Source organism: Lolium perenne, chromosome 7, assembly GCF_019359855.2.
Source record: "Lolium perenne isolate Kyuss_39 chromosome 7, Kyuss_2.0, whole genome shotgun sequence".
Taxonomy (NCBI): domain Eukaryota; kingdom Viridiplantae; phylum Streptophyta; class Magnoliopsida; order Poales; family Poaceae; genus Lolium; species Lolium perenne.
Genome location: NC_067250.2, coordinates 129413355 through 129485443, shown reverse-complemented (window position 1 = coordinate 129485443; position 72089 = coordinate 129413355). Strand labels below are relative to the sequence as shown.

The 72089-nt window shown below is 43.0% G+C and overlaps 1 protein-coding gene and 3 long non-coding RNA genes across 5 annotated transcripts; 1 reads left to right on the top strand and 3 right to left on the bottom strand.

Annotated features, from left to right (window-relative positions):
• Positions 1–39493: 39493 nt before the first annotated feature.
• Positions 39494–40042, bottom strand: LOC127318422 (agamous-like MADS-box protein AGL80). The gene has a single exon (XM_051348905.1). It carries the CDS (start codon positions 40040–40042, stop codon positions 39494–39496), a length of 549 nt encoding a protein of 182 aa, XP_051204865.1.
• Positions 40043–42136: 2094 nt separating this feature from the next.
• Positions 42137–46493, bottom strand: LOC127318477 (uncharacterized). Its single transcript, XR_007861892.2, has 5 exons — positions 46360–46493; positions 45734–45890; positions 45233–45403; positions 44759–44839; positions 42137–42526 (listed from the first exon to the last, which is right to left on the bottom strand). It is a non-coding gene; the product is annotated as an uncharacterized lncRNA (long non-coding RNA).
• On the top strand, positions 42519–44391 carry LOC127318476 (uncharacterized). Its single transcript, XR_007861891.2, has 3 exons — positions 42519–42724; positions 42826–42936; positions 43525–44391. It is a non-coding gene; the product is annotated as an uncharacterized lncRNA (long non-coding RNA).
• A 662-nt stretch (positions 46494–47155) lies between the features above and the next one.
• LOC127318446 (uncharacterized) lies at positions 47156–49306 on the bottom strand. Of its 2 annotated transcripts, none has more exons than XR_007861877.2 (4): positions 49156–49306; positions 48900–49040; positions 47909–48560; positions 47156–47401 (listed from the first exon to the last, which is right to left on the bottom strand). It is a non-coding gene; the product is annotated as an uncharacterized lncRNA (long non-coding RNA). The 2 variants fall into 2 exon arrangements; XR_007861878.2 differs by having other exon boundaries at positions 48900–49035; positions 49156–49289.
• Positions 49307–72089: the final 22783 nt, after the last annotated feature.

Sequence of the window (72089 nt, the reverse complement as noted above, 5' to 3'; positions counted from 1 at the left end):
CACGGAGCGCAGAAGAAAAACCAGAGAACACCCAAATCCGATCCCGATACCGTCAAAGACGCCTCCGTCAGATCCGAAAAAGGGAAAGGATGCAATGTACGCTGGTAGGAACAAGTACCGGAACCCGTCACCTCCGCCTAACGGGTACCCGCGTCCCCCACCCCCGCTCCGCCGTAGTCCAGTCAGAAACACTAGGCCTCATGGGGCTGGTGGAATCAATATCCGCGACAACGTGCCGCCTCCGAGGAGCGGAAACAGGGAGCGTACGCCGGAACCCCGCCGAAGTCGGAACAATGATCGTGAACCTGAGCCCAGAAGGAGCCAGAACAATGATCGCGAACCCGAGCCTAGGAGGAGTCGGAACGTGGAATGTGAGCCGGAGCCCCGCCGGAGCCGGAGCGACAGAGGCGACCATCACCAAGGTGAAGGCAGCCATCGAAGCCGGAGTGAGCCGCGGGAAGAGCGCCGGGAATCAGAAGGCGGCAGAAAAAAATCCTACAGGCCCCCTCGCAGGTCTCCCTCGCCACCAAGTGGAGGAGGTGGAGGCGGAGGCGGTGGCCGGAGATCTCGCTCCCGCTCAAAAACCCCTGACGGCGGCCCACGCGATGCCCGGGAACGCCTCAACGAGTACAAAACTGACTACATCGGCCCAAAATGCTTTGGCAGGATGATTCGAGAGGAACCAAAGCCAAGGATCAACCTCAAGCTACCCGGAAACCTGAAGCATTATGATGGCACCGAAAGGCCGGATACCTGGATCGAGGATTACTACAATGCAGTAACCTTCGCCGGAGGAAACCCTAACATCGCCTGCCGCATGCTCCAGCTGTACCTTGTAGGTCCAGCCCGGATCTGGCTCAGTGACCTCGAGAAGAACTCCATCTTTTGCTGGTTTGACCTGAAGAACGCCTTCGAAAAGCACTTCAGGGGCACCTACAAGAGACCTGCCACGACAAGCGACCTATAGGCATGTATCCAGAAGAAGGGTGAAACATCAAGGAGTTTCCTCACCCGATGGTTGCAAACCAGGAACGAGTGCGAGAACGTTGACAACCGCACAGCTATGCACGCCTTTATAGGTGGATTACAGAGAGGAGGACTGCTGCGGCACAAGCTCACTTGCTTGGTCAATGCAAACAAACTGACTTTGGATGACATGATCACCATCGCCAGCGATCACAGTGCCGCTGATGACGACGCAGGCGAAGATCTCGCAGCTACAGCAATTCCCCTGCATCAGCAAAAGAAGAACCATGATAACGGTAGCAGCAGCGGCACCAAGCGGAAAAATCCCCCAGATGACCAAAGAAGTGGCGGATCCGACTTGATCGCCATGGCTTTCCAGCGCGGAGGCCAAGGAGGCGGAAGAGGCCGCGGCCGCGGAGGCGGAGCTGGAAGGGGCCAGCAGCATGGTGATGAGGTCACCGCTGCCGGAACCCGTGCTCCCCAAACTTATGAGGAGTACAGAGACATGCCCTGCCTGGCCCATCTGGATCCGGCTACGGGGAAGTCCACTCACACCAACCGCAACTGCAAGTGGGTCAATGATCTCAAATCTGACCCAGAAGCAGGATATAAGCGAGCTCGGAAGCACCGCCCACGCGGCAAAGGTGGCAAGGGCAAGAACAAGGACAAAGAGGAAGACAGTTCCGAGGCGATGGATGAGGATGATGCTTCGCCGGATCCCAAGGGAGGATCCGCAGCCAAACCTAACCCTTTCGACAAAAAGAGCGTGGGCGCGTACCACACCTTCCTCGGAACCCCAACAGTCCTTGCAAGCAAATCAGCTCTCCGGATCCTGAACGCCACAGTTCCGGCTGTGCCGCAGTACGTCAGGTGGTCGGAAACTCCGTGTACGTTTGATAGGAAGGATCACCCTACTGTCATTCCGAAAGAGTGACATGCCTTGGTTGTAACTCCCCGCATCGACGGCTATGACTTCTCCAAGTGCCTCATGGACGGCGGAGCCAGCCTGAACATCATGTACCTGGAGACTCTGGAGCAGATGAACCTTACCAAGGAACAGCTCAAACACAGCACCACTGAATTTCATGGTGTAGTTCCGGGTAAAAAGGCAAAGTCCCTTGGCAGCATCAGACTTCCCGTGGCCTTCGGCGATACCAATAACTTTCGCGAAGAGATGATCACGTTTGAGGTCGTGCCCTTCAAGAGCTCCTACCACGTCATCTTCGACAGGCCCACCTACCACAAGTTTCACGCGAGAGCGTGCTACATCTACAACAAGCTCAAGATTACGGGTCCCAAGGGTATGATTACCGTATCCGGAGACTACAAGAAGGCTCACGAGTGCGAGCTAGGCGAAGCCGCCTTCGCAGAGTCTGTGATATCTGGAGAGGAGCTGCAAGGCTACAGAGCCGCGGTGGATCCACAAGAGATGCACACCACCAAGAAGCAGATCTCCAAACAGAAAAACTCGTTCAAGGCCACGATAGAGACCAAGAATATCGACTTCAAGGAAGGAGATTCCACTAAACAGGTCTCGGTCGGAGCCAACATGGACCCCAAATAGGAAGACGCGCTCGTCGAGTTCCTTCGCACTAACATGGATATCTTTGCATGGCAACCTTCTGACATGTCCGGAGTACCTAGGGAACTCACCGAGCACTACCTCAACATAAATCCGGGGGCTGATGTCTACGCCCCCCTCCTTTTCCTGTAGACAGTGTTGGGCCTCCAAGAGCAGAGGTTTGTAGAACAGCAGCAAGTTTTCCCTTAAGTGGATCACCCAAGGTTTATCGAACTCAGGGAGGAAGAGGTCAAAGATATCCCTCTTATGCAACCCTGCAACCACAAAGCAAGAAGTCTCTTGTGTCTCCAACACACCTAATAGGTGCACTAGTTCGGCGAAGAGATAGTGAAATACAGGCGGTATGAATATATATAAGCAGTGGCAACGGCACCAGAAAAGTGCTTTGCCCAGGACAGTAAACAAGCAGTAGTAACGCAGCAGTAGTAACGCAGTAAAACAGTAAACAAGCAGCGATAGCAGTATTTAGGAACAAGGCCTAGGGATCATACTTTCACTAGTGGACACTCTCAACTTTGATCACATAACAGAATAGATAAATGCATACTCTACACTCTTTTGTTGGATGATGAACACATTGCGTAGGATTACACGAACCCTCAATGCCGGAGTTAACAAGCTCCACAATTCAATGTTCATATTTAAATAACCTTAGAGTGCATGAAAGATCAATACGACTAAACCAAGTACTAACGTAGCATGCACACTGTCACCTTCATGCTAAGAAGGGAGGCATAGAACACATCGATACCATCATAGCAATAGTTAACTTCATAATCTACAAGAGATCATAATCATAGCCTACGCCAAGTACTAACACGGATGCACACACTGTCACCATTACACCGTGCAGGAGGAATAAAACTACTTTAATAACATCACTAGAGTAGCACATAGATGAATAGTGATACAAAACTCATATGAATCTCAATCATGTAAAGCAGCTCATGAGATTATTGTATTGAGGTACATGGGAGAGAGATGAACCACATAGCTACAGCGGAGCCCTCAGCCTCGGGGGTGGATTACTCCCTCCTCATCATGGAGGCAGCGATGGCGGTGAAGATGGCGGTGAAGACGGCGGTGGAGATGGCTCCGGGGGCAATTCCCCGTCCCGGCGAAGTGCCGAACAGCGACTTCTGTCCCCCGAATTGGACTTTCGCGATGGCGGCGGCTCTGGATGATTTTCTCTGTTTCCGTCGAACTGGTCGATGTTTTTAGGTCAGGGACGAATATATAGGCGGAGAGTCGGAGTCGGAGGGGCCACGGGGTGCCCACACCATAGGGGGGCGCGCCCCCCCCCTTGGGCCGCGCCGCCCTGTGAGGTGGGGCCCCCCTGGCACCCCTCTGACTTTTCTTCGGTGCTCCGGAAGCTTGAAATTATAAGACCTCCGGAGTTGATTTCGTCCGATTCCGAAAATATTTCCTTACTAGGATTTCTGAAACCAAAAACAGCAGAAAACAGCAACTGGCCTTTCGGCATCTCGTCAATAGGTTAGTTCCGGAAAACGCATAAAAATGATATAAAGTGTGAACAAAACATGTTGGTATTGTCATAAAACAAGCATGGAACATCAGAAATTATAGATACGTTGGAGACGTATCAGCATCCCCAAGCTTAGTTCCTACTCGTCCTCGAGTAGGTAAACGATAAAAGATAATTTCTGAGGTGACATGCTACCAACATAATCTTAATCATACCATTGTAAAGCTTATGAGATGAATGCAGCGATTCGAAACAATGTAAATGCAATGAGTAAACAATTGAATCATATAGCAAAGACTTTTCATGAATAGTACTTTCAAGACAAGCATCAATAAGTCTTGCATAAGAGTTACTCATAAAGCAATAAATTCTTAGTAAAAGGTATTGAAGCAACACAATGGAAGATTAAGTTTCAGCGGTTGCTTTCAACTTGTAACATGTGTATCTTATGGATAGTTGTCAATGCAAAGCAATATAACAAGTGCGATAAGCAAGTATGTAAGAATCAATGCACAGTTAACACAAGTGTTTGCTTCTAGGATAGAGAGAAATGGGTAAACTGACTCAACATAAAAGTAAAAGAATGGTCCTTCAAAGAGGAAAGCATCGATTGCTATATTTGTGCTAGAGCTTTGATTTTGAAAACAAGAAACAATTTTGTCAACGGTAGTAATAAAGCATATGTATCATGTAAATTATATCTTATAAGTTGCAAGCCTCATGCATAGTATACTAATAGTGCCCGCACCTTGTCCTAATTAGCTTGGACTACCGGATCATCACAATGCACATGTTTTAACCAAGTGTCACAAAGGGGTACCTCTATGCCGCCTGTACAAAGGTCTAAGGAGAAAGCTCGCATTGGATTTCTCGCTATTGATTATTCTCAACTTAGACATCCATACCGGGACAACATAGACAACAGATAATGGACTCCTCTTTTATGCATAAGCATGTAGCAACAATTAATTTTCTCATATGAGATTGAGGATATATGTCCAAAACTGAAACTTCCACCATGGATCATGGCTTTAGTTAGCGGCCCAATGTTCTTCTCTAACAATATGCATGCTCTAACCATAAGGTGGTAGATCGCTCTTACTTCAGACAAGACGAACATGCATAGCAACTCACATGATATTCAACAAAGAGTAGTTGATGGCGTCCCCAGTGAACATGGTTATCGCACAACGAGCAACTTAATAAGAGATAAAGTGCATAAGTACATATTCAATACCACAATAGTTTTTAAGCTATTTGTCCCATGAGCTATATATTGCAAAGGTAGAGGATAGAATTTTAAAGGTAGCACTTCAAGCAATTTACTTTGGAATGGCGGAGAAATACCATGTAGTAGGTAGGTATGGTGGACTCGAATGGCATAGTGGTTGGCTCAAGGGTTTCGGATGCATGAGAAGTAATCCCTCTCGATACAAGGCTTAGGCTAGCAAGGTTGTTTGAAGCAAACACAAGCATAAACTAGTACATCAAAACTTACATAAAAGACATATTACAAGCATTATAAGACTATACATCATCTTCCTTGTTGTTCAAACACCTCACTAGAAAATATCTAGACTCTAGAGAAACCACTCATGCAATCCAAATTTTAACAAGCTCTATGTATTTCTTCACTAATAGGTGCAAAGTATATGATGCAAGAGCTTAAACAAGAGCACAACAATTGCCAAGTATCAAGTTATTCAAGACATCATACCAATTACTACATGTAGCATTTTCCGTTTCCAACCATATAACAATTAACGAAGCAGTTTCAACCTTCGCCATGAACATTAAAAGCTAAGAACACATGTGTTCATACGAACCAGCGGAGCGTGTCTCTCTCCCACACAAGTATTTATTCAAACAAAAACAAAAACAAGAAACATACAGACGCTCCAAGTAAAGTACATAAGATGTGGACGAATAAAAATATAGTTTCAAGAGAAGGAACCTGATAATTTTTCGATGAAGAAGGGGATGCCTTGGGCATCCCCAAGCTTAGATGCTTGAGTCTTCTTGAAATATGCAGGGATGAACCACCGGGGCATCCCCAAGCTTAGACTTTTCACTCTTCTTGATCGTAGTATATCATCCTCCTCTCTTGACCCTTGAAAACTTCCTCCACACCAAACTCGAAACAACTCATTAGAGGGTTAGTGCATAATCAAAAATTCACATGTTCAGAGGTGACACAATCATTCTTAACACTTCTGGACATTGCTCAAAGCTACTGGAAGTCAATGGAACAAAGAAATCCATCCCTCATAGCAAAAGAAGCAATGCGAAATAAAAGGCAGAATCTGTCAAAACAGAACAGTCCGTAAAGACGAATTTTATTGAGGCACCAGACTTGCTCAAATGAAAATGCTCAAATTGAATGAAAGTTGATTACATATCTGAGGATCACTCACGTAAATTGGCATAATTTTCTGAGTTACCTACAGAGAATTTTGCCCAGATTCGTGACAGAAAAGAAATCTGTTTCTGCGCAGTAATCCAAATCTAGTATGAACCTTACTATCAACGACTTTACTTGGCACAACAAAACACAAAACTAAGATAAGGAGAGGTTGCTACAGTAGTAAACAACTTCCAAGACACAAATATAAAACAAAGTACTGTAGCAAAAATACACATGGGTTATCTCCCAAGAAGTTCTTTCTTTATGGCCATTAAGATGGGCTCAGCAGTTTTAATGATCCACTCGCAAGAAATAGTATTTGAAGCAAAAGAGAGCTTCAAGAGGCAAATTCAAAACACATTTAAGTCTAACATGCTTCCTATGCAGAGGAATCTTGTACACAAATGAATTCATGAAGAACCAAGTGACAAGCATAAGAGGATAAAACACGAGTAACTTCAAGATTCTCAACATAGAGAGGGGAAACTTAATATTATTAAGATGCATATAACCATATTTCCCTCTCTCATAATAACTTTCAGTAGCATCATTGATGAAATCCACAATATACCCATCACTTAAAACATTCTTATCATGGTTCATATGCATAGAAGTATCATTAATTTTGGCATAAGAAGAGTTATTCTCATTAATAGTAATTGGAGCAAGATTATTATCAAGAATTTGAACATGGTAAACAAGTTGCATATTAAAAGAATTGTTTTTGGTAATCCAATCATGACTATGACAAGTTTCATAAGGGTAGTTATAACCTATATCATAGCATTCTTTATAATAATCATCAAAGATCGGAGGCACAGTGTCATCATAAGAAATATAATAGTTATCTTTCACAGTCGGTTTATCTGTGTCCATACCATCATTGTTATTAGAAGGAGATGTATCAAGAACATAATGACCAGTAGCAAAAGAATTTTCAAACACCTCTTCCCCAAGCTTAGAGCTTTCTATATAATTATGGGAGGAAGCATGGATAGCACTGACACTATGGCAATTATTGTCATCATCATTTTCAGAATTAGTTTCCCAGAGATTTGCAATATCAAAAGTAGTGTGCTCATTCAAATCATGATTGCTAATGTATGTAAAGGGCATAGGAAGATCATCGTATTCAGATTCATTATCACAATAATCATTAGGAGCAACATACTTACGGTTACCTAGCGTTATCTCATTCACGCGGGGATACGCCGTTACCTCTTTCTTTTTATTCTCCTTCTTCTTCTTCTTCTTCTTCTTCTTCTTCGTTCCCTTCTTCTTCTTCTTCTCTTCCTTCTCCTCGTTCCCTTCTTTAGGAGGAAGAGGCTTGAAGGGTGACTTGTCCGCAGAACCTGATTTACTTTCAGAAACAATAGAAGAAACTTGGGAGGATCCCTCCTTTTCATTAATTAGTTGAAAACACACAGCGGTCCTATCATATTTTGGCAAGGTGTCATCTTCTAAAATATTTTGTATGTAAGTATTTGTATGGCTATTATCAATGCAATAAGAAAAACACCCATGCAGGACATCATCAACATCAAGATCGTTAATATCTAACACATAAATTTTTCTTGATAACTCTTCACACCACAAAAATAAAGTAAGTTCATCATGCTGATTAGGAGTAATTTCATCATCACAATACAAATTTGCAGCACTCATGGGATTCAAATTATCATTGGAGGAGCATTGAAAATTAAAATGACCCACTTCATGGCAAACTTCACAAATAAAAGGATAGAGAGCACAAACTTTTTTACCAAGATCATCTAGAGCCCTAAGCCACTTTCTAGTTTTTTCATTAGCATGATGGATACAATATTCATCTTTGATTTGATTAATTCCACAAGGTCTATGTATTCCACAAAAATTAACATGCTTATAGGAAATAGCATTCTTAGGAGTTTGAGCATGCTTATTGCAATAATTAACAACAATTTCATTCTTCATGCAAGCCTCTTTAAAAGGTTCATGATACTTATCAAAATTCTTTTTAGGCAATTTCAATGCATTCATAATCATAATTTATACCTGACTCTTTACCTTCATTGTTCTCCCATCCTTCAGCGTTCTCCTTAATACGATCAAGAAGATCCCACCTAGCTTCAACCTCCTTGCTTGTGAAAGATCCCTCCGAACACGCGTCCAGATAGTCCTTGTGTTGTCCTGAAAGCCTCGCATAAAAATTGTTAACAATAACATTACGGGGGAGCTCATGAATGGGACATTTGAGCATTAGTGACTTGGTCTCCCCACGCTTGAGAAATACTCTCTCCATCACGAGGATAAAAGTTATAAATATAATTCCTATCAATATGCACTTCATGAGGAGGATAAAATTTAGAATAAAAGAGAGATGCAATTTCCTCCCAACCAAGAGAATGTCTATTCTCCAACAATTTATACCAATGCGCCGCTTTACCAGACAGCGAAACAGACAATAGCTTCTTCCTCACTTCATCCATAGAGATACCTGCACACTTGAATAACCCGCATAATTCGTGCAAAAACAGTAAATGATCTCTAGGATGGACAGTTCCATCCCCTTTATAGTGGTTGTCCATAACACGTTCAATAATTTTCATAGGTATTTTATACGGAATACTTTCAGCAGGTGGATTTAAAATATCAGAAGCATCATTAGAGTTATCGCATATGGGAGATAAAGCATTATCAGAGCAAAATATTTCTTCCAAAGCTGAGGAGCAAAAAAGATTATTTTTATATAAACTAGCTTCCCCAAGCTTAGCCTTATCCATAGTATTAGCAGTGATTGCGTTCATACTAATATGTTCCATGGGTTTTTTAATTTTCGGATCAACCCATCCATGTCTTAAATCAGGAAATAAAGTAAGAAGCTCATTGATGTTTTCCATTATGCCTTACTAGTGTAAAACAAGAAACAAAAAGATGCAATTGTAGGATCTAAAGGAAATAGCTTCGAGTACTTACAACGGCGCCGGAAAATAGCTTGGTAGCCGAGATCCGGAGTGTGAGTACCTTTTACCTTTCCTCCCCGGCAACGGCGCCAGAAAATAGCTTGATGTCTACGCCCCCCTCCTTTTCCTGTAGACAGTGTTGGGCCTCCAAGAGCAGAGGTTTGTAGAACAGCAGCAAGTTTTCCCTTAAGTGGATCACCCAAGGTTTATCGAACTCAGGGAGGAAGAGGTCAAAGATATCCCTCTCATGCAACCCTACAACCACAAAGCAAGAAGTCTCTTGTGTCCCTAACACACCTAATAGGTGCACTAGTTCGGCGAAGAGATAGTGAAATACAGGCGGTATGAATATATATAAGCAGTGGCAACGGCACCAGAAAAGTGCTTTGCCCAGGACAGTAAACAAGCAGTAGTAACGCAGCAGTAGTAACGCAGTAAAACAGTAAACAAGCAGCGATAGCAGTATTTAGGAACAAGGCCTAGGGATCATACTTTCACTAGTGGACACTCTCAACTTTGATCACATAACAGAATAGATAAATGCATACTCTACACTCTTTTGTTGGATGATGAACACATTGCGTAGGATTACACGAACCCTCAATGCCGGAGTTAACAAGCTCCACAATTCAATGTTCATATTTAAATAACCTTAGAGTGCATGAAAGATCAATACGACTAAACCAAGTACTAACGTAGCATGCACACTGTCACCTTCATGCTAAGAAAGGAGGCATAGAACACATCGATACCATCATAGCAATAGTTAACTTCATAATCTACAAGAGATCATAATCATAGCCTACGCCAAGTACTAACACGGATGCACACACTGTCACCATTACACCGTGCAGGAGGAATAAAACTACTTTAATAACATCACTAGAGTAGCACATAGATGAATAGTGATACAAAACTCATATGAATCTCAATCATGTAAAGCAGCTCATGAGATTATTGTATTGAGGTACATGGGAGAGAGATGAACCACATAGCTACAGCGGAGCCCTCAGCCTCGGGGGTGGATTACTCCCTCCTCATCATGGAGGCAGCGATGGCGGTGAAGATGGCGGTGAAGACGGCGGTGGAGATGGCTCCGGGGGCAATTCCCCGTCCCGGCAGGGTGCCGGAACAGCGACTTCTGTCCCCCAAATTGGACTTTCGCGATGGCGGCGGCTCTGGATGGTTTTCTCTATTTCCGTCGAACTGGTCGATGTTTTTAGGTCAGGGACGAATATATAGGCGGAGAGTCGGAGTCGGAGGGGCCACGGGGTGCCCACACCATAGGGGGGCGCGCCCCCCCCTTGGGCCGCGCCGCCCTGTGAGGTGGGGCCCCCCTGGCACCCCTCTGACTTTTCTTCGGTGCTCCAGAAGCTTCCTGAAATTATAAGACCTCCGGAGTTGATTTCGTCCGATTCCGAAATTTTTTTCCTTACTAGGATTTCTGAAACCAAAAACAGCAGAAAACAGCAACTGGCCTTTCGGCATCTCGTCAATAGGTTAGTTCCAGAAAACGCGTAAAAATGATATAAAGTGTGAACAAAACATGTTGGTATTGTCATAAAACAAGCATGGAACATCAGAAATTATAGATACGTTGGAGACGTATCAGGGGCTAAACCGGTGAAGCAAGCTATGCGACGCTTTGGAGATAAGAAGCGTCGCGCCATAGGAATGGAACTAGCAAAGTTACTAGAGGCAGGTTTTGATCCATACTGATTGGGTCGCAAACCCCGTCCTTGTACCCAAAAAGAATTCTGAAATACTAAGAATATGCATCGATTACTCCGGCTTGAATAAGCATTGTCCGAAGGATCCGTTCCCCTTGCCGCGCATTGACCAAGTCATTGATTCGACGGCAGGGGCGGAACTTCTGTGTTTTCTTGACGCATATTCCGGGTATCATCAGATCCGGATGAAGAAGTCCGACCAAAAGGCGACCTCGTTCATCACCCCGTTCGGCACTTACTGCTATGTCACCATGCCTTTTGGTTTGAAAATGCAGGTGCCACCTACCAACGTACGATGCAGCGGTGGCTGAAGGACCAAATTGGCTGGAACGTGCACGCTTACGTCGACGATATCGCGGTCATGACCCAGAAAGGATCCGACTTGATCAGCGACCTCACAGAAACCTTTCAGAATCTCCGACGGTACAAGATGATGTTGAATCCGCTGAAGTGCGTCTTTGGCGTTCCAGCTGGAAAACTCCTTGGCTTCATCGTCTCTCATAGAGGCATCGAAGTTAACCCGGAAAAAATCAAGGCAATCATGTGTATCAAAAGGCCAACTTGTCTCAAAGATGTGCAACGACTAACTGGTTGCGTTGCAGCAATCAGTAGGTTTGTTACCCGTCTTGGCGAGAAGGCGCTCCCATTGTACAAGCTGCTGAAGAAAACAGACAAATTTGTCTGGGACGACGCAGCAGATGCAGCACTTCAGGGGTTGAAGGAAATACTCACCTCCCCACCTATCCTAGCAGCTCCAGAAGAGTCAGAGCCTATGCTCCTTTACCTGGCAGCCTCCAACAAAGTTGTCAGCCTCGTCATCGTGGTAGAGCAAAAGGAAGAAGGTCACGAGTATGGAGTCCAAAGGCCAGTTTATTACATTAGCGAGGTACTGACGGAATCCAAACAAAGATATCCTCACTTTCAGAAGCTAGCCTATGGCGTGTTCCTAGGTAGCAGGAAGCTGAGACACTACTTCCAAGAGCATCCGGTAACTGTCGTGAGCAAAGCTCCGCTGTCAACAATTCTTAACAACGCTGACGCAACAGGATGCACAGCAAAATGGGGCATTGAATTATCTGCCTTCGGCATCAATTACAAAGCCAGGACTGCGATCAAGTCCCAGATCTTGGCAGATTTCATCGTTGATTGGACAGAAGCTCCAGACGCAAATCTAGAGCCGGAACCAGAAACATGGGTCATGCACTTCGATGGATCCAAGCAGCATCAAGGCTCAGGAGCCGGAGTCACCCTGAAGTCTCCTACCGGAGAAGAACTGCAATATGTTCTGCAGATTCACTTCGAAGCTACAAATAACATGGCGGAATACGAGGCTCTACCACACGGTCTGCGCATCGCCAAGGAAATTGGGATCAAGCACATCATATGCTGCGGAGATTCCGACCTGGTGGCACAACAAGTAGCCGGAACCTGGAACGCCAGAAACTCCGTTATGGCGGCTTACAGAGACGAAGTTGACGAGATCGCCAAATGCTTCCTCGGATACGAAGTCAAGTACGTCAGGAGAGACGATAACACAGCGGCAGATATGCTATCCAAGCTCGGATCCGGCAGGAAACCAATTCCGCCTGACATTTTCCTGGAGCATCTACGGATACCCTCGGTAAAGGGCGCTAACCCGGAAAACCCAGACATGGCAGTATCTCCGGCTAGAGAAGTGATGGCTATCATTCTGGCCTGGACACAGCCGTTCCTGGACTACCTCATTGATCGAAAGTTGCCGGAGGACGAGGTCCTCGCACGACAGATCATCAGACGAGCAAGATCCTACACAATAATTAATGCACAGCTCTACAAACGAAGTGCAAACGGGGTGTTCATGAAATGCGTCTCCAATCAGGATGGCATAGAAATCCTCAGAGAGATTCATGCTGGCGATTGCGGGCATCACGCCGCTCCCAGATCCCTCGTTGCTAAAGCCTTTCGTCAAGGATTTTACTAGCTCACAGCTAAAGAAGATGCTGAAAAGTTAGTGAAAACTTGCCGAGGCTGTCAATACTATGCTACTCAACCAACTACTCCCGCACAGGAGCTCAAGATCATCCCTATCACATGGCCGTTCGCGGTCTGGGGGCTTGATATGGTGGGCAAGCTGAAAAAATCATCTCCTGGCGGTTTTGAGTACCTCTTGGTCGCTATTGACAAGTTCAGTAAATGGATCGAGGAAAAGCCAGTGAGAAAAGCCGATGGTGCTACAACACTAAAATTCGTCTGCAGCCTCGTAGTGAGATACGGCATCCCACACAGCATAATCACAAACAATGGCACAAACTTCACACAAGGAGAATTGAAAGATTATTGTCATGCCGTTGGGATCCGACTGGACCTAGCCTCTGTGGCCCATCCACAGTCCAATGGACAAGTGGAGCGAGCCAATGGCCTTATACTAGCCGGAGTTAAGCCTCGCCTTGAAGAACCACTGTGTCGCGCAGCCGGAGCTTGGGCAGAAGAGCTAGACGCTGTTTTGTGGAGTTTACGAACTACCCCTAACAGATCAACTGGGTTCACCCCTTTCTTCCTAGTATACGGATCCGAAGCAGTCCTCCCCTCCGACATCATACACGATTCACCGCGAGTCTCCGCCTACAATGAAGATACAACTGACAAAGCCAGACAGCTTTCTGTGGACCTGATCAAAGAGGCTAGGAACTTAGCCGACCAACGATCCACCATTTACCAGCAAAAACTCCAACGCTATCACAGCCGACGAGTCCGGAATCGCTTGTTCATGGTCGGAGACTTGGTCCTCCGCCGTCGTCAGGTGAAGGACCACAAGTTGCAATCCCCATGGGAAGGACCTTTTGTCATCAGCAAAGTGCTTTATAACGGATCGTACTACCTTGTCGATTTCCGGGAGTTAAAAGATAGACCTGCTAATTGGTACCGGAAACGCAAGTGAGAGGATCCGGATGACATATATGACGAAACAGAACGTCCCTGTAATATAGCACAACTACGTCCTTTCCACACTTAGCAAAATTCGCATTACATACCTTGTAATATCTATGATACATGATCAATGAAATAAAGCATATGGTTCACTCTTAGAGTCTTTTACCTCCTTTACTTTTTCATTTATGGATCCTGTATGTCTTTTCCGACTAAAACCGCTGAGCTGAATCTTTCCGCCTAGGCGTGTATGAAAGTTGTGATTTTAAAAAATCGTCCTTTAGGACGTGAGCTTAAGTTTTCTGGTGGATAAGTTTTTTGTTGCGAATTCATGGATTCCTAGTAGCGACTTCCGGCACCTTAACTGGGGGCTTGTTTCCGCGGTTATTGACGGATTGCCATTGGGTTTCGTCGCCGCAAGCGAGCGTTTTCGGCTAAAGGTCTTCCGGCTCGTGGAAGGTCAAATGAGCTAGCCGGAAAACTTAGAAACTAGCACTTGCTTTTCAACCCAACGAAACATGCAAATAAACATAATGGATAGCAGGATAAATTTTTCCACCCACGCACACTTGTTTCGTCCTTAGCTACTTAAGAATTTAAGTTATGTTACAAACCCTCTAGGGGCCAAAATGATGCATTGTCTTTCTTCCCGCAGGAATAAGTTTTTTACTTCTCCTTAGCCGGAGAAGCCTCTCCCTTGTCATCAACCTTGGGATCATCTTCTTCTTTGCCCTTGGCCGGAGAAGAAACATCATCATCACTCTCTTCATCGTCTTCAGCCGGAGATGTTGCGCCACCTTTATCCTTGGAGCTTGTCCAGGTGTACTGGCTTCCGGATTGAGCAGGTCGGGCTTCCTCCTCGCGTTTCTTATGGAGCTTTGCTTCAAGAGGTTCATCGGCAGGAAGAACCAGCTTGTCATAAAATTCATCGTGATAGATTCTCCGGGCGATACGGGTGTCGTAGCCACTAACTGCGTCCAATAGCGCGTTAACATCCGCGTTCGGAGGAACACCGGAAGTCACCCTGTCGAGATCAAGATCCGGGTTATGTGCTAGGCACATAGCTAAGGACATGGCGGCAGCACCTCAAGCTGACGATGCCTGCAGATCTACCACCAGCTCCGGAAGAATGTCCATTCTCTGAATAATCTTTCGAACTTCGCAAGTTCGGCTCTTCTTGATGGATAAGTTATGGCAAATCTTCCGGGAGGCGGAGATGAGATCCTTGCAGTCGTCTATGGCAAGCTGAAGCAGATCGTCCCGAGGGAACTGGTTCCGACGTTTCTCGTTGTATCCAAGAGGCTCTGCACAAGACAATCGGATATAAGCATGCAGATTGAGCCCAATGCATAGGTTATCAAAACAAGCTCCGGATTCATACCCATGATATCTTTGTTGAGTAGGTCCCAGTGCTGTTCCGCGGTCTGCATGTACTTCCGGAGTCCATTGAGCTCTTTTTGTTGCCTTTGGACAGTCTCGCTGTAGGCTTTTCTCTTCATTTCAAACTCACCAGTTTTCTGGATGAGTTCTGAGCTTTTTTCCGCCAGCTTTTTCTCCGCCTCTGCGAGCTTCATCTCTAGATCTTTCTGGGAGGAGCGCAGAGTCTCGAGCTCGGAGGACGCGGCGGCGAGGGAAGAGAATGCACCTATCCAAGATACATCAAAATCAATTTGGAATTCGGATCATGAATTATTGGCAAGTGAGACGGAAACCAACCTTGGGCGTCTGACAGCTGTTTCTTCAGATCCGTGTTTTCCTGCTTAAACCTTTGAATTTGCTCCGCCTGGCCCAAGGTAACGCGGCGCTGCATGGCAATATTCTTGTGTAGCTCATAATGTAGAGCTTGCTGTTCCTGTAAGTACAAACAGAGCAGGAGTAAATTCTGGATATTCTACAAGTAAGTCCTTTGGAAGCATTGTTGCCGAAAATATTTCCGCCATAATGCTTGGGGGCTACTACGACATTTTAAAAAAAATCTTCAGTAAGAGTTTCTTCTAAGTATTTAGGTGCTAACTAATGACTAGTTTCCGCCTATATACTTGGGGGCTACTGGGGAATACCTTGCGCTTGCAGAGGAGCTTGTCGAGGAACTGGCCGACCTCCTTTTTAAAGTCCTGAATTTCCGAAGACTCGGATCAGGCTTCCCCCAGGCATTGTCCATCATAGCGTTAAGGAGATCTTGTTCAAGATCCCACTTCTCCGCCTCGGTGAGCTTGTTGAAGAACTTGGTCGCGTAGGCCTTAGGGGTGGAGGTAAGATCAGCCGGATCTCCAAAGTTCTTCGGAAAAACGACGATATCACTCGCCGCAGCTTCAGCTTTCCCCGAAAAGTTGACTTCCGCCTCTTCTCGGCCTTGAACTTCAGCCTCGTCAGGGGCAGGACCTTTGGCTCCGGAGCTTTCTCTGCCCACCTTCTCGCTGCTAACCAGAATTATTTCCGGTGGAGTTTCGATGGCAGGAGGGGGAGATCGCTCAGCTTGAGGAGGAGATGGTTGGGGAGTGGCATGGGAGGCACTTGGCGGAGCTGGCGTTGCGGGACCAACGGTCGGAGACTTCTTCATGTACTTAGTGATGGGCTCTTGGACGTTGGTCCGCGCGGTGGTGGTACTTGGATTCCTACAAACAGGCAAAGGAAAAGTATAAGTAACAAGTTTATCAAAACAAAGACGCGATGTACTCGGAAACTTACGTGGCGCCGGGAATGATGGGGCGCGACCGCTTTCCTGCTTTTGTCAGCAGTTTGATACGTTCACGTTCCGCCTTCTTGGAGTTTAGCGGAGGTGGTTTCGTGACCTTGGGCTTCTTGGCGGAGGCCTCGCCGCTAGCTCCGGCTTCGGAGCCGGAAGCTTTGGCGCGGGGACGCTTTGAAGGTCGAGGGGCAGCCTAGCGGGGCACGCGCTCCTCTTCCTCGTCATCGTCCTCCGGATCCTCCTCCGCCGCTTCGCCGCTGACGGGAACACGGAGTATGGTGCGGAAGTTCTCCTCCGCCAAAGTTTCGAGCTGGAGGGGAGTTCAAAGTAAGTTAGAATACATCCAAAGTTTGTGAAGTTAAGAATGACAAAGGAACTAGAGCTTACCGGAGGACACTGGTCGTTTGTCTGGATATCCTTGATTAACTCCGGGACCGGTTGGCCCCGGCCAATCTTCACGAGCGTCTTGATTTTCCTCTTGAGGGAATCAGCCGGAAGGTCGTGGCGACTCGGAGAAGGTCATCCGCCCGGTGTATGCGCAGATTAAACACGCGTTGTACCGAAGCGGCTAGATCTGCCGATTGAACCAGCTCAAAGTGAGCTGAGATCCGGTTAGCCCGTCATGGACTAACCAAGAAATTCTTCGCGCTGCTTTCTCCAGAATCGGAAATTGAGCAAGCGTGGGAACGAGGCTCCACCTGGCGCGTTCTTCCGGAGGCTTGTTGACGAACTTGGGCAATCCTTCATGGACACCCGGAACTGAGATGTTCTTCTCGTAGAACCATCCGGCGTTCCAATACCGGACGAATTCGTGGGAGTCATGGGGCGGATACATACGACCTGGTCGGAGCATAAAAGTCATGCTCCCGCAGTTCACCATGGCCTTGTCCTTCGTTTCTTTCTTCACTCGGAAGAAAAATTGCCACAATCGGACATCTGGTCGGATCCCGAGATGCCCTTCGCAGAGAGTTGCGAAGTTGGAGAGAAGGAGATATGAGTTCGGGCAGATGTTGTGGGGCTGAAGCCCGTATGTGTTGAGGATTGAGAGGAAAAATTCCGAATAGGGGAGCGATAGACCGCGCTCGACCCAAGCCTTGGTCATGACCCTTTCATCTGCTCCGGGTTTGGGGATGTCGGAGTCACGTATGAAGCTCCAGTAAGAGGAGATCATACCCTCGTTTTGGAGTTCCCTGAGCTCCGCATCCGTGGTTTCACAGGGCCACCATTGACCCCTCTCGCCTTCGCGGGCCGGGCCTTCGAAGCTTTCTTGTTTTCCGCCTCCTGCACCTTGGTCGCCATCCTGGCTTGTTGTGGTGACCCGGCATACCACTGCATGGTGTAGTATGCAAGTCTGATATAACACCAATGAAACACCGTTCCACTAGTATTATATCGCTCAGAGTGGTACAACAGAAACATATGCGGGTCCAAGGCATGTCTATAGAATTACAACATTGACTCTATTACATAAGATCAGCACAGCCTCCTACTTTACAATGAGGTAAATCTGCAAATAAACTCCAGAAGAACGACTCGTAGTCTAATTCTATCACGAACTCTATTTGTAGAGTATTTGACTAGCTATAGAGGCTAAGAATAGATTCTAGCTAAGTAGGAGCTAGGTTGAGGAAGCTAGTTCCCTTCTATGGCTAAACTAGGTTTTCTCCTTGATGTATGTGGTATCTGACTCCTCTGACAGGGTCTTGTCTCTTGAAGTAGTTGTTGACTCCTCGACCTTCGAGTTGCACTGTGGATCCTTCTTCGATGCCTCCATATCTAAGCAGGGGATTTAAGAGTGGGATGAGTACGAGCGTACTCAACAAGTTCATTATAGGAAAGAGGTGTTTAATGCACTAGCTACAGCATTAGACCAGAAAGTCTAATACCAATGCAAGTTTTCATAACCATTTCTTCAAAAGGTTGCTTTTATTCAGAAGAACTATGTCCGTCAGCCTTCACCGGTTTACTAGAACTTCATGGAGCTCCTTTCCGGCCGCGTTCGTAGTTCCATATCCCGAACAGGGAGTGACAGTCACGGTTCTTTACACTGCAGAGGTGTGTTGCTTTACCCATAAGAGATCTTAACCTTGGTGCCAACCGAGTCATGTTCTCGTCCACACTTCCTTTGGTGTGAGGCCCGGTATAAGGTCTAGCCAATCATGTTCCTCCGCTACCTCGAACACCCACCCTTTGTTGCATGCCCCGACCCTGGGTCCTCGCCGGTCCCATTATTCGCACTCACGGGTGGACCCCGACCACGACGACAGTTTGGGATCGAACCAAACTCCTTCGCCGGTAGCTGCAACCCATCATAGACCGCAATACCGTGGGGACTTTAGGCTTCCCCAGCCCACCGCTTGCACTTCGAGCGACAAGTGTCTACGGACTATGCCGTGGGGACTTAAGGCTTCCCCAGCCCACCGCTTGCCCTGACAGATACAAGTGTCTACGGTAAAGCGCATCCGTTGATGAACGAGAGGTGGAAACACTTTTGACTACTCCGTCCCACTCCGGATCTTATGGTTAACACGGGTATTACGGCACAAGAATCACTGGCGACATTTGTTGTTTAATCCTAGATGGATATAAACCCTTGCAATGGAACCTCCACCATATCAACACAATCCATGGTTCCATTGCCCACCACATAGTCATATTCATAGTTATGAAAGTAGTGGTTTTGGTTTTTATGCAATAGTGATAATCATAGTACTTTGCAAGTAATTTGATAGAAATACTCAAATGACATGAGCAAGTGATGAGCTTGCCTTTCTTGACTGCAAGATTATGCAGGCAAGGTCTTCGATACGCAATAACTCCAAATTCTGAAATAGCATCATCGTCCGGTAAGGACGATGTTTAAAAGATTGGCAAGGATGCAATAATGCATAAGAATGAGATGCAATCGCTCTAAGCATGACCTAACCCCGATGATTTAGGATTAGTGAGTTGTAATGATTAGTTCAGGGTGTGTTGCACTTTTAGAGTGATTCACAGACAAGGTTCTTATTCAGGTTTGTGTGGTTTGAGAATCATAAGCAAGTGGTAAACTGTATAGTAACAATCATACATATCAAGGAATAGTAGTTGTATAATAAGTAAAGAGCAGTTGTCAATTTTATGTACTGTAGTGCATGGTTGATGATTACTTATTATATAATTCAAAAGAATAACTTTTTAGGAACATGCTATTTAATAAAGAACAAGTATGATTATTAGATTTGTGGGGTTCTATGGTTTTCTATGGTTCTAATTGGTTTCTGGAGTAAGTAGTAGATGGATCCCAATAAGGTTGGATTCATCATCATCTAGGGCTGGTAAGGTTGAGTTAAGCCTAGGCATCCTAAGCAATTATTCATACAAGTTGTTGTCAAGGTTGGTTTATCTTGCTAGTGATAGCTGGCTAGGGTTTATAGGTCCTTATAAGCAGGGTTGGTGATGATTCCTTATTTTCTTCAAAAGAATAACTTTTGAAGAACATCCTTCTTAAATATTAAGAAGTATTGCAATTAAGGTTGAGGTTGTCTTGTATTAGTCATCGGATTCACTAAGTAAGGGATGGTGAGTTCCTAAATAGGATGTTAATAATTATCTCACACTAATAGGGTTTAGTGTGTTTGGGATATGATCTCAATATTAGCATGGTTGCTATTGGAGTTCATCACAATGGTGTGATGCTAGTTAAGGTTAATTAAGGATGAGATCCTTGTGATAGGAGTTAGGTTTGATTAAGATGAACACATGGGATGCTATTTAGTAATGATAGGGTTCCCATATGTTATGTGGATTTGAACAAGCATTTAGTTGCTAATTATGAATCTATGGTTACTAATGAAGTAACATGATCACATGTTACTTAGGGTTCATGATTGGGAATAATTTAGGGTTCATATGAAGTAGTGGAGCTAAAGTTCCTAATTGAATTAGGGTTTTAGGGTTTCACATGAAATGATGAATTCCTGTTTTCCTACCATATGGAACCAGGGTTTTCTAATTACTCTATAATTCTATGATTAATAACTTCAATTTAAAGTTGAAGTTATTAATAATCTGGGCATAAAAATAATATTGAATTTGGCATTTTATTATTTTTAAACAAATAATATTTAAAGTAATTATTAATTAGGGTTTAAATCCTCCTAATAAGGATTTAATAAGTTGATAGAAAAGGAAATTAATTTTAATGATTTCCTTAATTACTTACTGGTTTTTAATTATTTTATGAAGTTTTACTAATTATGGAATTTTAATTGAACCTAGAATTAAAATTAAAGGCTTAATTAACAAGTATAAAATAATTAAATTTTTATTAAAAATAAAAATTTCATTTTATATTTTTATTGGATAGAGTTTACCTTTTTATGAAGTTTGATATCTTATTTGTATTTTTCTGAGCTTTTATGAATTTTCTACATTATTTCAAAGTTTCAGCAATTACTGGATTTTGAAATAAAACAAAAGAAATACTAAACGTACCCGGACTGAGCTACCCTTAGCCACGGACAAGTGGGCCGATGGTCCACGCTGGCTGCCACGTAGACGTGGACCAAGTCCAAATCGAGAGAGTGGCTCGGGGAGCTCACTGCCGGCGGAATTTGCCGACGATCGCCGGCGGTACAGGGTTCCTGCGGGGGTGTGTGTGTGCTTGTTGGAAAGGGGACAACGAGGTGAACCGAATGGTGGTAGCGCCGCCCCTCTATGGTCGTCGGAGCTTGGCCGGCGGCGGAACCGAGCGGCAGAGCTCGCGGTATTAATGGTGCGGTGAAGCTAGAGGACGCAATTGAGCAGGATAGGCATGCTACGAGATTCAGGGGCTCACCAGGAGCACGCAGGGCTTGATGGCGTCGTCAATGGCGGTCGGCATCGCCGGAATTGCTCACTCCCGGCGTCGGGGAAGACGATCCTGTCGGCGACGTTCGCATGCCCCAGCTCGATTCCTTGCGCAGGTTGGGCAAGTCGAGGACGGCGAACGCGATGGCCTCCACGGCGAGGCCTAGGGAGGTCTCCATCGCCGGCGAGGTTGAACGGCCGATGACTAGGGTTTCGGTATTGAGAAGAAAATCGAGCAGAGGGGAAAGGATTCGGGCCGTTGTTCGTCGTGGTGCTTTTTATACGGCTCAAGGGCGAGCCTCGTCACGTCGTCGAGGCGGGAGAGACCGCCGCCGACGAGGGAAAGATGGGCACGCCGTCGTCTTTGTCGTCTGCGAGACGAAGGGATGAGGATGAGCTCGTTCTTTTATTTTGTTGCCGAAGGGGTACTTGGGCTAGCGTTGGGCTGCGGCTGCTGGACTGGGCCTGGCTTCTGGTGGGCTGTGTTGGTGGGCTTGGCCGAACAGGTAAGGTCCAGGTAAGCTTCTTTCTTTTATTTTGTTTTCTGTTTTCTTTCTTATTTTTCTGTTTTGAATTCTGCTTTTAAAATTCAAAATTGAATCCTATTTATACCTTGCAGGATTTTAAATGTGTGAATCCCTTTGGAGTTTACAAACATACTCTTGTAAATATAAGAGTCTGTAAAATATTTCTTATGTGTAGTGACACCCTTGTTTATTAAATGTTAATAGAGATGGAAAATGGGCAATTATATAGTCCTAATTGCCAATACCAATTTAGGTAATCCAAACTATTTCTCAAGAGGTTCTTCTAAGTACCTATTGATAGTTAAGTTTTTATATTTATCTTTTGTTACATTGTATTAAACAATTTACAAGGCATAGCTTAATATCAAGTTTCTTATTTGAGCATATGATCTCATAACATTATTTCATGTGCTCATGGTGGTTTTTGCGTTGGAGAATTGTTTAAGGTTATTTTAAAGTATTATTGTCATCTTTTAAACCCTTAGTTTAATATGGTTAAGGTGGATCTCATCTCTCTCATGAGACTTCTATTTATATGAAAACACTAGTTAGTTGCACCCACATAGGCATGGCTTGTGAGATATGTTAATTTGCTATCTTGTTTCATTTCAGAGTTGGTTAAATAGTTCCCTTGCTCATATCTGAGCTTAAGCATGGTTTTAAGTTTATACTAGCAATCCCCATGTGATGCACGGACTAGGGTTGAGATATGATGCTAGGTTGTAGAATTGAGATGATACTATCTTGTATTTGCTAGGGTTTAATCTCCCCTAACCAAAATAAGGTGGTTACTTACTTTAATTATTATTGTTCTCATTTAGTTGTTAAGGATCTGAGAAGTGATTCTATCTTATTCCTATAGGCTTGTTTTATATCCTTAATCTATTATTAAAGTAACTAAAGTGATTGTGGTTCTTTTTATAGTTAACTTTGGTCGTATGGGTGGATGGTTTCTCACCATACAAAGTATAGAGTTTGACTCTAAGGTTTTCTTATGTTCTTTAATGGAGGAATAGGTAGAATATAAATGTGGTAGGATTCTACTTATGATCACCAAGTGATTTATAAGTTAGGGTTGAGATATGGCCTAGGGTTTCTTACTAGTGATCTCCCTATAATTTCATGTGGAAATGGGATCTACTTATACTAGTAGAGTTAAACTTATCCTCACATATCTCCAAGGCATGATCATATATTATATATGATCATCTTGTTCTTAATATCTTAACTTCAAATTCTTAGGGTTTATGATCATTACACAATTTATAATGATCAAGGTTGGACTTCCTAAGATATCTCTCCTTGAATGGGTTTCTCACTCTCAAGATCAAGTGTTGTCTTCATCAATTCACTATATCTACTTTCTTTTATAGTTTCTTGAATGGGCATAGTTATGGTTGTCTCAATTATCTTGAGTATAACACCATAGGTTGAGCTTTCTTATTTAAGAATGGTTATACTAAGGTTTATGGTGTACTCCTAATATCTCCTTAGGTATCTAGGCTAAGGTTTCATTTGTCTAGCTTAATTGGGTTAGTCTCTTCCTCACCTTATCAATTCAGGGGTATGGTATTATTCCATGTGATATTAGGTTATCCCACCACTCCAAGATAAAATGGTTAATATCCTAATACTTCAGTTCCAATTTTGTCCTTTATTCTTAAATAGGTAAATCTAATATTGGTATGAGTGGTCTCTCTCTCATTTGGGAAGGACTTTAATACTAACCTGAGTTTAGGTTCCATAGAGATTGGTGTGATCATCAATATCTATGTTTAACATAAATGGTTTCTCTCTCTAAGAAATATCTTGAATAAGATCCTAAGGTTCCTATTAAAGATGATGATTTGAATACTTGGATGTATATCCAAGGTTTAACTCAAGGTTTGTTAATGCTTCTCTAATAATTATAATAGAACTCTCACCTCTCTAGGTTTGATGCTTAACTATTTGGAATAGAGAAGAATATATATTTCTTGGGTTGATCTCCTTGTCATGTTTCCAAGTTTGGAGTAGAATGAATACCATGAGGTTCATGGTAGGATCATGGATTAGTTTAAGACATGGAAAAGATAAGTGAAGAATAGTTTCTTCATTCATTGTTACTTGATTTACAAGTAGTTGTATATTCATATGCTATGGCAAGACTTAACTTATTATAATCTTTTATAAGATCAAGCAATTGATCATTGGGGTAAAGTGTTGTTGTGTTGATTATTAGTTCCATTTGATCTAACCCCTTAGATCAAATAATCTCTACCCAAAACAAAGTTTTAGCAAAGTCACATTGAGGCTTGTAGCGCTTGACTTGATGAGCTACTTCAATTCCACCAAGGTCAAGTGAAACTTCAGGTACTGTGACTGTTTTACTTTAAAGCGCGAAAATTCCCCAGATTTTCTATGCATGAATGCAATGCACACATCTGTTTCCTCTATTTTTGTAACCCCAATACCTGGGATATTACAGTCTCTACCCCTTAAACTAAACTTCGTCCTCGAAGTTTGATATCTCTCACGTTTCGGAGTGTGGATCTGACTTGTGCAGACTACATCTTTTCTCAAACTCCTTGGTGATCTCACTGGATATAATTGAATATATCTCTTGTCCAGACTCTCCCTGGAATCCATTAGGGTTTGTCTCTGAACCATGGTTCTAACTTTGATTCATGGATTTCTTCCAACTCTATAAGCTTGTTTCCTTTCTCATTGAATATTCAATGATTAGGACTTCTTCTGGTCCTGACAGTCTTAATTGAGGACTAATTGGATAACAATCTCCTATTTGATAAAATAGGTCTTTGTTTTCCCTTACTACCAAAAGTGCAGTAATGGTACTTGGTAAGGCACTTACCATGGAAATGGTTGTGATGGTTTATTTCCCTAGGAATGGATTAGACTCATTTAGTCCATCCAATCAAGGTTTATAATTGATACCTATAACTATTTTGGGTTATTTAGGTTCCATGAAAGGAATCATTCTATTAGTCTTTGATATTGGTATGTTCAATCTTCTTCATTCTTTGACCATCTTGGGCTTTATTGGTCTACGGTATTTCCTTCGTCCAACTTCATTATACCTAGCTTACTTGAGTTTCCGTACTCCTGAGTAAATTTTACTCACTTTCTCAAGTTATAGTCCACTTCTTACTTCCTCGAGGTATGAACCTCGGCTTCTGGTCTGACATCCTTCTGAAAGTAATGTTCAACAATCTTATGAAAAATAGGATCGAACTTCCTCTCAGTTCAGACCTTCTGCTTCTATCTAGCTTAAAATATTGAGTTATTGTACATCCATCTCAATCTTTACTCTACCCCTTTGAGTTTTCTTATGGTATTCAACTCCTTTTATTCCAACCATTGAATTGATGGTTAGAATATTGGTCTTGGTGTAGCTTATGGTTTATATTCTTCTAAGGTCTTGTGAAGAATCCTTGTGGTGTATCCACTCAATTGTGGACATCTAATGCGAATCCTTCGACTAAATGATTATAGGCTATTGTTATTTGGCTGGCAAAATTTTATTTATTTACAACTTCTTGGTACAATTAATACAATGATGGACTACTTGATACCAATTATGGCTATTTGTTATCTAAAACTGGATCTATTATAGGTTCTGATCAACTGGCCGAGACATCTTCTACTTTATCTCGCAGTATTGATCCTATACCAATTGTGGTCGTCTGATATCGACTATGGTCTTCTTATGTCTGCTATGATTTCATATATCACCTTCTTTCATTCAGGGTTTATTTTGCAAGAAAACCACTAGCTGACACTATGAATATAGTATTCTAAGTGATTTCCCATGCATTCCCTCTTCTATGTTGACTATGGATCTGCTTCAGCTTCACCATAATTACCATATTTCTTACCTTCATGCTTCTCATGTACTAAAGTACTCCTCTGTTGAGGTAAAGCATGAGTTTGGATTGATACTTCCTTCAGAGTATTGTGGTTACTTCCCACAACTTTACTTCCTTTTTCTGATGAACCTTCCTCATGTCTTCAAGATCTTCAGAATTCGCCACTTCCTCACTCGAATACCATTACTCTCTAGATCTTTAACATCAAGTAAAAACTTGATATTGCAACATGCATTTGCATATCAAAGTCAAACTTCATGTATGGATCTAGTCAAACAATGAAAATCCAATAAGATCCAAGAAGATTCAGCTTTGTGCTTATAATACACATCATCATAAGCCTGAATATAATAGTTGAGTAAGACATCTCTAAACATCAGGCTCTGATGTGTAGTATATAACACCACATAGTTAGGTTTATATCGTGATACTTAGCACGGATATATGGGATTCTACTAATTGTCTCACATTTACCTTAATTGCATATTTGCAATGAGATAAACTGGAAACAAAGTGGTCTAGGATAGTTAAGGTTAACCTAATTTTTGTTTGGAAGTACTAACAAAGTATTATACCATATATAAGTGCTATTGAAGAGTATTCTGTGGGCTACTCTAAACACATAACTATTGGAATGTAGCTCCTATACTTTCAAGTGTTACTACCATAAAACTATGGTCATGATGTGCTTGGCACACTTCCCATGGTTTTGGAACATAATTCTTGCACTATTGTTTAACACTTGGCTTCTTATTGTACTCCTCCTAAGTATTTATGATGTTCTAATCCATCACATTACGATTCACAGATGAATCATATATGATTACTATCCCTACCATGTAAGTGGACATATTTTTATTCCTATCACTCTTCCTTATTTCCCATGATTGACTCATCATGGTCTATACTACCTCATATGACTCATATTTCTCACTTACTATCGATTGTTTCACATGTCTGGAGAATTTTTCTTACTCATTACTTAACTTGGTCTATATCTTTTATTAGGATATCTTCCTTTGATCCTTATCTTTCTCACTTGATATCACTCCTATTACCGTTTTGGATAACTCTTACTTAATCATAACATATGTTGGTACACCTCTTCCAATAGGATATGTTCCTTATGGTTGTATCCTCTCTTTGGACTACCATGTATTGTATACCAACTGTGATCTACCCATCTATTGTTTTAAGGACTTATTGATGTACTACATGTTTTGGATTAGCTAACTAACTTCACTTAGGAAGGATAGGTAGGAAATGTTGACTCAAGTGTGTCGGTTCTCAGGTGAAGATCCATCTCAAGTCATAAGAACTATATGGTTTAACTAAGACAACTTCCTATAGACACTGCCAATTCTATAGGTCTCCTTTAAAGGGTTTTAATCCTAAGGTCAAAGCATTTGCTCTGATACCAACTGTGGTGACCCGGCATACCACTGCATGGTGTAGTATGCAAGTCTGATATAACACCAATGAAACACCGTTCCACTAGTATTATATCGCTCAGAGTGGTACAACAGAAACATATGCGGGTCCAAGGCATGTCTATAGAATTACAACATTGACTCTATTACATAAGATCAGCACAGCCTCCTACTTTACAATGAGGTAAATCTGCAAATAAACTCCAGAAGAACGACTCGTAGTCTAATTCTATCACGAACTCTATTTGTAGAGTATTTGACTAGCTATAGAGGCTAAGAATAGATTCTAGCTAAGTAGGAGCTAGGTTGAGGAAGCTAGTTCCCTTCTATGGCTAAACTAGGTTTTCTCCTTGATGTATGTGGTATCTGACTCCTCTGACAGGGTCTTGTCTCTTGAAGTAGTTGTTGACTCCTCGACCTTCGAGTTGCACTGTGGATCCTTCTTCGATGCCTCCATATCTAAGCAGGGGATTTAAGAGTGGGATGAGTACGAGCGTACTCAACAAGTTCATTATAGGAAAGAGGTGTTTAATGCACTAGCTACAGCATTAGACCAGAAAGTCTAATACCAATGCAAGTTTTCATAACCATTTCTTCAAAAGGTTGCTTTTATTCAGAAGAACTATGTCCGTCAGCCTTCACCGGTTTACTAGAACTTCATGGAGCTCCTTTCCGGCCGCGTTCGCAGTTCCATATCCCGGAACAGGGAGTGACAGGTCACGGTTCTTTACACTCTGCAGAGGTGTGTTGCTTTACCCATAAGAGATCTTAACCTTGGTGCCAACCGAGTCATGTTCTCGTCCACACTTCCTTTGGTGTGAGGCCCGGTATAAGGTCTAGCCAATCATGTTCCTCCGCTACCTCGAACACCCACCCTTTGTTGCATGCCCCGACCCTGGGTCCTCGCCGGTCCCATTATTCCCACTCACGGGTGGACCCCGACCACGACGATAGTTTGGGATCGAACCAAACTCCTTCGCCGGTAGCTGCAACCCATCATAGACCGCAATACCGTGGGGACTTTAGGCTTCCCCAGCCCACCGCTTGCACTTCGAGCGACAAGTGTCTACGGACTATGCCGTGGGGACTTAAGGCTTCCCCAGCCCACCGCTTGCCCTGACAGATACAAGTGTCTACGGTAAAGCGCATCCGTTGATGAACGAGAGGTGGAAACACTTTTGACTACTCCGTCCCACTCCGGATCTTATGGTTAACACGGGTATTACGGCACAAGAATCACTGGCGACATTTGTTGTTTAATCCTAGATGGATATAAACCCTTGCAATGGAACCTCCACCATATCAACACAATCCATGGTTCCATTGCCCACCACATAGTCATATTCATAGTTATGAAAGTAGTGGTTTTGGTTTTTATGCAATAGTGATAATCATAGTACTTTGCAAGTAATTTGATAGAAATACTCAAATGACATGAGCAAGTGATGAGCTTGCCTTTCTTGACTGCAAGATTATGCAGGCAAGGTCTTCGATACGCAATAACTCCAAATTCTGAAATAGCATCATCGTCCGGTAAGGACGATGTTTAAAAGATTGGCAAGGATGCAATAATGCATAAGAATGAGATGCAATCGCTCTAAGCGTGACCTAACCCCGATGATTTAGGATTAGTGAGTTGTAATGATTAGTTCAGGGTGTGTTGCACTTTTAGAGTGATTCACAGACAAGGTTCTTATTCAGGTTTGTGTGGTTTGAGAATCATAAGCAAGTGGTAAACTGTATAGTAACAATCATACATATCAAGGAATAGTAGTTGTATAATAAGTAAAGAGCAGTTGTCAATTTTATGTACTGTAGTGCATGGTTGATGATTACTTATTATATAATTCAAAAGAATAACTTTTTAGGAACATGCTATTTAATAAAGAACAAGTATGATTATTAGATTTGTGGGGTTCTATGGTTTTCTATGGTTCTAATTGGTTTCTGGAGTAAGTAGTAGATGGATCCCAATAAGGTTGGATTCATCATCATCTAGGGCTGGTAAGGTTGAGTTAAGCCTAGGCATCCTAAGCAATTATTCATACAAGTTGTTGTCAAGGTTGGTTTATCTTGCTAGTGATAGCTGGCTAGGGTTTATAGGTCCTTATAAGCAGGGTTGGTGATGATTCCTTATTTTCTTCAAAAGAATAACTTTTGAAGAACATCCTTCTTAAATATTAAGAAGTATTGCAATTAAGGTTGAGGTTGTCTTGTATTAGTCATCGGATTCACTAAGTAAGGGATGGTGAGTTCCTAAATAGGATGTTAATAATTATCTCACACTAATAGGGTTTAGTGTGTTTGGGATATGATCTCAATATTAGCATGGTTGCTATTGGAGTTCATCACAATGGTGTGATGCTAGTTAAGGTTAATTAAGGATGAGATCCTTGTGATAGGAGTTAGGTTTGATTAAGATGAACACATGGGATGCTATTTAGTAATGATAGGGTTCCCATATGTTATGTGGATTTGAACAAGCATTTAGTTGCTAATTATGAATCTATGGTTACTAATGAAGTAACATGATCACATGTTACTTAGGGTTCATGATTGGGAATAATTTAGGGTTCATATGAAGTAGTGGAGCTAAAGTTCCTAATTGAATTAGGGTTTTAGGGTTTCACATGAAATGATGAATTCCTGTTTTCCTACCATATGGAACCAGGGTTTTCTAATTACTCTATAATTCTATGATTAATAACTTCAATTTAAAGTTGAAGTTATTAATAATCTGGGCATAAAAATAATATTGAATTTGGCATTTTATTATTTTTAAACAAATAATATTTAAAGTAATTATTAATTAGGGTTTAAATCCTCCTAATAAGGATTTAATAAGTTGATAGAAAAGGAAATTAATTTTAATGATTTCCTTAATTACTTACTGGTTTTTAATTATTTTATGAAGTTTTACTAATTATGGAATTTTAATTGAACCTAGAATTAAAATTAAAGGCTTAATTAACAAGTATAAAATAATTAAATTTTTATTAAAAATAAAAATTTCATTTTATATTTTTATTGGATAGAGTTTACCTTTTTATGAATTTTGATATCTTATTTGTATTTTTCTGAGCTTTTATGAATTTTCTACATTATTTCAAAGTTTCAGCAATTACTGGATTTTGAAATAAAACAAAAGAAATACTAAACGTACCCGGACTGAGCTACCCTTAGCCACAGACAAGTGGGCCAGTGGTCCACGCTGGCTGCCACGTAGACGTGGACCAAGTCCAAATCGAGAGAGTGGCTCGGGAGCTCACTGCCGGCGGAATTTGCCGACGATCGCCGGCGGTACAGGGTTCCTGCGGGGGTGTGTGTGTGCTTGTTGGAAAGGGGACAACGAGGTGAACCGAATGGTGGTAGCGCCGCCCCTCTATGGTCGTCGGAGCTTGGCCGGCGGCGGAACCGAGCGGCAGAGCTCGCGGTATTAATGGTGCGGTGAAGCTAGAGGACGCAATTGAGCAGGATAGGCATGCTACGAGATTCAGGGGCTCACCAGGAGCACGCAGGGCTTGATGGCGTCGTCAATGGCGGTCGGCATCGCCGGAATTGCTCACTCCCGGCGTCGGGGAAGACGATCCTGTCGGCGACGTTCTGGCATGCCCCAGCTCGATTCCTTGCGCAGGTTGGGCAAGTCGAGGACGGCGAACGCGATGGCCTCCACGGCGAGGCCTAGGGAGGTCTCCATCGCCGGCGAGGTTGAACGGCCGATGACTAGGGTTTCGGTATTGAGAAGAAAATCGAGCAGAGGGGGAAAGGATTCGGGCCAGTGTTCGTCGTGGTGCTTTTTATACGGCTCAAGGGCGAGCCTCGTCACGTCGTCGAGGCAGGAGAGACCGCCAGCGACGAGGGAAAGATGGGCACGCCGTCGTGCTGTCGTCCTGCGAGACGAAGGGATGAGGATGAGCTCGTTCTTTTATTTTGTTGCCGAAGGGGTACTTGGGCTAGCGTTGGGCTGCGGCTGCTGGACTGGGCCTGGCTTCTGGTGGGCTGTGTTGGTGGGCTTGGCCGAACAGGTAAGGTCCAGGTAAGCTTCTTTCTTTTATTTTGTTTTCTGTTTTCTTTCTTATTTTTCTGTTTTGAATTCTGCTTTTAAAATTCAAAATTGAATCCTATTTATACCTTGCAGGATTTTAAATGTGTGAATCCCTTTGGAGTTTACAAACATACTCTTGTAAATATAAGAGCTGTAAAATATTTCTTATGTGTAGTGACACCCTTGTTTATTAAATGTTAATAGAGATGGAAAATGGGCAATTATATAGTCCTAATTGCCAATACCAATTTAGGTAATCCAAACTATTTCTCAAGAGGTTCTTCTAAGTACCTATTGATAGTTAAGTTTTTATATTTATCTTTTGTTACATTGTATTAAACAATTTACAAGGCATAGCTTAATATCAAGTTTCTTATTTGAGCATATGATCTCATAACATTATTTCATGTGCTCATGGTGGTTTTTGCGTTGGAGAATTGTTTAAGGTTATTTTAAAGTATTATTGTCATCTTTTAAACCCTTAGTTTAATATGGTTAAGGTGGATCTCATCTCTCTCATGAGACTTCTATTTATATGAAAACACTAGTTAGTTGCACCCACATAGGCATGGCTTGTGAGATATGTTAATTTGCTATCTTGTTTCATTTCAGAGTTGGTTAAATAGTTCCCTTGCTCATATCTGAGCTTAAGCATGGTTTTAAGTTTATACTAGCAATCCCCATGTGATGCACGGACTAGGGTTGAGATATGATGCTAGGTTGTAGAATTGAGATGATACTATCTTGTATTTGCTAGGGTTTAATCTCCCCTAACCAAAATAAGGTGGTTACTTACTTTAATTATTATTGTTCTCATTTAGTTGTTAAGGATCTGAGAAGTGATTCTATCTTATTCCTATAGGCTTGTTTTATATCCTTAATCTATTATTAAAGTAACTAAAGTGATTGTGGTTCTTTTTATAGTTAACTTTGGTCGTATGGGTGGATGGTTTCTCACCATACAAAGTATAGAGTTTGACTCTAAGGTTTTCTTATGTTCTTTAATGGAGGAATAGGTAGAATATAAATGTGGTAGGATTCTACTTATGATCACCAAGTGATTTATAAGTTAGGGTTGAGATATGGCCTAGGGTTTCTTACTAGTGATCTCCCTATAATTTCATGTGGAAATGGGATCTACTTATACTAGTAGAGTTAAACTTATCCTCACATATCTCCAAGGCATGATCATATATTATATATGATCATCTTGTTCTTAATATCTTAACTTCAAATTCTTAGGGTTTATGATCATTACACAATTTATAATGATCAAGGTTGGACTTCCTAAGATATCTCTCCTTGAATGGGTTTCTCACTCTCAAGATCAAGTGTTGTCTTCATCAATTCACTATATCTACTTTCTTTTATAGTTTCTTGAATGGGCATAGTTATGGTTGTCTCAATTATCTTGAGTATAACACCATAGGTTGAGCTTTCTTATTTAAGAATGGTTATACTAAGGTTTATGGTGTACTCCTAATATCTCCTTAGGTATCTAGGCTAAGGTTTCATTTGTCTAGCTTAATTGGGTTAGTCTCTTCCTCACCTTATCAATTCAGGGGTATGGTATTATTCCATGTGATATTAGGTTATCCCACCACTCCAAGATAAAATGGTTAATATCCTAATACTTCAGTTCCAATTTTGTCCTTTATTCTTAAATAGGTAAATCTAATATTGGTATGAGTGGTCTCTCTCTCATTTGGGAAGGACTTTAATACTAACCTGAGTTTAGGTTCCATAGAGATTGGTGTGATCATCAATATCTATGTTTAACATAAATGGTTTCTCTCTCTAAGAAATATCTTGAATAAGATCCTAAGGTTCCTATTAAAGATGATGATTTGAATACTTGGATGTATATCCAAGGTTTAACTCAAGGTTTGTTAATGCTTCTCTAATAATTATAATAGAACTCTCACCTCTCTAGGTTTGATGCTTAACTATTTGGAATAGAGAAGAATATATATTTCTTGGGTTGATCTCCTTGTCATGTTTCCAAGTTTGGAGTAGAATGAATACCATGAGGTTCATGGTAGGATCATGGATTAGTTTAAGACATGGAAAAGATAAGTGAAGAATAGTTTCTTCATTCATTGTTACTTGATTTACAAGTAGTTGTATATTCATATGCTATGGCAAGACTTAACTTATTATAATCTTTTATAAGATCAAGCAATTGATCATTGGGGTAAAGTGTTGTTGTGTTGATTATTAGTTCCATTTGATCTAACCCCTTAGATCAAATAATCTCTACCCAAAACAAAGTTTTAGCAAAGTCACATTGAGGCTTGTAGCGCTTGACTTGATGAGCTACTTCAATTCCACCAAGGTCAAGTGAAACTTCAGGTACTGTGACTGTTTTACTTTAAAGCGCGAAAATTCCCCAGATTTTCTATGCATGAATGCAATGCACACATCTGTTTCCTCTATTTTTGTAACCCCAATACCTGGGATATTACACTTGTCCCTCGAGTTCTTCTTGAATTTCTTTGGGAGTAAGGATCCGGCCTAGTGCGGTGCTGGAAGAGGCGGAGAATGGTTGAGCTAGTCTTATGTCGGAAACATATGGTGGCAAGTATGCAAGGGGTTCCGGGCAACTTGGTTCTAATATGCTGGGTTCTGGGCTACTCGGAGAACTACCAGTACAGTTTGGTGAACCATGTGACATTCTTCCGACTGCACCCATGCAAAACTAGATTGAGTAACCGGATCTACACTAGTCTTTCTTCTACAAGGCCAGCGCACGTACCGTTAATGGTGCGGTGGTCCGATGGAGCTCCGGTGAAGTCGAGGTCGCCGGACTTGAAGCAAACTCCACCACTTGACCACGAATCGGCGGCGGGGAGAGTTTCCCGTTCAACCGTGATGATCTTGGTGCGAGGGGAGGCTTGGAACGGCGGCGAGCGAAGCTTTCCGCGGGGGAGCTCGCCGGAGTCGAGATCTGTTGGGCGGCACGGCGCGAGGAAGAAGACGAAGTGGGTGAGGAGGTGAAAGGATGAAAAGTTACCGCGCGTGGGGGTATTTATAGACCTCGCGCGGAGATTCATGTTTCGGATCCGACGGTGGAAACTGAACGGTCACACCGTTGGATGCATGACACGTGTCTTAGGTTAAAAGCGGTGAAGTAACGTGGAGGTAACTTAACTGTGCGCTCCCGAAATTTCCGGCTAGAGATTCGCATCCCCGAAAATTTAGCGCGGGAAAAGAGGAAGTTGTGCGCGGGAAAAGTGGAAAATCTGCTACATTGCCGTTACTGAACAACAGATGATTTTCGAGTAACACGACATCGGAAACAGTTAAAGTTTTGAAGCTCTTCAAGATTCTCTTCGGATCCGAGTTGATTGAAGTCGGAGGAATGATGAATCTCGGAGAACTCCGGGGGCTACTGTTGTGGGTATACTTTATGGGTATATCAACGGCATGGCCTCGATCCGGCAAGCCCGGGTGGCCCATAGTTGGTGATGTGGCATGTGGCCCATCGGGCGGCCCAGTTGCTGTAGATCCTGAAGGATGAAGTCCAGCCCAGGAACAGGAAGCCGAATCCTAACCGGCCTACGAAGGAGGCCGGATCCGTGAAGGTCCATAAGGTATCCGGATCCTGCACGACATAGATGGAAGGCGGATCCTTGACGTACACGGCAAGACATTGTACCGTAGTTAGGCAACTTGTATTCCGGCTAGGACTCTCCATGTAAACCCTAGATCCGTGCGCCTTTATAAGCCGGATCCCGGGAGCCCTAGAGGCACAACCACAACTCACTGTAACAACGCGAAAGCGCCCAGATAATTCCAGACAAGCAGCAGTAGGCCTTGCCATCGTGCAGGTGGTCCGAAGCTGGGTAAATCGCGTACCACCGTCCCGAGGACTCTCCGCCCAATGGCCCCTACTTCTTCTCCCCTCCATGGGGATCCCTCCTCTGGAGTACCATCGAATAGGCAACGACACCATTAGTCCACACAATAGCTCCGGTGTCATTGTTAACCAAAATAATGGTTAAGGGTAAAATACCCTTACATGGGGAGATGGAGAAACCCTAGCATGATTATGAGATGAATCTAAGATGATTTATGGTTTTAAGTATTAATGTGTGTTAGTTCTCTCTCTTGATATTATGTGTTGTGCAGCATGTAATATTTGCCTTATGGTCTCGAGAGGAAACTACCCTTTAAAGTGTGGTAAAGTGAACAACGAGAAGTGAAATTACCGTATCGGCACTTTAACACATGAATGAGGGGGATAAGAAGGATTCACTAAGATCATATCGACAACCACGGGGTAAAATCCTTAATAGAAATAGTCAATATGTGGCTTGCGGAAGACTAGCTGGTGTGGTTATTTAGAGATGCGATGACCGATGGCTTTCTGGACGCATCTTAATACGGATCTCTCCAACACACAATATGATTAAAAGCATACTTTATCTTGATTAACATATGAATCCTAATGTTAGAGGTGGATCCAATAATCCATTTCCTATAACACTTTTACTGCTTTATTTACTTTATATTCAACCATTTACAACACTCCCCTTTAAAAAACTTGAGATTACAAAACAATTTATAAGTAATGTTTAGTAGGAAGTAGCAAGGGGCATTAAGATCCTAACTAGTAGCTTCTCGTGGTTCGATACTCTTATTTCGAAACTAGCTACAATTAATCTATGTTCTTGCAGTTATCAAAGGCGAAGGACGTGCCCGTGGCAGAAGAAGAAGGTGGATGTGGCTGTGGAGTAGAAGAAGAAAGCTGGCGGTCATGGATCCAAATGGAGATCGAAGGAGACGGGTGATACATCTCCGACGTATCGATAATTTCTTATGTTCCATGCCACATTATTGATGATATCTACATGTTTTATGCACACTTTATGTCATATTCGTGCATTTTCTGGAACTAACCTATTAACAAGATGCCGAAGTGCCGATTCTTTGTTCTGCTGTTTTTGGTTTCAGAAATCCTAGTAACGAAATATTCTCGGAATTGGACGAAATCAACGCCCAGGTTCCTATTTTGCCCGGAAGCATCCAGAACACACGAGAACCGCCAGAGAGGGGGCACAGGCTCACCAAACCCTAGGCCGGCGCGGCCAAGGGGGGGCCCGCGCCCCCCTATAGTGTCGGCGCCCCTTCGACCTTCTGACGCCGCCTCTTCGCCTATATAAAGCCCCTGGACCTAAAACCTCGAGACGAAAAAAAAGCCACGGTACGAGAAACCTTCCAGAGCCGCCGCCATCGCGAAGCCAAGATCTGGGGGACAGGAGTCTCTGTTCCGGCACGCCGCCGGGACGGGGAAGTGCCCCCGGAAGGCTCCTCCATCGACACCACCGCCATCTCCATCAACGCTGCTGTCTCCCATGAGGAGGGAGTAGTTCTCCATCGAGGCTCGGGGCTGTACCGGTAGCTATGTGGTTCATCTCTCTCCTATGTACTTCAATACAATAATCTCATGAGCTGCCTTACATGATTGAGATTCATATGATGATGCTTGTAATCTAGATGTCGTTATGCTAGTCAAGTGAATTTTACTTATGTGATCTCCGGAGACTCCTTGTCCCACGTGTGTAAAGGTGACAGTGTGTGCACCGTGTGGGTCTCTTAGGCTATATTTCACTGAATACTTATTCACTGTTATGAATGGCATAGTGAAGTGCTTATTTATATCTCTTTATGATTGCAATGTGTTTTGTATCACAATTTATCTATGTGCTACTCTAGTGATGTTATTAAAGTAGTTTTATTCCTCCTGCACGGTGTAATGGTGACAGTGTGTGCATCCGTGTTAGTACTTGGCGTAGGCTATGATTATGATCTCTTGTAGATTATGAAGTTAACTATTGCTATGATGATATTGATGTGATTTATTCCTCCTACATAGTGTGAAGGCGACAGTGTGCATGCTATGTTAGTACTTGGTTTAGTCGTGTTGATCTTTCATGCACTCTAAGGTTATTTAAATATGAACATTAAATTGTGGAGCTTGTTAACTCCGGCATTGAGGGTTCGTGTAATCCTACGCAATGGTGTTCATCATCCAACAAGAGGGTGTAGAGTATGCATTTATCTATTCTGTTATGTGATCAATGTTGAGAGTGTCCACTAGTGAAAGTATGATCCCTAGGCCTTGTTCCTAAATACTGCTATCGCTGCTTGTTTACTGTTTTACTGCGTTATTACTGCTGCGTTACTACTGCTTGTTTACTGTCCTGGGCAAAGCACTTTTCTGGTGCCGTTGCTACTACTTATTTATACCACCTGTATTTCACTATCTCTTCGCCGAACTAGTGCACCTATTAGGTGTGTTGGGGACACAAGAGACTTCTTGCTTTGTGGTTGCAGGGTTGCATGAGAGGGATATCTTTGACCTCTTCCTCCCTGAGTTCGATAAACCTTGGGTGATCCACTTAAGGGAAAACTTGCTGCTGTTCTACAAACCTCTGCTCTTGGAGGCCCAACACTGTCTACAGGAAAAGGAGGGGGCGTAGACATCAACGGGTGCCTCACCGAAACATGGAAGACGCTGAGCATCGGCCCTTTCTCCGGCGCTAACCAGAACTCGGAGTGCTATTGGAAGAGGGTGAAGGAAGCGTTCGACAAGCGGTGGCTTTTGGATCCATATTTCAAGACCTTGCACTATGATCGCAACGACTCGGCCATGTCTCACCGTTGACACATGATCGGATATGCTTGCAACAAGTGGCACATCGTCGTGGAGGAGGTTCGTCGTGTCCCATGTTAGCGGTACCAACTTCGACGACCAAGTAAGCAAACTTGCCTTCATTGCCTTCATTGTGCGTTGTCGATCATTTTTTAGGCCGTTTTTGTGATGCTACATTGTCGGCCATTGTAGATATGCGCCATGATCGCCGCCTACCACAAGGACAACGAGGACGTTGAATTCAAGTTCATCCACGGCTTTGCCCGGATTGAGACAAGCAACAAGTGGATGGAGACGCATACTGCTCTCTCCAAGGCCAACACCATGTATGACCCCGCCGCGACGCCATCACCGGCCTCTGATGGCCGGCCCCTTGGAACAAGAAGGCCAAGGCACTGATGGACGTGGAGCCGACCATCGAGAAGCTGCACTCGTCCATCAAGGCATGCATGGATGATGCCACCACGCACGGTGCCAAGCAGGCAAAGTAGGCCACACGGATGGAGGTGGTCGCGGCGGCAAGGTTTGGGCGTTGTTCATCGAGAGGTAGTACATCAAGCTCGACATGATCAAGGCCGGCGTGGCGGTGAAGAAGAGGAAGGAGGACTTGGCAATGTTGCTGGTCGACAGAAGCGGCATGAACGACGATGTTAGGATGTGGTGCACCGAAGAGCACGTCATGATCCTATCCGAGAGGAGAGCTCCACCGGCGACCCAGCCCACCACACTACACCATCGGTGACTTCGTCTTCGTCTTCATCAGCGACAGAGACCCCGCCGACGACCGCGACTTCCCAAGTGATCCCTAATCCACCATAGGCAACCCCGAAAGAGGTGTCTTCTACCCCGGTGGATGATCTCTCGATCCCTTTGAGTTCCACGGCTATGTAATGTCGGCATGTGAGAGCCTTTTTTCTGGTTTACATTGATTTGCAGCGATTTGCGACGACGTGATCGTTGAGACTATGTGATCGGTTTGTAGGCGGCAAAACTATATGATTGGCAATCTAAGTTGTGGTATGTTTGAATTTGTCTAATTTATTTAGGGGGGGCGCGTTTTGGGGCTGCGGCTGGAAGCCGGTGCCCCCCGATAGAATGAACTTACACCTACGCCCACCATAAAGCCATGCATCGGACGCCTTATAAGGTGGGGGGGGGGGGGGGGGGGGGGTGTGACGAGCGGAGATGATCTAAGAAAGAATTGAAATCTTCTTACTATTTATGTAGAGCAAGCGAGGAACATGACTGGCTAGAAGGCTCAAAGCAACTGACCGAATAATCTAAAATACCACCACAACAACAATAACAACAATGTTTAATCAAGAAAAATAAACTAGTCATCCAGAAGGGCACTGCCTTCATGAGGAGCGCAGAAGGCATCCATCGTGTCAAAAAAGGCTTACACTGTGCAAAGTCATGGAAGCAGGACCATCATTTCGAGGTGGAAGAGGAGTTGACGCTATCGGGGGATGTACCAACGGGGGATGTACCAACGGACGTAGGAGGAGGTTGTGGACTCAGTGTTGGTGTAGCACCCGAACGGAGCTCTTGGAGGCGCAGCTTGATGGCCTGGAGCTTATTCTGCACCCTCGATTCGACTGAGGCGACTAAGTCAGCAGGCAGGTCGTCGAAGCTTTTGCGGCGGCCGGTGAGGAAGTCAAGGAGGACAAGCTCGGTCTCCTTGTCATGGCACTGCTGCTGAACTTTGGCAAGTTTTGCTCTCACCTTGTCGTTCCTTTGCTCGAGTAAGTCTATACCGTCCAGCTGGCTTTTGAACTTCTCCGAGTCCGGAAGGCCTCTATACCGACGCACGACCTCGGAGGCCGCCTCCGGCGATGGCCAGACCACCGGCCGGGCCTCGCCGGGGCAGTACACCACAAGGCACGCGGGGACGTCACAGAGGACGGCGAGCTCGCGGACCTGCTTCTGCAGATTGGGCAGGCGCCTCTGAAGCGCCACCTTGCGCTTCGTGTTGTCCATGATCCACCGGATCTTCAGCCTCGCCCTCACCCTTTACGAGCCACTAGATGACCGGTTGCGCTATCGCGCAAATGGCAGAGGCTAACCATAAGGTTTGGCTTATTTTAGGACCGGAGGTTGTAGCGGAGCTCTTCCACCGAGTAAAGGGGGTATTAGGGTTAAATGGGCATCCAGTTTGAGCTATAGTAGTATCCGACGGGGTGTGTTCGAGCTCTTCTCTGGTTACTGCGTTTACTCACCATAAGTCTTGGTTTATTTCAATACCGGAGGCTCGGGAGCGCGAAGTGTAGCTCTTTCGACCGCCATCATCATCGCAGTAGCAAAGGGGGAGTATTAGGTGAAATGGCCATCCATGGTGAGTTATAGTAATATTCGGCGTGTTTCGTTGGAGGAAATGCCCTCGACGGCCCTTCTACTCTTGTTTGGCTACTCCGTTTGCTTCGGTTGAGTTATAATCGATGGGGTAGGCTGGAGAAAATGCCCTCGATGTCCCTTCCACTCTCTTTTGGATACTTGCTACCACTCGAGCGGTAACTGGAGAATATTACGGTTAAATGGCTGCGATTTCTTCTTCGGTCACTTGCACATTTGCCTCTTCCTCTTTCAAACTGTTAGACACACTCGGGAAGCAGGGCATTGGAGCTACTCGTAGTTGAATTTGGTGTATTGCATAACAACTTCATTTTTTGGTCACATAACCATAAGTTTTAATCGGCTAATGTTAGCTCTTTGAGACCCTTCGACCTGTTGCTCCCCGGCACAAATGGCAAAAGGCAATATTCAAGCCATGTGTAATAGTATAACATATCCGATGCACGGGGAGGCTTCTTTTATGGTGTCGGTCACAGAACCTAATTATAGGCAAGTTTAACCGAACAAGTAGCAAAATTAAATTGGAATTTAAGTCATAAGTTGTAGCTTATTATAGTATTAAGAATTAGCATGTAATTTAACTGCTTTAGTATAGGAGACTTGGAGCGGAGCTCTGACCCTCCCACCACCCAGGGGTGGATCCAGAACAAAAACATACCGGTGTCACTCCCTCAGTCACTCATATTTTTTTGGAAAAATTTGCCACATGACACCGTTATTTTTTGGCGTTTTCTGAAACACACCACTCGATTGTGTCTTTGTCAGGTACCATTAAAATTTTGTGGCATATTTATCAGAACACACCACCTGACTAAAAAGGGAAAGCTTTGCACTTTGTCTTCAAAACCAGTCATCACAAGTAAAAGTGCAAAACTTTCCGTTTTTCAGGCCGGTGGTGTGTTCTGTCCAAAGCTTTGCACTTTGTCTTCAAAACCATTCATCACAAGCAAAAGTGCAAAACTTTCCGTTTCTCAGGCTGGTGGTGTGTTCTGGCAAAAGTGTCACAAAATTGTAATGGTACCTGACAAAAACATAATCGGACGGTGTGTTTTAGCAAATGCCAGAAAATAACGGTGTTCTGTACCTATATTTAGAGGTGTCACACACTATAAATGGTTAAAATTTACCAAGGAATGGAAGTTCTACCCGATGTCCTGTGACTCCTGGTAGCATAACGTAGGTCCGCCCCTACCTCTGTTGCCGCCTGAATAGTGGTAAAGGGAGGGCAGCCGAGTTGGCTGGCTATCCAGGCTCCATCGGCATCCAACGACGTGCATTGGAGAAAATATCCTTGACAGCTCCTCCGCCCTCCTTTGGCTACTCCCTCTACCTCCCATTCGATGGCTCCTTCTACCTCTCCTACGTCCTCCTCTTCCTCTTCCGACCCCTTAGACCCGCTTAGCATCATTGCCGCTGCAGGGATCCTCAATCAAATTTTGGTTAGTAGTTCAATTCGGACAACAATTACAGTTAACCCGAGCCATAACAAATGCATAACAAATTGAAGCCCCCATGTTTCGGTAGGTCTCGTTGTGCCCCGGCGCAAGGATAAAAGTGAGACAGTATATGATTGAGATTTATTGGCTTTAAACTGTGAGGCTCATCAAGGTCCCCCTGAGGTACGCATAGCATAGATTCCAATATCTATAGATAGAAACAAGTATTTTTTTTCATCGAAGTCTAATATTATCACAAGTATATTTGAAAACATAGCTGACAGAATTCATGCATACATTACACATAATATATATTCCAACATCAATTTATAGAAACAAGTATTGTTTCACCTAAGTCTAATATTGTAATAGTTATATTACAGAACATAGCTGGTGGAATTCACCACCTGTGCTATAGCATTTCATCAATGTGATAGCACAATTTCTCCTCAGACAAAGATAAATCTGTAGATGATTCAATGAGTTTAGCTTTAGCAGGATGTTTCTCTTGCACTTGGAACCAGTATCCCTGCTTACTTGTGTAGACTTGGAAGTTGGAACCAGTATCCCTGTATGTTGAACAAACCACGCAACAGACTATGTTACAGACAGTGTAGTTGTTGAGCTGAAACAATATGAATTTAATCATCTCTGAACAACATGCTTCACTGGTTCACTGCATGATGGGGAAAAAAAAATGCTTGGTTAGAGACAAAAGTTTAATCATGTCTGCACCTTGTCCTGTGAATGATCTAGCATGGAAAAAAGAAATAAAAAACACAGATCCAATCCAAATGCTGTAACATTCAAGGTCAAAGATTAAGGTGCTGCTTCCATTGAGATGGCATAGAAGATATTTCCGACGCAAATGTAGGTGATCTGGTTGTCCACAGATGGCATAAAAGATTGGTCAATTGCAGCTATGGATCCATCGGATATCTTGGTGGCCCTAACAATTTGCTATCTTCTAGGTAGGGTGGGAGCACTAATCAATCAAAACATGGAAATACTCTGAATTATCCACGTTGCCGAAGTACATGATGCTGATGAAGGCTGGGATTAGGATATGGCCATATGGGTGTTCAGGTAAGGTGAAGAATCTGAAACGCACCAAGGTTTCTTTGATACAGCAGCAGCACACATTGTTTGCGATTGGACATTGTTTGCGATTTGATGGGTTCATGACACTTAATTTCTTTGCTGGCTATGTTTGTCTGCTTGATAAATGCATCTTTGCTGGCTATGAGTATATTTATATTCACTTATGCAGTAGCATCATAATAGCTGAGTACCTTGCCAATGATGTGGAATTTTACAATTTGTTAACAGAAGATCTCCTTCCCATGTTTCTATTCTACTACTGCATTTAGCATACTCCAACAAAAACCACTTCCAGTTCCGTTAATTTACTCATACTGTAGCTAAATTGTTGCTCCACAGTGTGCCAGTATGAAGTGCAGAGTATGTTCACACTTGTTTCAACAGAGCCATAGACTCATATATTGCTTCATGTTTCAGTGAATTGGAATTGGTAATGCTAAAGGACAACTAAATGCATTAGTATCTGTCTCTGTAATATTTATGCTCTCCTCTCCAGTATAAAATGAACATTGCTAGCCATTATTCAGGTTGGTATTTTTCTGTTCACTACTTCTTGTTTTTGTTCTGGTTCAGGTGGGCACTTCTTCTGACAAGGTACAGTATCCACACGAAAAGGCGCGGCGAGGTGGGCTTCCCGGAGCAGCTCCCACACGCGGTGGGCAGAAGAAAAGGTGACCGACATGAATGCGGCGAGGTTCTGCCATTGCCGGTGGCTGCCAGCGAGACATGGGGCATGGCGGCGGCGGTTGCAGACAAGCTGCTGGAGCTCTCCTCATCGACCTGCGCAGCACATGCGAGACAGAGAGCTGCTGGATCTGCCGGTGAAAACGAGGAGGGAGGTTCTGTGACGATCTGCCATAGCTTTTTGTGCTGCCGGAGTGGTTGGATGATCTGCGGCCTCCTTGGCGGAGCGGTCGATCGGCGTCCTGGGAGAGGTCGGAGGCGAGCCGGAGCAGGAAGAAGACGACGATCTGCCGGAGCTTTGGACTGCGGCCGAGCGGCGACGGCGAGGGAGTTGCGCAGGCCTCCGGCGAGCAGAAGCTGGTCGCAGGCGGAGGCGATGCGATCCTAGGCGTGGGATTCAGCTAGCTGATCCAATCCTACGATCGCACGCGTGGGATCAGGAGCTGATCGTGGGCGGGCGGGAGGACAGGTATCGCGGCTGGCGCGGCCGGCGGAGATCGCGGCTGGCCATTGTAAGAGGTTATTTTATACACACGCAAAGCTAGCCATGTGTGACAAACATCTATATCCCGCAAACCAAAAATGAACTGGACCTTGGCTCCGACAGAACCAGTTTCATGATAAAACAATTAGTAAATGCTATCAATTGCCTATTCTCTTTTCGCTTTCATTTTTTCCTGTTTAACATAACCAGAGACATATCATGTGAAACATGTTACTATACTTGATTGGCTTTTCAAGATACTGCAGCATAAGAAGAGCAGAAATTATAGTAATATTCAGATTCCCTTGGCCATTGTAAGAGGTTATTTTATACACACGCAAAGCTAGCCATGTGTGACAAACATCTATATCCCGCAAACCAAAAATGAACTGGACCTTGGCTCCGACAGAACCAGTTTCATGATAAAACAATTAGTAAATGCTATCATTCAAATGGAGATTGTAATTAACCACATGTACCATCCTCATTTTCAATCAATAAGCGGAGAAAATTTTTGGAGGTCAAATGTGTTGCCACGCAAAGCTGGACATGTGTAAACAATTGACTTTTTATTTTCTACCAGAATTAATTGTAGAGCGTTTGTGGTAAAAAAAAAAGCTGAGTGTTCCAGAAACTAACCACTCGTCTGCGTCCAGTGTCTACATGAACCTTGTTCCCGGCTAAAATGAAGGGGAATTGCTTGGGATCTGATGGGCCAGCCTGAAAACAAAAATTAAAATTAGAACCAACCCGACTTTCTTGCCTCTAAATATGAAATATTGTATATCAGTGAGCACCAAACATGCGAAATATCAAATGCATAATATTTAATAACTAAGAGGGCTTGTCGCCCACTATAGAACTAAATTAGTCCTGTGACCAACCATGTATTGTAAAATTGGGTGAGTTGCTGTTAGAACAATGTTAAGCACTTCTTTTTCATGGATTATTTTTCTCGCGCACTAGATAAACATTTTGTTTCTAGAAGGTATTAGAAGAATCCAAATTTATGAGTATCCCAAAGGAGACAAGATGAACATTGTTAATATTTGGCTTAATTACTTGCAAATGCGTCCAAAACAAAAGTTGGAGACGGGATCATAGCACACGCACCAGCAACGAATGCACTCCTTGGCCAAGTCCTCCTCAACCCAGGGGTCCTTGAATTCTCAAGATAGAGCTCTTCTATTCAGCAGCCGCTACGACACAGAGGTCAAGGCAATCTCAAGATCAATCACAGCCTGCCTTCTGTCACCGGCGTTACAGGCCTACACCAATGCCTTGCTGCTAGACATAACATGAGCAATGGATATTGAGCTTCTTAATTAAAATAGGATAGACTGAAAGGGATCATCTCAAGCAGCTAAACAAAGGGCACGATCTGGAAAACTGCCTGCGCTAAAGGGGAACCAGTAAGGAAAATACAACCAAAAAACAAGAAATCGCAATTCATAAGCATTTGAATAGTAAGTACAATAAGTGCACCTCACCACTATAAATGGTCCAAAGACCAGCACCTAAGTTTTATTTAATCAGTAACATAGGCCTAGCTAAGACAATGAAAGACTAAAGAAGCAAACAACAATACTACTATATAACAAAAGAAGAACATACCTTTGGAGAGCTTAAAACCAGAGTCAACCATACCAAGAAAATTAAAACCAGAGCCAACGGGGCTAAAGCATTATCTGTCTTGCTGTTGTGGAGAAACAATCTGGTCATGGTGGCATGCTTTGAGCCATCATGCAGAGATGGAGAAGAGGGCACATCCCTGCCAGCAGAAGAAGGCACTCAGCAGGTGCCGACATCATAAAATTTCTCAAGAGCAAAAAATTATCTGTAACTTACAAGCAATATAATGTCCAGCAATAAAAAATGATGCTTCCACCACTAAAGTATATTAAAATAATTGTTTTCTAGAAAAATTGGTGCGAAAACACAAAGTTTATCTCTTCCTTCATAAATACATGAATATCTCATAAGTGATCCTAGGATAGGCAATTCGTCAATATATAGCCTATTCATATTGCAGCAAAATCCATCCTTTGTGTAAAAATGGACAGACTAAACAGGGACGTCCATAATTCAAATTGATGGTTATACCTAACGCAGATGAGTGAGATAAGGTAATGTGCCATCCTATTTTTATATATAAAAAAATCCAACAAAGTATGATGTACGCTGCAATTCCCCACAACGAACAGATTCTTATGGAGAAATCTGGAATATAGAAGTGTTACCTGTCATATTTTCAGCCTGAGTACTTCCAAGTCACTTGATGATCTCCATTCCAATATTATCCAAAATAAATGTGCTGTCTCCTGGAACATTGGGAACACACAAACTAACTGAAACTGCGGGAACAATGTGACGGTATAAAGAACAAAAAAGTCAATATTGAGTTCCAACAAAAGAAAAAGAAGAGAAGATCTGAGAAGGTAACGAGACTATTCCCAAGGCGCCTAACTCAGAGAACTTACTAATACTGTAGATTTGTGAGCTGATTAACTCTGATAAAGGGTCTAAAAAACTTATAGTGATTCAGAGGGGATAATATGACAGGTGAAAATAGGCCAATGTAAATAAAGAGGACGATTTGCTTGCACATCAGGACATTGGATGCAAGTTACTTGCAAGAACAATATATATACCCCACAACAACAAGTTAATCACACAAAATGAGAGAAATCTCAGATTTTTCTTGCAAAAGTCGACCATAGGAGTGACTGCCACAATACATATTGATAGTATTGAGGTTTTCTCTAAGATATGATATTACCAGAGGGAGCTTGTGCAAATGCATCTACATAATGTAACCCAATAACTAAATTGTATCTGCATGTATAAAATGCAGAAAGATGGCTAGCAAATAGTTTTATTTTTATGAAAAACAAACATTGTAGAAAGTCAATCAGCCTAATTCCGTTGTGTTCAAGAAACAAGAAATCTCTCTAGGGAACCAGAACACATACTAATGCTTCTCTGTCAAGGGCGCCACAGCGAAGAAACATAGGGCTGGACCAAATTATGTTACGGAGTATATAAAAACATCCCTTGTCCAATTCCATTTTCAATCACAATGATGATACAATGTTTTTACTTTGGTAGAGCCAAACCACACTACTCCTATTTCCTTGAAGAAAGAAACTATTCGTAAATTGACACATGTTCTGGCCCTAGTGGTTCTTACCATCATTTCTTCGTTCCTATCTTCTCTACCAGTAGTGTTCATTCACCATGTTATAGCTGCGCTTGGCCGCTTGTGCACAGATGAGCACAAAACTGCAGAATTGAAGATAGCTTTCTATAAAGTGTGGTCAGCTACAAGAAGGTAAAACACAAACGAATTGATTCTTCTCCACTTAAAAATCATTGCATGGGAGTATACAGTTTTACCAGGAGCTGCAGGCTAAAATCAAAGGATCGAAACGTTGAATAAATTAACAACCGAATCTTTACATTTTAGGAAAGCAGATTGCAAAATCGCAAATGGTAAACCCAAATCATGTCAAGTTTGAACAAACTCTGGGTGACTATTTCATGATGCCCAATATGCTGTTGTTTCAAGACATCCAAATAGACATACACATAATTTGACACATTATTATCTTAAGAAAATACATCTGGATATTCTAATCACATAATATACGTTTTCATGTTAACCACCGGCAAAATAGGCCCCATCACCTTATTTATGTAGCAGTTATGGGTTCATGTCGAACTGACATACCAAAGTCATTATGGAAAGTAGAGATTTTTTCATATGGCAGTGCTTCAGGATAAACTCACCTAATTATGCATCCACCTAGACAAATCAGTTTCACCAACTTGTGATGCATCAATAGCATTAAAACAAAAGGGCCTTTCATTTGTACCTTTTGCAATCAGCGAATTGGTAGCATTCCTGACAGTAATTACATGATCCTGCTAGAGGTAGAAATAAGCATTATGTCACACTTATAAAACAACAAATGATTACCGAAAGAGAAAAAAATGCGTGTATACTATTAATAATTTTTCCTCTAGGAGCCATGATACCTGAAACTATTTATGCTAACAAATTTAGAAAAGCTGTGAAACAAGGCGACGTATGAACAAAGTTTTTTCACACAGAAAATGACTTATCATCAAAAATAACCACTAATAATAATTTAGAGATTTCCTTTTAGTAAACAATGCATCATTGAGTCCAAATTGTACCTCTCCTTTTGCATCTGTGTCGACAACGAAACAAAACAGATAACAATAAGAAGACGGCACCAACTGAGCATAAATTATGAATTCCATAGGAAAATCAAAGAAGGGAAGGGAGGGAGCTGAAGGTTGTTGGCAAGGTCGCCCTACTCCGGCCGAGGACACCGCACTACCAGGGGAGTCGGCCAGACATCTTGTTGACATCTTCGGGGAGGAGATGAAGGAGAACCAAGTCTTCAAATTTAATCTGCAACAATCATTGAGAGTTGTTTTTTATTAGTAAACTCACACCAAGATAAACAACTATACAATATTAAGGATTTTTTGCATGTTGCAATGTAAAGAGCAAGACCACATATCCTATTATGCATTAGAAACTGTGAATTATTTGGGTTCCCAGAACAACCAACATAAATTAAAATAGAACTGGACCATTTATGCTCATATACCTTAATATCCACTAACCGGAACCCTCAACAAAATTACTGGAGTCCTTCTATCCTTTTTTTAAGTGAGTCCTTTTATCTATGCCTAAACCAATCAACAAAATCTGAACATAGAGAGAGATGGGGATAAGGGTGCGCACCAGGAAGAGCAACATTAGCTCCCAGTAATGTGTTGGGGGACCTTGTCCTGCTGCCGCCGAGGCCAGAACAAACGGCCAACAAAAGCACAATGAAAGAATCGTTTCTCTGCCTTCCCTGGATGTCTCGTTAATGGTTCTGATCTGGGAAAGCCATAAATCCATCGGATGAAAACACAAAGAAGAAACCACAGAACTAACATGTTAGATCTAACAACCTAGAAATAGAAAAGAGAACAGAGAAGAGGGAGAAGCAAACCTGAACCCGCTGCCGCCTGACTCGCGCCTCCTAGGCACGCCGGCCGTCCGGCCATCCACCATCCGGCGAGCATCCGCACCCGCCGTATCCAGCCGTTGCGCCGTCGCATCTGGCTGTCCAGCGAGCCTCCGTCACCGCCGTGTACAGCCGCCGCTCTGCCGGGTACAGCCGCGTCCGGCCATCCGGCAAGCCTCCGTCGCCGCCGCGTCCAGCCATCGCCGTCGCTCGGGGTGGAGGAGAGGACGACGAGCTCCCGGCGGCGCGCAGCCCCACGACTCCGTGTGCTCGACGCCCGCGACCGGCGGCGCCAGCGGCGGCGCCCGCGGCTGCTCCCGGGCCCGCGCTGCCGGCCGCCTCCGCGACGGGCGCGCCGCCACGTCGCATCCAGAGCCGGGACGGCCGCCACCTCCACGCTGCGCCCCAGCCTCCTCTTCTTCACCTACGGAGGCCGGCGCAGCTCCGCCTCCCTCCTCCTCCCGCATGCGCCGTCGTCGTCGCCACACACGGTCAAACAAGGGGAGAAGGAGGCGGCTCGGGGATTGGAGGCGGCTCGGGGATTTGGGGGAGGATTGGGCAGCAGCTTCTGGCTAGGGTTTTTTCACCCACCGCTCCGTGGAAGTCGACGAGTGCGAGCACCCGCCGCTCTCTCTCGCTATCGGCCCCGCACAAAGAGGGACCCAATCGTCATGGAGCATACACGAGCAGAGGAAGGTGACGAAAAAATCACCACATCCGACGGCTGAGGTGAAAAGCGGGATTGGGGATTTACTGTGCAAGTGAAATGGGCGACCAGGATTGATGTGCCCCTCTGAGGTGCCTCCAACGCCCGAGTAGTCTAGGAACATTTATAGAAGTAATTCTTTCTGCCGCTTGGTGTGCGAGGAGAAGAGAGAGAGAGTAGCACACATTTTATAGGAGAGAATTCTTTGGACGGTCATAATTGCTGTCCAAATATTTTTGGATTTTGAAGATCGGTGCATATATATGCTCCAATTTGCATGGAAAATCTTTGGAGAATAATAATGTTAATTTTCAGATAGACCAAATCTAAAAAGATTTCATTGCGTTGTTTTTTCACTCAGAAATATTTTCCATGCAAGTATGAAAACATTTCTGGGTGAAAGAAACACGTGAAAATCTTTTTGGATTTGCTCTATCTAAAGTAAATATTCGTTGTTCTCCAAGGATTTTCACTGCATATTGCAGCATATATGCACCAATCTTCAAGATCCAGATATCTAAAAAAAACATATTTCACACCACGATAATAGAATAGTCTGCTTACATGTGATGTGTGAGGGATTTTTATCTATTCTCATACATATGGCGAAATACATGCATGCAAGTTGGAAAACATTTCCGAGTGAAAGAAACTCGTGACGAAATCTTTTTGGATTTGCTCTATCTAAAAATTAATATTCATTGTTCTCCAAAGATTTTCCATGCATATTGGAGCATATATACAATGATATATCTTCAAGATCCAAATATCTCAAATTGAAAATTATTACGTCACATCACGATAATAGAGTAATCTGCTTACATGTGATTTTTTTCGATATGGGAGCATAGCCCCGGCCTCTGCATCAATAGATGCACACAGCCCTGCTTTTTATTAAAAAAATAGTTCAAAGAGTATACTTATTACAATCATGCAGTATCTAAGGTCACAGCAAGGACCAACCAAACAAAGATGAAAAGTAAACAAAGAATATCCATCTTCGATTCTTCTAATATGCCGCCATCCAGTAGCCTGAAAATAACAGTCTCGAGTGACCATCAATATGCAAATTTGAAAACATTTCTGAGTGAAAGAAACACGTGATGAAATCTTTTTGGATTTGCTCTATCTAAAATTAATGTTGGTTGTTCTTCAAAAAATTTCCCTCCATATTAATTGGCGCAAATATACACCGATCTTCAAGATCCAGATATTTCAATAAAAAAGATTCGTCATATGTATGAGTCTAGAAAAAAATTCCCTCACACATCACATGTAAGTAGATTATTTTTATTATCGTGGTGTGAAGTAATAGTTTTCTTTTTGAGAAATTTGGATCTTGAAGATCAGTTTTTATATGCTCCAGTGTGCAGGGAAAATGTTTGGAGAACAACGAATATTAATTTTTAGATAGAGCAAATCTAAAAAATATTTCATCGCGAGTTTCTTTCACTCGTAAATGTTTTTCCAACTTGCATGTATGTGTTTGGTCATATGTATGAGAATAGAAAAAAAAAATCTCACACATCACATGTAAGCAGAGTATTCTATTAAAGTGGTGTGAAGTAATTAATCTTTTTTTGAGATATCTGAATCTTGAAGATTGGTGTATATATGCTGCAATATGCAGGGAAAATCTTTGGAGAACAACGAATATTAATTGTAGATAGAGCAAATCCAAAAAGACATCGTCATGTGTTTCTTTCACTCAGAAATGTTTTCAAACTTGCATGTACGTATTTGGTCATATGTATGAGAATAGAAAAAATAAATCCCTCATACATCACATGTAAGCAGATTATTCTATTATCATGGTGTGAAGTACACTAATATATTTTTTTGTGATATATGGATCTTGAAGATCAGTGTATATATGCTCCAATATGCAGGAAAAATCATTGGAGAACAATGGATTTTAACAATTAGATAGAGCAAATCCAAAAAGATTTCATCACGAGTTTCTTTCACTGAGAAATGTTTTCCAACGTGCATGTGTGTCTTTCTGTCATATGTATGAGAATAGAAAACGTCTCGAAATCCAACAGTGGCAATTCCACCACGCCGGGAAACCAAAATCCTCACGTTTAAAAATTCCGTAAATTTTTAGGTAGAGCAAATCCAGAAATATCTCATTATGTATGTCTTTTGCTAAGAAATATTTTCCAACTTGCATGCATGTATTTCGTCATATGTATGAGAATAGGAAAATTCCCTCACACATCACATGTAACCAGATTATCGTGCCGTGAAGTAATAAATAGTTGACCATGTACGACATATACATACGGGTCTGCATAGAGTGTACCCAGTGTTGAGAGCTCCCACGCATATAGGTCTGCATAAGACTGATATTTAGTAGTTGATCACCAAGTTCTTTAACTTTTGCATTACAAATAGAGTAAAATTTTGCGGTTGTCTGGTTCATCTTGATATTCCTGACCTCCTACGCTTGCTGATAATGCAACCCTACTGCGTGGTGCCTTCTTGATCCAGAGCGCACCCCAAGATTCATCGCCAGTTCTTCAGTAACGTAGTCATCTAGTACATCATTTGGACTATCTAGATGAAATGCAATTTTCCTGCAAAAAAAGATGAAATGAAATTGTGTTTTCATTCTAATATACTCCGTATTACTTCCCACTAAAATAGATGTATCTCTAATTAAAATGTGTCTAGACTGTAGATACATTTATATTAGTGTCAAGTAATATAATGTACGGCCGAACTTACTTTGGTGGAAAAAATATCGATTATAATTCTGTTTTTGTTTCGGGATTGTGCACACGAACTAAAAGTCAAATAAGATTTTGTTAAACTGTACTCCCTCCGTTATGTAGGCCAAATTAGACCGGATTGCCACATAATTCTTAGCTAAGGGCATCTTCAGCGGCGCGAGGCTGTGACTCGAAATGCGTATGGGACCTGCTTCAGCGGGACGACGCAAAGTGACCGGGCCGTCCGCGGAGACATGGGCCAGGTTTGCGTCTCCGCGGACGCTCAGCGGTCGCTGAATCTGTCCGCCTTGGGTACATCCGGGCCCGATCGGCAGTGAGTAGGTAAGCAAAAGATTTTTTCATTACTATTGATTGGCCAAAAGGACCATCTTTACAGAGATGGTTAGTCGAGTTAACCTAAAACTACAACGGCCGTACCTACTCGCCGTCGCGCGGCCTACACCGGCCTCGGTTACTCGCAGTCGCGCGTCCTACTACTGGCCGCCGGAAGGGCCGGCGCCGTCGTCGAAGCGGGAGCGCTTCTTGCACTCCGCGCGCGAACGGACATCTCATCCTGCCGCCTGCGGCGTTCCAGGGGCTCGGCCAGGCAGCTGTCCCACAGGGCCGTCGCCTGGGCAATGGCCACCTTGGTAGCCGCCGCCTCCGCCGCCTCCCGGGCCTCCTCCTCCTCCGCTGCCGCCTGGACCACCGCCGCCCGGGCCTCCACCTCCTCCGCCGCCGCCTGGACCGACGCCGCCGCGTCCTCGTTCGCCTGGACCGCCGCTTGGATCGCCGCCACGTCGGCGATGAAGCGGGCCCTGTCCCTAGCCGCCGCCGCCACCGCTTTGTCCCTGGCGGCGATGGCGACCTCCAGCTCCCGGTTCTCCTGCTCGACCCGCGCGAGAGAATGGCCCCTACGCTGGAGCGAGTCCAGGTCGGAGCATATTAACCCCCGAGCCATGGCCATCGCATAGCTGTGGGCTAATGGGATTCGTAGCATAGAAAACAAAAAATTTCCTACCGCAAGAACGAAAACACAAGCCAAGATCTAATCTAGAAGACGGTAGCAACGAGGGGATCACGAGACTAACCCTTGAAGATTTCCAAAGCCTACGAGATTAGATCTCGTTGTTGCAGAAGATGATCACTTGCCGCTTTCAAAAGCGCGTAGAAGATCTTGACGGCGCCACAATCGGGCAGCACCTCCGTACTCGGTCACACGTACGGTGTTGATGAAGATGACTTCCTCCTCCCCGTTCCAGCGGGCAGCGGAAGTAGTAGATCCTCCTCGGAATCCCGACAGCACGACGGCGTGGTGGCGGTGGTGGTGGAGATCTCCGGCAGGGCTTCGCCTATGCGCTGCGGGAGAGATATGTGGAGGAGGGGCGCTAGGGTTTGGGGAGAGGGGGGTCTTGGGGCGCCGGCCACTTGGGGGCTGCGGCCAAGAGGGCTTTGGTGTGGCCGCCCCCCTCCCCTTGCTCCTCATTATATAGGTGGAACCCCCAAGAGTTCTAGTCCAAGTCTTCGAATAAGACCCAACACCAAAACTTGCCATAAGGACAAATCCTACTCAAGATGGGAGTCCTACTCAAGGTGGGACTCCCACCTTTCCTTGGAGGGGGGTGGCCGGCCACCTTAGGTGGAGTCCACCTGGGACTCCTCCCCCTTAGGGTTGGCCGGCCATGCTAGTGGAGTCCCTCCGGGACTCCACCTTCCATAGTGATTTCTTCCGGACTTTTCTAGAACCTTCTAGAACCTTCCATAAATGCACCGGATCATTTTCAAACTTATAAAATGACTTCCTATATATGAATCTTATTTTCCGGACCATTCCGAAACTCCTCGTGATATCCTGGATCCCATCCGAGACTCCGAACAAAACTTCGAACTTCATTCCATATTCCATATCTACTTAAACGACATCAAACCTTAAGTGTGTCACCCTACGGTTCGCGAACTATGCAGACATGGTTGAGACTTCTCTCCGACCAATAACCAATAGTGGGATCTGGAGATCCATAATGGCTCCCACATATTCAACGATGACTTAGTGATCGAATGAACCATTTACATACGATACCGATTCCCTTTGTCACACGATATTTTACTTGTCCGAGGTTTGATCATCGGTATCTCTATACCTCGTTCAACCTCGTCTCCTGACAAGTACTCTTTACTCGTACCGTGATATGTGGTCTCTTATGAACCATTCATATGCTTGCAAGCTAATTAGACGACATTCCACCGAGAGGGCCCAGAGTATATCTATCCGTCATCGGGATGGACAAATCCCACTCTTGATCCATATGCCTCAACTCATACTTTCCGAATACTTAATCCCACCTTTATAACCACCCATTTACGCAGTGGCGTTTGATGTAATCAAAGTACCCTTCCGGCATAAGTGATTTACATGATCTCATGGTCGAAAGGACTAGGTAACTATGTATCGAAAGCTTATAGCAAATGAACTTAATGACGTGATCTTATGCTACGCTTAATTGGGTGTGTCCATTACATCATTCACATAATGATATAACCTTGTTATTAATAACATCCAATGTTCATGATCATGAAACTATGATCATCTATTAATCAATAAGCTAGTTATACAAGAGGCTTACTAGGGACTCCTTGTTGTTTACATAACACACATGTATCAATGTTTCGGTTAATACAATTATAGCATGGTATATAAATATTTATCATAAACACAAAGATATATAATAACCACTTTATTATTGCCTCTTGGTCATATCTCCAACAGTCTCCCACTTGCACTAGAGTCAATAATCTAGATTACATTGTAAGGTACCTGATGCGTGCAGTTAACACATGTCCGTTGGGAACCCCAAGAGGAAGGTGTGATGCGTACAGTAGCAAGTTTTCCCTCAATATGAAACCAAGGTTATCGAACCAGTAGGAGTCAAGGATCCCGTGAAGGTCGTTGGTGACGGAGTGTAGTGCGGCGCAACACCCGGGATTCCGGCGCCAACGTGGAACCTGCACAACACAATCAAAGTACTTTGCCCCAACGTAACAGTGAGGTTGTCAATTGATACGTCTCAAACGTATCCATAATTTCTTATGTTCCATGCTACTTTTATGATGATACTCACATGTTTTATACACATTATATGTCATTATTATGCATTTTCCGGCACTAACCTATTGACGAGATGCCGAAGAGCCAGTTGCTGTTTTCTGCTGTTTTTGGTTTCAGAAATCCTAGTAAGGAAATATTCTCGGAATTGGACGAAATCAACGCGCAGGGGCTTATTTTTCCACGAAGCTTCCAGAAGACCGAGGGAGAAACGAAGTGGGGCCACGGGGCGCCGCCACACTAGGGCGGCGCGGCCTAGAGGGGGCCCGCGCGGCCCTATCGTGTGGGGCCCCCGTGACTCCTCCGACTCCGCCCTTCCGCCTACTTAAAGCCTTCGTCGCGAAACCCTCTGTACCGAGAGCCACGATACGGAAAACCTTCCAGAGACGCCGCCGCCGCCAATCCCATCTCGGGGGATTCAGGAGATCGCCTCCGGCACCCTGCCGGAGAGGGGAATCATCTCCCGGAGGTCTCTTCATCGCCATGATCGCCTCCGGATCGATGTGTGAGTAGTTCACCCCTGTACTATGGGTCCATAGCAGTAGCTAGATGGTTGTCTTCTCCTCATTGTGCTATCATGTTAGATCTTGTGAGCTGCCTATCATGATCAAGATCATCTATTTGTAATGCTACATGTTGTGTTTGTTGGGATCCGATGAATATTGAATACTATGTCAAGTTGATTATCAATCTATCATATATGTTGTTTATGTTCTTGCATGCTCTCCGTTGCTAGTAGAGGCTCTGGCCAAGTTGATACTTGTAACTCCAAGAGGGAGTATTTATGCTCGATAGTGAGTTCATGCCTCCATTGAATCTGGGACAGTGACAGAAAGTTCTAAGGTTGTGGATGTGCTGTTGCTACTAGGGATAAAACATCGATGCTTTGTCTAAGGATATTTGTGTTGATTACATTACGCACCATACTTAATGCAATTGTCTGTTGTTTACAACTTAATACCGGAAGGGGTTCGGATGATAACCTGAAAGTGGACTATTTAGGCATAGATGCATGCTGGATAGCGGTCTATGTAGTTTGTCGTAATGCCCTGATTAAATCTCATAGTACTCATCATGATATATGTATGTGCATTGTTATGCCTTCTTTATTTGTCAATTGCCCAACTGTAATTTGTTCACCCAACATGCTATTTATCTTATGGGAGAGACACCGCTAGTGAACTGTGGACCCCGGTCCATTCTTTACATCTGAAATACAATCTACTGCAATTGTTCTTTACTGTTCTTCGCAAACAAACATCATCATCCACACTATACAATTAATCCTTTGTTTACAGCAAGCTGGTGAGATTGACAACCTCACTGTTACGTTGGGGCAAAGTACTTTGATTGTGTTGTGCAGGTTCCACGTTGGCGCCGGAATCCCTGGTGTTGCGCCGCACTACACTTCGCCGCCATCAACCTTCAACGTGCTTCTTGGCTCCTACTGGTTCGATAAACCTTGGTTTCTTACTGAGGGAAAACTTGCTATTGTACGCATCACACCTTCCTCTTGGGGTTCCCAACGGATTTGTGTTAACTGCATGCATCAAGCTCTTTTTCTGGCGCCGCTGCCGGGGAGATCAAGACACGCTGCAAGGGGAGTTTCCACATCCAATCTCTTTACTTTGTTTTTGTCTTGCTTTATTTTATTTACTACTTTGTTTGCTGCACTAAAACAAAACACAAAAAAATTAGTTGCTAGCTTTACTTTATTTACTATCTTGTTTGCGTTCTCCATATTAAAAACACAAAAAAATTAGTTACTTGCATTGCCTTATTTACTGTCTTGTTTACTTCCTATATCAAAAGCACAAAAAAAAACAGCTACTTGTATTTAGTTTATTTTGTTATCATGTCTAGCTCTGAACCTGTTACTTCTCCACCTCATGAATTAATCTTTACTTTTAAACAAGGAGATGAGGAGAGTTTTAAAGATGCTTGGTCTAGAATTTTTGATTCTTATCGTAAAGCTGAATCTCAAATGACTCTAAGTTTGCTCCTTAGCAACTTTTATTTTGGGCTTATGATTCGCTATAGATATGCCTTGGATGTTGTAGTGGGAGGAGATTTCCTTCATTGCGATGGGGATCGAGCTTTTAATGCCATAAAAAAATTGGTTGCATCACATAGTTCAGCTAATAATTTTGATTCATCTCTTATTAGTATTTATAATAGATTAAACACTCTTGAAACAAATACATCTTGCTTGAAAGAAAGGTATGGTCAGATGCGTGAGCGTCTTGATCATGTTTTAGTAAACTCTGAACCTTCAATGTGGTACCCTACCGTTAAAATTGCTATTGGTGGTGAAACTTTTTATGCTCATTGTGATATTATGTCTGAATTTTGCCTTATGCCTAAGAGTATTTATGAATCTTTGACACTCTGGGGACTTACTGAAGGTGGAGAAGGAATAACTCTCACTGATAACTCTGTTATAATTCCTAAGGGAATAGCCGAGGGTGTGTTCACAACCATTCTTGGAAGAACGGTATCCACTCATTATCTTGTTATTGAATGTGTAGGAACAAGACAAATCACACTTGGAAGATCCCTGTTGAAACTATTGGGAGCAATCATAGATGTGGGAAAAGGCACCCTAAAATTCACCTCTACACCAGGAGGCGGCCATGTATTCCCTAAACCAAAGAGTAAGAAAAAGAGTAAGAAGGGTAGGCGTAAAGCCCGAGGTAATAATGTTGATGCTTCATCTCTTGATAACACTTGATTCACACTTTCTGCGCCTAGCTGAAAGGCGTTAAAGAAAAGCGCTTATGGAAGACAACCCATTATTTTACTTCTGCACTTTGTTTTATATTTGAGTCTTGGAAGTTGTTACTACTGTAGCAACCTCTCTTTATCTTTATTTTATTGCATTATTGTGCCAACTAAAGTCTTCGATAGTAAAGTCAATACTAGATTTGGATTACTGCGCAGAAACAGATTTCTTTCTGTCACGAATTTGGGCAGGGTTCTCTGTAGGAGTAACTCAGAAAAATCTGCCAATTTACGTGCGTGATCCTCAGATATGTACGCAACTTTCATTCAATTTGAGCATTTTCATCTGAGCAAGTTAAGTGCCCCTGAAAAATTCGTTTTTACGGACTGTTCTGTTTTGACAGATTCTGCCTTTGATTTCGCATTGCCTGTTTTGCTATGCTTGATGGATTTCTTTGTTCCATTAACTTTCAGTAGCTTTGTGCACTGTCCAGAAGTGTTAAAAATGATTATGTCACCTCTGAATATATGAATTTTCAATTATGCGCTAACCCTCTAATGAGTTTGTTTCGAGTTTGGTGTGGAGGAAGTTTTCAAGGGTCAAGAGAGGAGGATGATACAATATGATCAAGAAGAGTGAAAAGTCTAAGCTTGGGGATGCCCCCGTGGTTCATCCCTGCATATTTCAAGAAGACTCAAGCATCTAAGCTTGGGGATGCCCAAGGCATCCCCTTCTTCATCGACAACTTATCATGTCACCTCTAGTGAAACTATATTTTTATTCAGTCACATCTTATGTGCTTTGCTTGGAGCGTCTGTTTGCTTTTATTTTTTGTTTTGCTTGAATAAAATCGGATCCTAGCATTCTTTGTGTGGGAGAGAGACACGCTCCGCTGTTGCATATGAACACATGTGTTCTTAGCTTTATTCTTAATGTTCATTACGAAGGTTGAACTACTTCGTTCATTGATATATGGTTGGAAACGGAAAATGCTGCATGTGGTAATTGGTATAATGTCTTGAATAATTTGATACTTGGCAATTGTTGTGCTCATATAGATCATTTTTAAGCTCTTGCATCATGTACTTTTTACCCATTAATGAAGAACTACATAGAGCTTGTTAAAATTTGGTTTGCATGATTGGTCTCTAGAGTCTAGATATTTTCTGGTTAAGGTGTTTGAACAACAAGGAGACGATGTAAAGTCTTATAATACTTACAATATGTTCATATGTGAGTCTTGCTGCACCATTTTATACTTGAGTTTGCTTCAAACAACCTTGCTAGCCTAGCCTTGTATTGAGAGGAATTCTTCTCGTGCATCCAAATCCTTGAGCCAAAAACTATGCCATTTGTGTCCACCATACCTACCTACCACATGGTATTTCTCTGTCATTCCAAAGTACATTACTTGAGTGCTACCTTTAAAATTCTATCCTTTGCCTTTACAATACATAACTCATGGGAAAATAGCCTTAAAAACTATTGTGGTGAAGAATATGTACTTATGTGTTTTATTTCTTAATAAGTTGCTTGTTGAGCGGTAACCATGTTTCTGGGGACGCCATCAGCTTTTACCTTTGTTGAATATCATGTGAGTTGCTATGCATGTTCGTCTTGTCTGAAGTAAGGGCGATTTTCATGATCAAATGGTTTGAGTATGCATATTGTTAGAGAAGAACATTGGGTCACCAACTAAAGCCATGAATCATGGTGGAAGTTTCAGTTCAGACGCAAATCCTCAATCTCTTATGAGAATATTATCTGTTGTTAAATGCTTATGCATTAAAGAGGAGTCCATTATCTGTTGTCTATGTTGTCCCGGTATGGATGTCTAAGTTGAGAATAATCAAAAGCGAGAAATCCAATGCGAACTTTCTTCTTAGACCTCTGTACAGGCGGCATAGAGGTACCCCTTTGTGACACTTGGTTGAAACATATGTTATGCAATGATAATCCGTGTTAATCCAAGCTAATTAGGACAAGGTGCGAGCACTATTGGTATACTATGCATGAGGCTTGCAACTTATAGGATGTCTTATACATAACACATATGATTTATTACTACCGTTGACAAAATTGTTTCTATGTTTTCAAAATGAAAAGCTCTAGCACAAATATAGTAATCCATGCTTCACTCTGCGAAGGTCCATTCTTCTACTTTATTGTTGAGTCAGTTTACCTATTCTTTCTATCTTAGAAGCAAACACTTGTGTAAACTGTGTGCATTGATTCCTACATGTTTACCGATTGCACTTGTTATATTACTTTGTGTTGACAATTATCCATGAGATAAACATGTTGAAGTTGAAAGAAACCGCTGAAACTTATATCTTCCTTTGTGTTGTTTCAAAGCTTTCTACTAAGAATTTATTGCTTTATGAGTAACTCTTATGCAAGTCTTATTGATGCTTGTCTTGAAAGTATTATTCATGAAAAGTCTTTGCTATATGATTCATTTGTTTACTCATTGTCTTCATCATTGATTCGAATCGCTGCATTCATCTCATGTGCTTTACAATAGTATTGATCAAGATTATGATAGCATGTCACTTCATAAATTATCCTTGTTATCGTTTACCTACTCGAGGGCGAGTAGGAACTAAGCTTGGCGATGCTTGATACGTCTCAAACGTATCCATAATTTCTTATGTTCCATGCTACTTTTATGATGATACTCACATGTTTTATACACATTATATGTCATTATTATGCATTTTCCGGCACTAACCTATTGACGAGATGCCGAAGAGCCAGTTGATGTTTTCTGTTGTTTTTGGTTTCAGAAATCCTAGTAAGGAAATATTCTCGGAATTGGACGAAATCAACGCCCAGGGGCTTATTTTTCCACGAAGCTTCCAGAAGACCGAGGGAGAAACGAAGTGGGGCCACGGGGCGCCGCCACACTAGGGCGGCGCGGCCTAGAGGGGGCCCGCGCGGCCCTATCGTGTGGGGCCCCCGTGACTCCTCCGACTCCGCCCTTCCGCCTACTTAAAGCCTTCGTCGCGAAACTCTCTGTACCGAGAGCCACGATACGGAAAACCCTCCAGAGACGCCGCCGCCGCCAATCCCATCTCGGGGGATTCAGGAGATCGCCTCCGGTACCCTGCCGGAGAGGGGAATCATCTCCCGGAGGTCTCTTCATCGTCATGATCGCCTCCGGATCGATGTGTGAGTAGTTCACCCCTGGACTATGGGTCCATAACAGTAGCTAGATGGTTGTCTTCTCCTCATTGTGCTATCATGTTAGATCTTGTGAGCTGCCTATCATGATCAAGATCATCTATTTGTAATGCTACATGTTGTGTTTGTTGGGATCCGATGAATATTGAATACTATGTCAAGTTGATTATCAATCTATCATATATATTGTTTATGTTCTTGCATGCTCTCCGTTGCTAGTAGAGGTTCTGGCCAAGTTGATAATTGTAACTCCAAGAGGGAGTATTTATGCTCGATAGTGGGTTCATGCCTCCATTGAATCTGGGACAGTGACAGAAAGTTCTAAGATTGTGGATGTGCTATTGCTACTAGGGATAAAACATTGATGCTTTGTCTAAGGATATTTGTGTTGATTACATTACGCACCATACTTAATGCAATTGTCTGTTGTTTACAACTTAACTTGCTGCAGGACCCACGCATTTGCGCGGCTAGACTTTTATGTGTTTTTATATATGTAATACAATGGAGGCTTTGAGAAGATTAAAAACTTACAAATAAAATATTATCTATTTCAGAAGCTATTTTTACGTCAAGGGCACGATTATGTTATTGGTGGTTTCAGAGACCGACAAACCTTAGTCTGTGGAGAACATTGATTCCAGCTGATGGTATTTTTCTTGTTTTCCTGGCAGATAAAGAATCCTTAACATGAATTCTTGTGGTATAACGCAAGGTCTTCCAAAAAATGAAACAAAATGTTAAAGCACGACAAAAAATCAATAGTTCAACCAAAAGATCACAGAAAACGCATGCAAGAGACGAAGCCAAAATTGGGAAAGAAAGTTAGGCATTACTTGCAGAGCTAACATGTGCTTAGAAAATTTTTGTTCATCACACAAAAATTAAATTGGATTCTGGCTCCGCTCTCGATGCAATTTGAGCCACATGCAAAGGAGTCTAAGCCATATGCCTCCGCAACGCTGCTCGCCAAGCTTGCTTTTAGTCTGTTTGCGCCCCATGCCATGTTGCATTCACGCCCCGCTCTTGCTCTTATCTATGTCAGCCAATGGTTACAGTTGCGAGGTTATCACAGCGCCGCACATTGGAAACAATGAGCTGCCTGGCGACTGAATATTCTTGCATGCATTTAGGCAATTCAATTAAAAACCTGCGCCCAAAAAAGCAGAGAAAGCGCGTCTATGTCGTACCAAAACTGCAGAGAAAAAATATTCAAGGCCATCGCTTCATCTTCTAGGGTTGTGGCCGTCCGACATTGTTGCTTCTCCATGGATAAAGCTCGTAGTACACCTCGCGGTAGATTTGACACTTCGGGGCCATGTTCTTGTCCAAGACCTCCATTAGCAATCGTTGCATCATGCATGTCACAGATTCCGTCACTGCAGTCCCCTAGTGTACACTTGATATTTCTTGCCCGCATAATTTTCTATCCTATATGCAAACTGCATGTCAACAGATCTTGTTTGATTTGGCTTGATGAATTAAGCATCTGTCATAACATTAATTCTAGAGTATGGAATTGTACCTTGAAGGGTGTGATCGAAATATAATGTTGTGCTGCTGCGCTTGCCGCCGTCACTTGTCACCACAACCGTCGACGCCGTCACTTTATCATCAGATCGATATCATCTTTTCATACGTCTTGCGACCTGGGAGCCTTGGGTGTTCGGCGCGAGATCTACAAAAGCTCTCAGCTGCCGTCGTTGTAGGATCGGCAAGACCTTCGTAGGGGAGCTTCCATATCCGAATCAATCGTCTCGATGGCTGATGTAGTCGCACCAGAGCGATGGTACTGAATTGCCGATGCCATCAAGATCCTACGTGATATTCAGATTGGAATTGTTGTTCTAGACCTCTATCGAATGGTTCCACAATATATAATCTGAATTGCCGATTCCATCAAGATCCTACGTAATATGCAGATTGGAAAGGTTACCTCGTGCACGTGCGCACGCGCAGGTACATGCTGTGATATATTATCTCTCTCGTGGAAAAAGGAGTTTGCTTAGGTTATGTTTTCTTTTTCATGAATCGTTTCTTATCCGGACTGAAATCATTAAATCTGGGCCTTGCGTTAGCTTTTGCACAATCTGAGCCCTACAATGTTTGTTGTTTTAATTATATAATAGATACCAGAAGGGGTTCGGATGATAACCTGAAAGTGGACTATTTAGGCATAGATGCATGCTGGATAGCGGTCTATGTACTTTGTCGTAATGTCCTGATTAATTCTCATAGTACTCGTCATGATATATGTATGTGCATTGTTATGTCTTCTTTATTTGTCAATTGCCCAACTGTAATTTGTTCACCCAACATGCTATTTATCTTATGGGAGAGACACCGCTAGTGAACTGTGGACCCCGGTCCATTCTTTACATCTGAAATACAATCTACTGCAATTGTTCTTTACTGTTCATCGCAAACAAACATCATCTTCCACACTATACAATTAATCCTTTGTTTACAGCAAGCCGGTGAGATTGACAAACTCACTGTTACGTTGGGGCAAAATACTTTGATTGTGTTGTGCAGGTTCCACGTTGGCGCCGGAATCCCTGGTGTTGCGCCGCACTACACTTCGCCGCCATCAACCTTCAACGTGATTCTTTTGGCTCCTACTGGTTCGATAAATCTTGGTTTCTTACTGAGGGAAAACTTGCTATTGTACGCATCACACCTTCCTCTTGGGGTTCCCAACGGACGTGTGTTAACTGCACGCATCATCAATCTCACCAGCTTGCTGTAAACAAAGGATTATATGTATAGTGTGGATGATGATGTTTGTTTACGAAGAACAGTAAAGAACAAGTATTGCAGTAGATTGTATTTCAGATGTAAAGAATGGACCGGGGTCCACAGTTCACTAGTGGTGTCTCTCCCATAAGATAAATAGCATGTTGGGTGAACAAATTACAGTTGGGCAATTGACAAATAAAGAAGGCATAACAATGCACATACATATATCATGATGAGTACTATGAGATTTAATCAGGGCATTACGACAAAGTACATAGACCGCTATCCAGCTTGCATCTATGCCTAAAAAGTCCACTTTAAGGTTATCATCCGAACCCCTTCCGGTATTAAGTTGCAAACAACAGACAATTGCATTAAGTATGGTGCGTAATGTAATCAACACAAATATCCTTAGACAAAGCATTGATGTTTTATCCCTAGTGGCAACAGCACATCCACAACCTTAGAACTTTCTCGTCACACTGTCCTGCATTCAATGGAGGCATGAACCCACTATCGAGCATAAATACTCCCTCTTGGAGTTACAAGTATCAACTTGGCCAGAGCCTCTACTAGCAACGGAGAGCATCCAAGAACATAAAAAACATATATGATAGATTGATAATCAACTTGACATAGTATTCAATATTCATCGGATCCCAACAAACACAACATGTAGCATTACAAATAGATGATCTTGATCATGATAGGCAGCTCACAAGATCTAACATGATAGCACAATGAGGAGAAGACAACCATCTAGCTACTGCTATGGACCCATAGTCCAGGGGTGAACTACTCACACATCGATCCGGAGGCGATCATGGCGATGAAGAGACCTCCGGGAGATGATTCCCCTCTCCGGCAGGGTGCCGGAGGCGATCTCCTGAATCCCCCGAGATGGGATTGGCGGCGGCGGCGTCTCTGGAAGGTTTTCCGTATCGTGGCTCTCGGTACTGGGGGTTTCGCGACGAAGGCTTTAAGTAGGCGGAAGGATAGGTTTAGGGGCGACGCGAGGGCCCCACACGCCAGGGCGGCGCGGCCCCACCCTTGGCCGCGCGGCCCTGGTGTGGCGGCGCCTCGTCGCCCCACTTCGTTTCCCTTTCGGTCTTCTGGAAGCTTCGTGGAAAAATAAGACCCTGGGCGTTGATTTCGTCCAATTCCGAGAATATTTCCTTTGTAGGATTTCTGAAACCAAAAACAGCAGAAAACAGCAACTGGCTCTTCGGCATCTCGTCAATAGGTTAGTGCCGGAAAATGCATAATAATGACATAAAGTGTGTATAAAATATGTGAGTATCATCATAAAAGTAGCATGGATCATAAGAAATTATAGATACGTTTGAGACGTATCAAGCATCCCCAAGCTTAGTTCCTACTCGCCCTCGAGTAGGTAAACGATAACAAGGATAATTTCTGAAGTGACATGCTATCATAATCTTGATCAATACTATTGTAGAGCACATGAGATGAATGCAGCAATTCGAAGCAATGATGAAGACAATGAGTAAACAACTGAATCATATAGCAAAGACTTTTCATGAATAATACTTTGAAGACAAGCATCAATAAGACTTGCATAAGAGTTACTCATAAAGCAATAAATTCTTAGTAGAAAGCTTTGAAACAACACAAAGGAAGATATAAGTTTCAGCGGTTGCTTTCAACTTCAACATGTTTATCTCATGGATAATTGTCAACACAAAGTAATATAACAAGTGCAATAGGTAAACATGTAGGAATCAATGCACACCGTTTACACAAGTGTTTGCTTCTAAGATAGAAAGAATAGGTAAACTGACTCAACAATAAAGTAGAAGAATGGACCTTCGCAGAGGGAAGCATGGATTACTATTTTTGTGCTAGAGCTTTTCATTTTGAAAACATAGAAGCAATTTTGTCAACGGTAGTAACAAATCATATGTGTTATGGATAAGACATCCTATAAGTTGCAAGCCTCATGCATAGTATACCAATAGTGCTCGCACCTTGTCCTAATTAGCTTGCATTAACATGGATTATCATTGCATAGCATATGTTTCAACCAAGTGTCACAAAGGGGTACCTCTATGCCGCCTGTACAGAGGTCTAAGGAGAAAGTTCGCATTGGATTTCTCGCTTTTGATTATTCTCAACTTAGACATCCATACCGGGACAACATAGACAACAGATAATGGACTCCTCTTTTAATGCATAAGCATTTAACAACAGATAAAAATTCTCATAAGAGATTGAGGATTTGTGTCCAAACTGAAACTTCCACCATGATTCATGTCTTTAGTTAGCGGCCCAATGTTCTTCTCTAACAATATGCATACTCAAACCATTTGATCATGAAAATCGCCCTTACTTCAGACAAGACGAACATGCATAGCAACTCACATGATATTCAACAAAGGTAAAAGTTGATGGCGTCTCCAGAAACATGGTTACCGCTCAACAGGCAACTTATTAAGAAATAAGATACATAAGTACATATTCTTCACCACAATAGTTTTTAAGGCTATTTTCCCATGAGCTATGTATTGTAAGGCAAAGAATAGAATTTTAAAGGTAGCACTCAAGTAATTTACTATGGAATGGCAGAGAAATACCATGTGGTAGGTAGGTATGGTGGAGACAAATGGCATAGTTTTTGGCTCAAGGATTTGGATGCACGAGAAGAATTCCTCTCAATACAAGGCTAGGCTAGCAAGGTTGTTTGAAGCAAACTCAAGTATAAAATGGTGCAGCAAGACTCACATATGAACATATTGTAAGCATTATAAGACTTTACATCGTCTCCTTGTTGTTCAAACACCTTAACCAGAAAATATATAGACTCTAGAGACCAATCATGCAAACCAAATTTTAACAAGCTCTATGGAGTTCTTCATTAATAGGTGCAAAGTACATGATGCAAGAGCTTAAACATGATCTATATGAGCACAACAATTGCCAAGTATCAAATTATTCAAGACATTATACCAATTACCACATGCAGCATTTTCCGTTTCCAACCATATATCAATGAACGAAGTAGTTCAACCTTCGCAATGAACATTAAGAATAAAGCTAAGAACACATGTGTTCATATAAAACAGCGGAGCGTGTCTCTCTCCCAAACAAGGAATGCTAGGATCCGATTTTATTCAAACAAAACAAAAATAAAAATAAACAGACGCTCCAAGTAAAGCACATAAGATGTGACTGAATAAAAATATAGTTTCACTAGAGGTGACCTGATAAGTTGTCGATGAAGAAGGGGATGCCTTGGGCATCCCCAAGCTTAGATGCTTGAGTCTTCTTAAAATATGCAGGGATGAACCACGGGGGCATCCCCAAGCTTAAACTTTTCACTCTTCTTGATCATATTGTATCATCCTCCTCTCTTGACCCTTGAAAACTTCCTCCACACCAAACTCGAGACAAACTCATTAGAGGGTTAGTGCATAATTGAAAATTCATATATTCAGAGGTAACATAATCATTCTTAACAATTCTGTACATTGCACAAAGCTACTGAAAGTTAATGGAACAAAGAAATCCATCAAACGTAGCAAAACAGGCAATGCGAAATAAAAGGCAGAATCTGTCAAAACAGAACAGTCCGTAAAGACGATTTTTTCTGGGGCACTTAACTTGCTCAGATGAAAATGCTCAAATTGAATGAAAGTTGCGTACATATCTGAGGATCACGCACGTAAATTGGCAGATTTTTCTGAGTTACTTACAGAGAATTCTACTCAAATTCGTAACAGCAAGAAATCTGTTTCTGCGCAGTAATCCAAATCTAGTATTGACTTTACTATCAAAGACTTTACTTGGCACAACAATGCAATAAAATAAAGATAAGGAGAGGTTGCTACAGTAGTAAAAACTTCCAAGACTCAAATATAAAACAAAGTGCAGAAGTAAAATAATGGGTTGTCTCCCATAAGCGCTTTTCTTTAACGCCTTTCAGCTAGGCGCAGAAAGTGTGAATCAAGTAATATCAAGAGATGAAGCATCAACATTATTACCAGGGGTGTTGGGAGTTTTCTCAACTATGCATTGTATCTTGTCTATATAAGTTTCAGAGGCCCCCTTTTCATTACTCTTAGGCTTGCTATTCTCATCAAACAAATTTTCAGGAACAATCCAACCATAATTCTTTTCTAGTGCCTCAAACATTCCTAAGAGCTTGCAAGGTATTGATGTCTTAATATCCCCTTCACAATTAACTTCATTAGTGTACTTTAATCTATCCTTTTCCATTTTTTTAAGAGTATTAGCAAAATTGGTATAAAGACCAAGCATCTTATATTTAATAAAGACTTTTCTAGCTTCTCTTGCTACATCACCAAATTCTTCGAGAAGGGTTTCTAAGACAAAATCTTTCTTTTCTCCTTCCTCCATATCAGAGAGTGTAAGAAACATATGTTGTATTATGGGGTTGAGATTGACAAATCTGGCTTCCAACATGTGTACTAAAGAAGCGGCAGCAATTTCATAAGTAGGAGCAAGTTCTACCAAGTGTCTATCTTCAAAATCTTCAGCTATACTAACATGAGTGAAAAAATCTTCTATATTATCTCTTCCAATGATAGACCCTTGTCCTACCGGTATGTCTTTCAAAGTGAACTTAGGAGGAAACATGATGAAATAAACAAAAGGTAAATAAAGTAAATGCAAGTAACTAATTTTTTTTGTGTTTTTAATATAGAGAACGCAACAAGACAGTAAAAAAAGTAAAGCTAGCAACTAATTTTTTTTGTGTTTTTGATATAAGAGCAAACAAAGCAGTAAATAAAGTAAAGTAAAGTAAGACAAAAACAAAGTAAAGAGATTGGACGTGGGAGACTCCCCTTGCAGCGTGTCTTGATCTCCCCGGCAACGGCGCCAGAAAAAGTTCTTGATGCGTGCAGTTAACACACGACCGTTGGGAACCCCAAGAGGAAGGTGTGATGCGTACAGTAGCAAGTTTTCCCTCAGTATGAAACCAAGGTTATCGAACCAGTAGGAGTCAAGGATCACGTGAATGTCGTTGGTGACGGAGTGTAGTGCGGCGCAACACCAGGGATTCCGGCGCCAACGTGAAACCTACACAACACAATCAAAGTACTTTGCCCCAACGTAACAGTGAGGTTGTCAATCTCACCGGTTTGCTGTAAACAAAGGATTAGATGTATAGTGTGGATGATGATGTTTGTTTGCGAAGAACACTAAAGAACAAGTATTGCAGTAGATTGTATTTCAGATGTAAAGAATGGACCGGGGTCCACAGTTCACTAGTGGTGTCTCTCCCATAAGATAAATAGCATGTTGGGTGAACAAATTACAGTTGGGCAATTGACAAATAAAGAAGGCATAACAATGCACATACATATATCATGATGAGTACTATGAGATTTAATCAGGGCATTACGACAAAGTACATAGACCGCTATCCAGCATGCATCTATGCCTAAAAAGTCCACTTTCAGGTTATCATCCGAACCCCTTCCGGTATTAAGTTGCAAACAACAGACAATTGCATTAAGTATGGTGCGTAATGTAATCAACACAAATATCCTTAGACAAAGCATTGATGTTGTATCCCTAGTGGCAACATCACATCCACAACCTTAGAACTTTCTGTCACTGTCCCAGATTCAATGGAGGCATGAACCCACTATCGAGCATAAATACTCCCTCTTGGAGTTACAAGTATCAACTTGGCCAGAGCCTCTACTAGCAACGGAGAGCATGTAAGATCATAAACAACATATATGATAGATTGATAATCAACTTGACATAGTATTCAACATTCATCGGATCCCAACAAACACAACATGTAGCATTACAAATAGATGATCTTGATCATGATAGGCAGCTCACAAGATCTAACATGATAGCACAATGAGGAGAAGACAACCATCTAGCTACTGCTATGGACCCATAGTCCAGGGGTGAACTACTCACACATCGATCCGGAGGCGATCATGGCAATGAAGAGACCTCCGGGAGATGATTCCCCTCTCCGGCAGGATGCCGGAGGCGATCTCCTGAATCCCCCGAGATGGGATTGGCGGCGGCAGCGTCTCTGGAAGGTTTTCCGTATCGTGGCTCTCGGTACTGGGGGTTTCGCGACGAAGGCTTTAAGTAGGCGGAAGGGTAGGTTTAGGGGCGACGCGAGGGCCCCACACGCCAGGGTGGCGCGGCCCCACCCTTGGCCGCGCGGCCCTGGTGTGGCGGCGCCTCGTCGCCCCACTTCGTTTCCCTTTCGGTCTTCTGGAAGCTTCGTGGAAAAATAAGACCATGGGCGTTGATTTCGTCCAATTCCGAGAATATTTCCTTTGTAGGATTTCTGAAACCAAAAACAGCAGAAAACAGCAACTGGCTCTTCGGCATCTCGTCAATAGGTTGGTGCCGGAAAATGCAAAATAATGACATAAAGTGTGTATAAAACATGTGAGTATCATCATAAAAGTAGCATGGATCATAAGAAATTATAGATACGTTTGAGACGTATCAGTACCTAACACCCATGGCATTCTCGTGTTGGTCATGCTTTGCCCTAGGGAGAGCTTTAGTCAACGGATCTGCCACATTCAGATCGGTGTGTACTTTGCAAATATTTACTTCTCCATCTTCGATGTACTCGCGAATCGAATGAAAAAGCAGCTTGATATGCTTCAGCTTCTTGTGTGACCTTGGTTCTTGTGCATTGGCGATGGCACCCATGTTGTCACAATAGATGACTAGTGGGTCCAATGCACTAGGAACCACACCAAGCTCAACAATGAACCTCTTCATCCATACCGCTTCCGATGAAGCCTCCGAAGCCGCTATGTATTCCGATTCTGTTGAAGACTTCGCCACCGTGCACTGCTTGGAGCTGCACCAGCTTACTGCAGCACCATTCAATATAAACACATACTCAGACTGAGACTTAGAGTCATCAGGATTAGTGTTCAAACTTGCATCGGTGTAACTGGTTACAACGAGCTCTTGGTCACCGCCATAACAAAGAAACATATCCTTAGTTCTTTTCAAGTACTTCAGGATATTCTTGACCGCTGATACGTCTCCAACGTATCTATAATTTCTTATGTTCCATGCTAGTTTTATGACAATACCTACATGATTTATTCATACTTTATAATGTTTTTATGCATTTTCTGGGACTAACCTATTAACAAGATGCTAAAGTGTCAGTTCCTGTTTTCTCCTGTTTTTGGTTCCAGAAAAGCTGTTCGGGCAATATTCTCAGAATTGGACGAAACATAAACCGAACCTCCTATTTTACCGAGACGGACCCAGAACACCAAAGGAGAGACGGAGAAGGGCCAGGGGGGGCCCACACCACCTGGCGGCGCGGCCAAGAGGGGGGGCGCGCCCCCTACGGTGTGGGCCCCTCGGGACTCCACCGACATCGCCCTTTCGCCTATAAATTCCCTCGCGACGGAAAACCCTACATCAATCCATCATACTCTAGAAAGACTCCAGGGGCGCCGCCGCCATCGCGAAACTCCGTTTCGGGGGACAGAAGTCTCTATTCCGGCACGCCGCCGGGACGGGGAATTGCCCCCGGAGTCATCTCCATCGACACCACCGCCATCTTCATCGCCGTTGCTGTCTCCCATGATGAGGAGGGAGTAGTTCTCCCCCGAGGCTAAGGGCTCTACCGGTAGCTATGTGGTTCATCTCTCTCTCCCATGGTGTGATCTTTATGTGATCATGAGCTTTGTATCACTATTAATCTATGTGCTACTCTAGTGATGTTATTAAAGTAGTCTATTCCTCCTCCAT

What these genes read in the sequence shown, in the direction of transcription:
- LOC127318422 (XM_051348905.1), bottom strand. Translation starts at nt 40,042, where the DNA reads ATGGACAACACGAAGCGCAAGGTGGCGCTTCAGAGGCGCCTGCCCAAT.